This window comes from Colossoma macropomum, unplaced genomic scaffold (genome assembly GCF_904425465.1).
Source record: "Colossoma macropomum unplaced genomic scaffold, Colossoma_macropomum, whole genome shotgun sequence".
Lineage (NCBI taxonomy): Eukaryota > Metazoa > Chordata > Actinopteri > Characiformes > Serrasalmidae > Colossoma > Colossoma macropomum.
The window spans coordinates 38280065-38352153 of NW_023494805.1; the positions used below are offsets into that span (position 1 = coordinate 38280065).

At 39.9% G+C, this 72089-nt stretch overlaps 1 protein-coding gene across 1 annotated transcript; it reads left to right on the plus strand.

Moving 5' to 3' along the window:
- The first annotated feature begins 8822 nt into the window (after positions 1 to 8822).
- Positions 8823 to 49582, plus strand: dipk2aa (divergent protein kinase domain 2Aa). Its single transcript, XM_036597069.1, has 4 exons — positions 8823 to 9122; positions 20955 to 21829; positions 38750 to 39053; positions 47246 to 49582. The coding sequence occupies exons 2-4, from the start codon at positions 21176 to 21178 to the stop codon at positions 47584 to 47586; spliced, it is 1299 nt and encodes a 432-aa protein (XP_036452962.1). The 5' UTR covers positions 8823 to 9122; positions 20955 to 21175; the 3' UTR covers positions 47587 to 49582.
- The last annotated feature ends 22507 nt before the right edge of the window (positions 49583 to 72089 follow it).

Consider the following 72089-nt stretch of genomic DNA (forward strand, 5'->3'; position numbering starts at 1 on the left):
CCCTCAAGTGGTCATACACATCAACATCATGTCTTTTAGCGTTTTATCCTTTCATTACTGTAGTCCAGCTTTGTATTTTCCCCAAATCAGCCCAAAAACAAACACCTACATTTAAGTAATTTTGAAATAAACATAGGAATTCATAGGTGTGCCATGTCTTCATAAAATTACTTCATAAAATTAAACTCAGTCAGATGTGTTTATGTACATATAAAAATATGTTTTATACCACCACAAAACTATTGCAAAACAACGTCCCGTAAGCATTTTGTGTCATAACATTTTGTGAGGGAGCTTTTAGAGGCTTCAGACGTCTGGTTCCTATCACCATCACTGTTACTCTGTACGTTTCTATAGAATAGAGCATTTCACCTCAAACCACTCAGAACAAATCAATGTAATAAATAAATACATGACTTACTCAGGCTTTAAATTTTCTATAGTGCATTTGATTTGTCTCACTTTTCAACAATGCAGCTGAGCTGGGTAGTTTTAAATATAGAAAAAAGAGAAAAGTATGAATTTTTGGTAACATTATTTGATATATATTTGACTGTAACACATGCATAAGCAATACTTGAATATGCATGAATATAGTAGTTTATCGCAAGCTGTTTACACAGTTAATGACAAACTAAACTGCCCTGCGATGGACTGGCGACCTGTCCAGGGTGTATCCTGCCTTCTGCCCAATGACAGCTGGGATAGGCTCCAGCACCCCACCATGACCCAGAAGGATAAGCGGTTTAGAAGATGGATGGATGAAGGGATGACAAACTAAACTGAAGCACGTGTTCCAATTACAGCACTGTCATGAAGCCAGTAATGGAACTTATGAGGCATGAAATGGAAGTCCAGAGATGCCATGAGGTAGTTGGAATTTTCTGGACTGTTATCTTGAGATCATGACTTATTTGTCTTGCGATCTCAAGATAACGAAAGGTGCTTCCTCAATACCACAATTTATTGTTCTTGTGGTCTGAAGATTATCAAGTTATCTCGAGAAGATATTTTTGTTGTTATCTTGAGATCACAAGACAAACTGTGATCTTAAGATAACAGTCCAGGAAATCAGAACTACTTCATGACCTCTCTGGACTTCCACACAGAGAAATAGAGACCATATACAAATATATATATATATATATATATATATATATATATATATATATATATATATATTTGAGTTAAAGTACAAAAGTACACTTTCTATTAAGGAGACTTGACAACTAGGTCTGAACACACACAGATCTCTTAACAGAACCTGGTCATTAAAATAATATAATAACTGTAATGACTCACAATACTTATACTTTGTACTCAAGTATAATATTGTAGAAATACTTCTACTTCTATTTGGAGCAATTCTACAAATGTTTATATATGTATGTAAATGACTCCTAAAGTTTGAGGCGATCAGAATCTTCCACAGATCTCCTATATGTTGTTCTTCAGGCCTCCTGTACTTGGCAATGATGCTTCATAACGGTGTTACAAATGTCCATCACTCTAGTTTAAGGCCTCACAAGTCAATACAATGTCACTTACTTCATAAAATGACATTAGCTGGTCATAAACATTTACGCATGTGCTATGAAGTCCCTATGTAGACAGCCTTCCACTAAAGTGTTACCAAATTTTCCAATTGTATGTCATTTAACAGCTACACAAATGACCTTTACTGACTGTGACTGTTCTATTATTGTGGACATTATATCAGGCGCAAATCAGGGAAGAAATCAGGTATGAAACCCTCTGCATGTGCTGTAACACTTTTGGTTTATTTCATTATTAAATACTGTTTAATAGTATAAAGATAAGAAAAAAAGATAGTACTGCTTCGGGATTCAGGTAGATCTGTCCTTAATTAGTATAAAGAATTAACCAGACATAACTCATTAATTACTTTCCTCATCAAATTCTCATTATCCCTCAAATCAATAATGCAGTAAGTGCTCAGATGCACAGCTCTGTTTTTATAGATTGAAAGAAAAGATTTTAATCAATAAACACATTAGCAACCACCTGGGACAGCGCAGCAAGGCCTAGCAACACCCGGTCAACCACCCAAATAAACTGTTTAACAGGCCTGTGGTCAGATATTGACCACTAATGGATGCAGAGGGTGGCTAAAAAATTGGGCAGCAACAGATGAGCTACACCTACATTGTGGATCTATGAGGTAGGACCTCATGGAGCTACGAGGCTGATGCAGCTAGCAAGTAATGGAAGCCTCTATCCCACCAGTTAGCATCGTGTTACATCTGAATCATCACACCTATAAAATAAACTCAAATAAACTTACTTATGTGGTTTCTGGCACTGAACAATATACTGTTCTCTATAAGAAAAACAATTTTATAAGTAAATAACTTGGCTGATCCACTATTTTGGGGTAGCGTATCTGTTTGTTATGTATGTTATAGAAATCCACTGAAAGAATATTGCAAATGCTTAAACTTGTCGTTTTGCTGCCATCTTCTGAGCAAAGTTCACCAATACAAATGCCTGTATTGAGGTGAGTTCAGGTCAGAACAGATAAAAACTGAGTATAAAACTTGGTGATCATAACAGAAAATCTAAACTTGTATCTCTGGATTTGAACACAGAAGCAAATATGTAGAAAATACAGCACTATGCAAAGTGTAAGACCACCTTTATTTCATTTCATTTCTAGTCAAAACAGCCATTAAGTACAAGTCATTAATTTTTTAGGTATTTCTGAGATTAGATACACTATGTGGACAAAAGTACTGGGACACCTACACATCACACCTACAGGAGCTTTTATGACACCCCATTCTAAATCCATAGGCATTAATACGGAGCTGGTCACCCTTTGCAGCTCTAACAGCTTCCACTCTTCTGGGAAGCTTTCTACAAGATTTCTGAGAGTGTCTGTGGGAATTTTTGCCCATTCATCCAGAAGAGCATTTATGAGGTCAGACACTGATGTTGGACGAGAGGGCCTGGCTCACAATCTCTGTTCTAGTTCATCCCAAAGGTGTTTGATGAGGTTGAGGTCAGGGCTCTGTGAGGGCCAGTCAAGGTCTTCCACACCAAACTCACCCAGCCAGGCCTTTGTGGAGATCTCTTTGTGTGCTGGGGCTCAGTCATGCTGGAACAGAAAATGGTCTTCCCCAAACTGTTCCCACAGAGTTGAAAGAAAACAATTGTCCAGAATGTCTTGTTCTGCTGAAGCATTAAGATTTCCCTTCACTAGAGCTAAGGGTTCTCGGCCAAACCCTGAAAAACAACCCCATAGCATCATCCCTCCTCCACCAAACCTTACAGCTGGCACAGTGCAGTCAGGCAGGTGACGTTCTCCTGGCATTCGCCAAACCCAGACTCGTCCATCAGACTGAGAAGCCTGATTCACCATTCCACAGAATACGTTTCCACTGCTCCGGAGTCAACTGGCAGAGGTGGCATCCTATAACAGTGCCATGTTTAACGTTATGAAGCTCATCAGTGCGCCGCCAGTGTTTGTCTATTGAGACTGCATGGCTATGTGCTTAATGTTATTCACCCACGTGGAAGACCTGGCAGACACCACAACTGTCCCCATCAGATAAACAGACCTTAAAGCGTTCATCTTTGACAGAAAGGAGAAAATCACTCTGAAATGAACAGTCAATACTGAAACAACAGATATTACAGTTGTGTGCAAAAGCTTTGGTGCACCTGTTAACTTAGGCATGGTTGTTTTTCTAAGTGAAAATTAACACGTCCTCTACAGAGCACTCATTTTTTTTGGGGGGGGGGGTTAAAATAATCTGGCCTGTGCAAAAGTTATGGCACATTTTATATTTTCCCATATGTGAAACTATAAATAAACACAAAGCGTGCATTAAAAATTGCAGAAAATCGTCATATTTAAGCTCCCTTTCGCACACAACTGTGAATTAATTATGGAGACTTCTGTGTAATTTTCTGTTAAATATATGTTTTCTGCTTTTCACTGATGCAGAACAATAAATGACTTATACTTAGTGCCCATTTTGACCGGAAATGAAATGAATGTATGGTCTCTGACCTTTGCACGGTACTGTCCTGCTTAAAAACAGCACAGACCAGCTGTTCTTAGCTGGTCTTCGCTGGTTTAGCTGGTTACCCAACCAAAACAAAATATATGCTGGTTTTGCTGGTTTTCTAGCAGGGTGTATATAACAAATTTGGTTCCACAGCAGGAAAGACAGACGTGAAACTGGTGACTCGATGAGACGGAGCATTTGTATGTGTGGTAGGTTTGTCCTCCAGGCTAAGTGTCAGTCTGTGCTGGTGTAATGGACTCTGCTCCCTTGTGCCTGGTCTTCTATAATGGTCTCTGTAATGTGATGATATCCTCATCATTCCTGCCCGCATCCATCTGCGCTATCAGCGTAATGATCCCGGCCTCAGATACACAGATTCGCCCTAATGGCCTCACAGTGGTCTCCACAGGCTCAAACGGTGGGTGTTATCTGCAGTTTAATCTGATCCCAGACTGCATTTGTGGCTTTGTTATGCTCTTTACGGTCAGGGCTTGGATAAGATTAGATGGACACTTCAGCCAAAAGCCAAAGGAGCTAACTTGGCTAACAATGAATAGAACTAGTTATGAGTTAACATCAGGGACATCACTGGAGGTTTATGGATAGGGGGCTATGTCTGTACTATGGGGGTCTGGGGGCATGATCCCAAGAAGAATTTTTTAATGGCCCTCAAAATGTCTGTCCATCGTGCACTTTTATAATCAGAAAATCGATCAAAAATGGCTTTTTGGTCAAACTGACACACAGTAGGTCTGTCTCTTTGTAGTTTGCATTAAGCACAGAGCCAAACTGACTTAAATATGATATCCAACCACTCATAACAAAGGTACTAAAATTGATCAATGCCATCTCCTCATTCTTAGATAAACTAAAAGGGCCTAAATATATTATTCAAACACACAGATTACAGATCAGTTCAGTCTCAGCTGGTTCAGTCAGAAAGGGTGTGACTTTGCACTGTTGGCATGTTTAATAAGCCAGATGACAGCAATTCATGGTCATAAGGACAAAAAGTATATTTCTAGTTCAATTAAATTCAGCATTAATTTTAACTAAAAGCTTAAACAACTCTCCATCACTTTCTCTTAATCACTAACCTCCATCAGATCTGCTCCTTCAGCCCTGTCAGTCTCCTTCAGCTTCTTTCGCTCCCTCCCCTCACCTGTGTTTAGTAATACATTGTTTTCATTAAAGTCAGATTTACGAGAACTCCAGGAAATAATGAGCGATCAATATTCTTTGTTTTAGCTGGTAAAAATCTTCTCATCTGACTGGCCTTCGACAGAGCTGCAGCCTCTTAGTTTCCATTACATTAATCTACTATTTAAGCAGTGGAACCCGAGACGGAGCGTGTTATCGCGAAATAACATCACGGCTGTGATTTGGTCACCGTAGATCATCACAGCCGTGATGTTATACGTGATAACACACTCCTCGAGTGTTCTATTGCTTTTATACAACAGTTAAATAAATAAAGTAATAAATTAATAAACTGGGCCGTGAACGCGGCGCTTAATATGCTTTAATGTTCGCAGTTCCTTCACCAAATTATAGTTCCTTAACGAGCAGCTTGTTGCTACGTCAGAGTAACGAGCTCCGCCCACTCGCTGTACAGCCGGCAGTTCGTTCTCCAGCTCCTTACACTAAATTCCCAAACTGTCATCACCACTGAGCAGCTTTTTTGTTTTTTATTGTGGCAGTTTTATGGCTCAGTCCGATTTGGTCAGACTCTGAAGATCAGACTACACGTTTGGCGAATGGTATTGGGTTCATTTCTGGCTGATTCCAGGTTGTTTAGCTGTTCTTCTGTCACAGCTGCCGACTGAAAAGCTGCTCAGTGGTGATGACAGTTTGGGAATTTAGTGTCGTCTCATCTTCAGAGTCTGACCAAATCGGCTGTCGGTCAAATGTGATCTTAAAAGTGTCCGTTTTCTGTTTGTGGCAAAGTAAGAAGTAAAAACGCTCACACGTCTTGAGCGTCTCCTACAGCTGGCAAAGTCGTTGCTTAGCAACGGCGTCTCAGCGGAGTGATACAGTGTTTGTGAAAAACCCGTGATGTTATGGTGAAATAACAGCGCGGTTAGAACGCCTCTCAACCAATCAGCTCGCGTGGCCGGAACTAACCGGTGTATAATAACAACTATACAGCTATAGCAAAAACCTGTGTCATTGTTCTCAAATAAGGTAACGAATAAAAACAGAAAACCAAAAATATAGAACTGTCAATATTGTCATTTCCACCTGTGTTGCTCTTCTCACTCTCACTTTAAAGTGTTGTCTTCAAATTCTTAAACTAGTTGGTTCGTTAGCTAACTGGCTAATGCTACCGTTAGCCTAACCGCTATAACCGTAAACTCAGTTAGCCAGCTAGCTAACAAACAACCGAGTACAAACCTGACGGCCAGGTCAGTTATACTGACCATAATGTGCCACGAATCCACACTGTACTTGGGTATCTTCACTCTGTAACTACTTGGCTACTGTTTCACTCTGTGTATTATGGATTTCGAATAAGTTATAATGTTTATTTTATTGAGATTTTAGCCAAAATCCTGTCTGCAGCTTTAACGGTTGCCGACGTTAATTTGCAGAACGACCGGCCTGATATGATTGGCTTAAAACTTACAATGTCTGATATGATTGGCTTAAAACTTACAAGGTCTGATATGATTGGCTCACAACCGAAGAGGTCTGATATGATTGGCTTACAACTTACAAGGTCTGATGTGATTGGCTCACAACCGAAGAGGTCTGATATGATTGGCCGAGCCACGAGTTCAAATTTCACCTAACGTTAGTATAAACGTAGTAGCTCAGCAGAGGCAGCTGCATTAGAGCTGCAGCAGCAGCCCTTCCCTCAGGCTGCGCCTTGGTATTACAGTATATTGTGAAGTTACGAAGCTGGAGACGTTGAATAATAAAGAACAAGTGAAAATAAACCAGATCATTTTAACTATTAATGAACATTTATTTGGGAAGTGGATGATTAACATGATTTATTTGTACAGTGCTAACTGGCTACCAGCCTTTGTTCATTATTTGGACTAGAAACTATTCCTTTGAAAGGGAATTCTACGAATTTTTCTGCATAATTCAATTATTAAGATGTAAACAAAGTCAGTGCGGTTTGGTGTGAAATGCACTGTTCTAGAGAAACTTACTGAGTCAGTACGTTTTTCACAGTGGCGGTGATAGGAACCGACGTCCACCTCTAAAAGTTCCCTCACAGAAAGTTATTACGTTAAATTGTTATGAATACACTGCCTGATATCTGAGAAATGATTTTATGATAGCTTTGAGGTAAGGTCTTGGCTTAAAATGTATAAAATTGGTTTGAGTGGTTTGATATAAAATGGTTATTTTGCAGAGAAACTTGGAGACTCATATTTCTTCACAGTGGTGGTGATGTATCACCACGTCTACAACACAAATATAGCCATTTTATTTACTATCCAAAACCACCAGTGAACCTACACGTGTCTTCTGAGTCTTATATGTAATGCTGTAATGGTAAAATAGTGGAAAATAAATTTTCTCTGGGGACTATTTTGCCTCAGATGACCCTTCATGTATTCCTCCACCATTAATTGATGAAAATAAATTCATTAAAATACATTTCAGACAAAAGCTTTATTATAAAACTACTATAAAAATGTTTCACACGTCAGGTTGCGTATTCATAACAATTTCATGTAATAACTTTCTGTGGTGGAGCTTTTAGAGGTGGACATCTGGTTCCTATCACCACCACTGTAAACCATTCTGACTCAGTAAGTTTCACTAGAACAGAGCATTTCACACCAAACCACTCTGAATAACTTTGTTTACATCTTAATCATTTAATTATGCAGATTTTTTTCAAAAATCGGTGCAGTTCTCCTTCATTCAAGCGTCTGCATTTTCAGCGCTTCTTCGTGGCCGCCAGTAGAGGGCGGCAGAATACAAATAAAGATACAGCGCACACAGTCCGCCGGCTTTGATCAGGTGTGATGAGATTCCGCAGCTTCTGAACGCACAACATTAAACAGAATATGATTATTAGAAAACGGTTTTACATGCTTTCTATTGAATTCCTATCCAAATAAATATTATTATTATTATTATTATTATTATTATTATTATAAGTATTCTGTTTTTCTTCCAAACAAGTTGAATAATTGTTCAACTGATGATTTGAAATGTAATGTGACATTTACCAAAAATAAATAAATAAATAAATAAATAAATACTCTGCATGCAAAATGTCTTTTATTCTTTTATTTTTTTATTTATAGTGCTTATACTGAATGAAAAGCTGTCATTTTCACAACTTTGCTGAGCTTAGAGAAACAACATATAATAACCTGACAGAGCACAACGTATATCATTTCTTTTTTATGATCAATTTTTTAAAAAAATATATTGTAAGAGATCATTCATCACAGGACGACATACATTGCCAGGATCTGAGGGGGAGAAAAGAAAGGAAAAGAAGAAGGAGGTGCAGATATAATTCAATATTTTATAAAAGTAAAGTCAAATAAATAGATAAATAAATAAATAAATAAATAGACCGAAATTACCTATTATTTTCCTGTAGAACCTGCTAAAGCAGTAATTTATATCATTTCACAGTTCATTTTTAAACGCGTCACAATTTTACAGCGCGTTTTCCGTAAAATAGTCAAATAAGTGGGAGGGGCCTGGAGGCGTGACATACGAGAGGGCGGGGCGTGACCACCATCACCTAGGAACCAGCAGCGAACGTAAAGGCACCGAAAGGGTCGTAAAGGACGAGAGCGGAGCGGAGGAGTGTGAGTGAGGAGGTGGGGGGGGATTTTTTTTTTCTTCTCGCGCAGCTGCTCGAGGAAGATTGAACTCGGATTAGAGAGGAAACAGCCTCCGCTCGACCGGCCTGAGGAGTGAAAACAGTGGGGAATAAAGAAGAAAAGGAACTGCACTGAGCCGAGGGGCGGACACGTCGACCTGCAGAAAGAGAAAGAAGGAAAGGAAGGAAGGAGTTGAGAGAAGAGAGGATAGAAGAGAGGAGAGGAGAGCGAATGTTTGTTCTTCGGGCTGACAGCGGCGGAGTTTTCCCACTCAGACTCGGTGTGTATCGGCAGTTTTTGGGGCTCGTATTCATTTCATATAAACCTTCTGCTCCGCGTTTACTGCTGTATATACAGTTTAAGGCGCTCCTAATGTACGAATGGACCGGTTTCAGGTCGCTAATGTGAAAACAAAACGTCTTTTTCCAGCAGAGTTCAAGTTAAATGTTTAACTTTTGTCGTAACGTTAAATCCCCCCTCGTATTTCTGCGAGTTGACCGTTTTTACCGTTAGCGTCAACTTACCTACCGTAGCTCGGTGCTGCTGACTTTTCGCTGTTTCTCCTGTGTTGTTTTTAGCACTTTTTCGCCTATTTTCTCGTCGGAATCTAGTTTTTAAAGTTGCTATACTTCTTTTTTTATACTATTTACCTCAGTTTCTGTCAGTTTGTGAGCTGGTTTTGCTCACCGAAGGTCTATTTTCTTTAGCGTTTACCGGTAACGGTAACTCCGAACGGATTGGTGTTTATTCGTTTATTTATGAAAGAAAAGGCGGTTAAAATGTTGGTTCTTAAGCTAAAAGTGTTGTTTTAAGGTAAAAGTGTTGGTTCTTAAATGAAATAATGTCTCAAAGAGGAGTAAAAGTACCTACAAAGAAGTATTAGGTCCAAAAAAACTCCTCCACTCCGGTACCGAATTCCCTGTAGGACTCTAGTGGAGCTGAATTTGGCTTCTTTTTCGAATTTTCCGTTCCACCTTAAATGGTGCAGTTAATGCTGCGCCGTTTAAGGTGGATCGGAAAATTCGAAAAAGAAGCCAAATTCAGCCTCGCAGTTTTTTTAGTGTGACAAGTATATTTTTAGTATTTCAGCCTCGGAACTGACATTATTCGGGCTCTGTTATTGCCTGTTTGGTATTGTTTTATTCTGAAATAAAATGCTGAAACTCAAAAGTAAGATGTGTGAGCAACAGCAACAGCCTAAACAAGAAATAACTACATTATTTGGACTAAAGTAGAACTCAGGACAACGTATTTTTACTTTTTCACAATAATACATGAGCAGAAGTAAATGTATTGTAGTTGAAAATACTTAGAAAGTATAAATCAGCCAAAAGTAGCACATGGAAGTGAGTAAATGCAATTAGACAGGCCTGCCTTGTGTCCTAGAGGTGGGCGATATATGGCATAAATATAATATTGTGATATTTCAAGATACACAATATATCACGATATTGTTCTTTCAGAAATCTCAACAGCTGGAAGAAAGAAAACAGAACCAGTAGAGCTACATAAAAAAAAATAAACTAATAAAAACTGAACACAATGATTTGTATTCAATATTGGGCACACTATCGAACTAAATCCAGTTAAACTGGACTAATCTTGCTCTCTTTATAATGAAACATACACTTGGTCAGTGTTCAACACAGCATGTTGTATTGTGACAAATTTTTTTTACAATAACAATATATATATTGTCACATTTCTCAGCAGTACGCCAGCCTGACCATGTCCCTGATTATGGTGATAATAATTAAACTTTGAGTCATAATTTGGACCATTCTGTATGACGGAGAGTTTGGTTCTCACCCTAATCTGCTACAGCCGCTCTAACTAACGCATGTCTTCAGACGTGCTTTCTAGGCTGGATCAGTTGCAGTAGTGTTTGGTGAATAAGGATGTCGTCCAGCTTGTTAGATGTGGTTTGAAACGAAATTCTGCACGATCATTGCTGCGGTAGAGCACGTCCTTCTGTTCTACGAGTCACTGAGACTTCCTCTGTCGACTAGTCAAAGACTGAGGAACGTAGATGAAAAATATGTGAATATATAAGGTGACAGATGATGCAGTAGCTTATACAGCCAAATTAACCAGATTAATGTAAATCAGACTATGGAAAAGGTTGCTTCTTTAGAGTTGGAGGCAATGTTGTGGGATTTGTAAGGTCATATTTTCTCGTAGTCCTAATCCTAGATCACAGATTTTCACTTCTAAGTCTTTTTTTTTAATACGTGCACATCTTGCTCTGTCCCTTTTGTTGTTGCCGTAAACCTGCAGCTTCCTTTGGGATTAATAAAGTTTCCGTCCGGCGTTTGTTGTAGCTAGATATGGCCTTTCCGTATGGATCGGTATCAGGCCGATCGCAGCCAAAAATACTGGATTGGACATCGAAAGGAAAAAAGAATCCGTTCCAGACGCGTCCGGAGCTGATCTGTCCTGAAACAGCACCCACTCTTACTGTAATATGGTGATACAGTAATCTGTGTATTTCTTCCTTTGTGGTTCTACAGTGTTGGAGTAGTTTCAGCATAATCAGCTATTTTTAGACCGCGTTTACACCTGGTCATTTCAAGCATCTGGCGTATGCGAATTATATCCAGGTAGAGATAATCCAGGTGCAAACGCACCAAGACGTATTCAAAGCAGAAGCACAGCCAGCTGGTAGTTGTGAGTAGCTGTATCTGATTTGCATATTGTGCCCATAGCAATCGGATTGCAGTCTGATTAGCTGGTGATGCATTTGGCTTTTGCTTTGTGGTTTTTCAAAATTTCCGCATAATTCTTTTGTCAAGATGTGAAATGCTTCATTCCCGAGAAACATAATCAGAATTGTTCACAGTGGTGGTGATAGGAACCAGACGTCTGAAGAGACGTCTAGACGTTTAATGCCTCTAAAAGCTCCCTCACAGTAATAGTTCTGAATACACTGTCTGAAGGCCCAGACCTCCTTAAATGATAGTTTTAAGGAAAGTTTCTGGCTTGAAAAATAATTTTTAAAATCTATTCATGGTCAAGGTTCATGCCGGAATTTCTACGGCAAAATAGCACCCAAGGAAAACACTTGTTTCTACTATTTTATCATTATCGGCATTATGTGTAAAAGTTCAGACAAGACGTACAGGTTCACTGGAAAACGACGGTTTTCCAGAACGAGCCATTTAACATCAGACTACTCTACACAACTTTACGTCTCAGCAGCCGAGTTTTGCAGAAATGTTGAAAAATCAGTGAAACTCCCATTTATGTAGCTTTGGTGTTTTGAAAGAGGAAATATCAGATCGGTAACAGCCGGCACTCAAGGCTTCAATATGAGTAAAGCTGTTTTGTGCTGTCTCTAATTGTAGCCTTTAGTCTCCAGCCCAGTCTACAGTTTCCCATTTCAGATCCTGGCACATTTCTTCATTTTCCCTGCTTTGACGCACCTGACTGCACTCAACAGCTCATTACGAGACACTTTATGAGGTAAAAATGATGAATTAAAGCAGGGAAAGCAGTGAAATGTGTAGTGCAGAGGCGCTCCAGGAGCAGGATTGGGAAATACTGCACCAGCCAGCTATATTTTACGTATTAGATCCGCCTGACGGACAGTGAGTTGGGGTCATGCTCTGGCCTACATACAGACGCATTGTTTGAATTGAGAGCGCTCGGTGGAAGGAGCTCGAAAGTTTTCTTGGAAGTCATAACTCAGCCTGCTGCACGTACAGAGCGGAGGGAAAGTAACTTCAGAAAGCAGTGTAATCATTTCTCAGCTGAGGGAGATGAATCGCTCTGCTAGCTCTGTTTCACTTAAGACCTAAGAGGGGAAAAACACCAGGATGGTGTGCTGAGTTGTTTGGGGTTAAGCCAATTCAGTGGACGTTAATTGTTAGTCCTGCTTCTGCCTAAATGCCCCAGCCATGGACAATAGAGAATAGTCTGTTCTCCTGGTTGCTGACTGTTGTACTGGCAGCGTAATGCCGGTGTGATCAAACATTATTGACTGGAGCAGTCAATAACCACGACAGCTGCGGTTTTTCATTTTCGGCCCAAACTCCAGAGGAGCCTAGCGCAACTCGAGGCGATGCGAAACGCAATAAATGTTCAGCCACTTAAAACACCGTCTTTTATGTGCTACAGCGGAATAATTCTTACGGGAGCATGACTCTGGAAATCGCATTAAGGAGTTGTTTTATTCATGTTCTCCAGTCATTATGCTTACACAGGGGCTCCTTTTTGCTATGCTCTAATAAGTGATGGCTTTAAAAAAAGAAAATCTGTCTGATTGGGCTTGTTTTTTTTTGGTTTCTTTCGGAATTTCCCTTCATTTCGGCTTCTGAAGAGCGCTCCGTACTGGAGTTTTCTCTCGCGGAACGGGAGATCTCGGTGGAGTTTTGCAATGAGGACAGTAAAATGTTGGGCACACAAGTTTTCCGGCGCTGTATCTTCTCTACAGGCTGTGTCGAGAATCGTGTAGCCTACTTCGGGCTTTTAAAGTTTGGGCTCAGACTTTGTTGTCCGTGTTGGTGCCCAGTTTTCGTCTGGAGCATCTGAAACTCTGATGAGTCATCCTCAAAGCTGTCACCATCTGCCAAACTTCAGTGCTTTAAACACCACACACGCGTCTTACACCTTTGATAGAAGTCCTAACTGTCTGTTCTCTACCTGCAGTGAACGTCTACAAGGAGAGTGAGCTTATTATGTGGTGTTAGTGAAGAGTGCTTTCCATTTTGTTCAAAGGGAAGAGCTTTACTGTTTGAGTTCTCTTCCTCCACTGTATTAGACTTTCTTTTATCGCTCATAAACCTCTGAGGATGAAGAGGAATAGCAGTGTAGTACAGCTTAAAAGCCCATTCTAGTCTTCCTGTTGAGTTGTTCCAACGATTAATGGTGCACTTGGCCAACCCAAGGTGTAGTCATCAGTCGCAGTTTAGTTAGTTTGCATATTTTTGTGGCTTAAAATTTAAAGGTTGTTGATTTCAAAAGTTGCGCATAGTCAAGTCACTAAGATGGAAACAAAGTCCAGAGTAGTTTGATGTGAAATGTTGCGTTCCGAGCCAGAATCGCTCACAGGGATGGTGACGGGAACCAGACGTTTGAAGAGTTTAATGCCTCTAAAAGCTCCCTCACGGAGGTTTATTACATGAAGGGGTTATGAATATGCCGCCTAATGCCTGAGACATTATTTTTCACATGATATTATACAGGGTGATTCAAAAAGATTCATCCAATTTCAAAATGATTCATTTCACTTGTAAATCATTACAGAACAATGCAGTAAACTGTAAATGGTTTAAATGAGCATAAAGTTTATTATGTAATTTTACAAGGTCTCAGTATGAACCTCCTCCAGCTGTACAGACAACATCAACACCATAATCAAATTCATCCCATACTGGATTGAGCATCTCGGGTGTCGCTGCACTCACGGCTCTTTCAGTGCGATTTCGGAGATCATCCAGAGTTGTGGAACCAACGACGAACGCTCTGAGCTTTTGGAGCTTCACTGCTGACGAAAATCAACACTGCACCGTTATGACGGATTCACTCTTATTGAAGTGGAGAACGCAGAACGCTTTCTGCTCAGGGGTCTCATCTCCTCTCAGACTGAAGGGAGCCATCTTCCAGTGACAGTCAGAAACTCTATGACCCCCTCTTTCAATTGGATTGTGATTGGTTCCTAGGCGCTTCATGGTTGTCTTTTTTGAATCACTCTGTTTAATTACGATTTCTGTTTCAGTACGCATTGTGGACATTTTTTTTTTTTTCCCCAATTTTCTCCCCAATTTAGTTTTATCCAGTTTCACCAACTAGTTAGGGCTCCCCTAGTCACACGATACCACCAGCGCTTAGAGGGCGAAAGCTAGCACAAGCTTCCTCCGAGTCCTGTGAAGCGCCAGTGCACCAATGGACAGCTGAACGCACCACTAGACACCAGTCCTGTTACGTCAGCTAACAGACGTCTGCGCTGGCTAGCGTCACGCTGAGTGAAGGGCCATCCTGCCCACCCAGAGAGAGCGAGGCCCATTGTTCTCTCTTGGACTATATTGGCTGTAGCAACACTAAGGACCAAACTCACAGTCTCCTAATGATGGGCCCAACACTTAGATGGTTGCATCACTTGTGAGCCCTGGTAAATTGTATTGGATGCTTAAGAAAATTTCCAAAAATAGGCTTACAATGGCATATTAAAATGATCAATGAGAAACTTGGTTCTTTAGCTTCATATACCAAACCTGAAGTACGAAACCTGGGTGTGATCTTAGACTCTGAGCTCTGTTTTATCTGCATGTAAACACAGTCACTAAAGTAGCTTTTTATCATTTGAGAAATATCACTAAAGTTCGGCCTTTTCTGTCTCAGAGAAACTTGTTCATGCATTTGTTACAAGCAGACTACTGTAATGCTCTTCTTACTGGACTTCCTAAAACAAAAAAACAAAAGAGAGATTATATCGCTCCTGTTTTAAAAGAGCTGCACTGGCTGCCTGTATCATTCAGGATAGATTTTAAAGTTCTGCTACTAGTTTTTAAAGCTCAAAATGACCTTAAAGCATCGCTTACATCAGAGTGTCTGTCTGTTTATGTTCCAGCACGTAATCTTAGATCTGCAGATACTGACCTTCTGCAAACACCCTCTGTAAAATACAGAAAACGTGGAGAGACTCGTTCAGTTATCCTGCTTCTGAACTGTGGAGCTCAGTTCACCTTTTATTAGACAGTCGAGCTCAGTGCTCACTTTTAAGAATCATCTAAAAACGTCTCTCTTTAACTCAGCGTTTAATTAAAACTCTGTGTCTCCTGGTGTTTATCTCCTAATTTGATCTTATTCATTTTCTTCTGATTCAAAATAAATACTAATGATTTCGTGTGTAACTGTTTTATCACCTGTCTGTAAAGCACTTTCAGCTGCCACTAGCATGAAAGTGCTATATAAATAAAAGTTGTTGTTGTTATTATTATTATTATTATTATTATTATTATTATTACTCTGCTTTGTCCTTTCACATAATAAGAACCATATTTAGCAATTGAAGTAAATCTAAAATACTTACTGGACAAAATAGTTAAAGCAGAAATGAATAATATAGACAGATGCCAATTATGCTCATAAAGACAAGTGTATGTAAGCACACAGCGGTTTCTCTGAGCCTGGCAGAAAGATGCTGAATGTTATTTTAAGCCTCTTTTCCACAGCATAGTCCCGGCTTGACTCGACTCTACCTGCCTTTTTTGGTTTTTCCATTAGGCAAATCTAGTACCTGGTTCCAGGTACTTTTTTTGGTATCACCTCAGTCAAAGTTCCCAGCGAGCTGAGCCGATACCAAAAGGTGAAATAAAAACACTGCAGGCTACTGAAAATGTTTGTTTTTATCTGCAACTAACAGACACAGCTGGAATTATGGTAAATACTACACGCTATCAGTATTAGCTGAGTAGGCAGTGCGCACAGGAAGCCTCCATACTAGGCTTTATGCAAGTCTAACAGCGAACCACCAGAGACTAGCTTTTTCTATCCCTCATCCCCCTTTCAGCTCATTTATTCATTACGTTCTGATGTTTGCTTCTTCGACAACAAACTGGACAAACTTACTGCAACTCACTACACGGGAGGAGGATGTTTGCACTGTGTGTGTGTCAACTGCGTGTATTTGTTGCATAACAGTATAGCGGTAATAAAAACCCATACCTTAAGAAGAATTTCCCATCACTGTCTAAATGTGTATATTTTAAATATAGACAAGATGGAGAGGTACATGCAGGGTGTTGTGAGGGAAAATAATCCCAAAGAAAACTTAAAATTTTCAAATTTAGCACTATTTTGCCATTCTAAACTTCACATATGTAGGTTCACTGGTGGTTTTGGATAGTAGGCTAAAAATGTCTGTATTTGCATTGAAGACGTGGCGACCACTGTTTCATGTCACCACCGCTGTGAAAGATCTGAGTCAGTAAGTTTCTCTGCAGTGCATCATGTCAGATTAAACCACTCCGAATGACTTTCAATTCAAATTCCCATTCAATCGCATCTTTTCTCAGTTTGTAACATATACTAGTGATGGGCCTATCCACATTTTTTTAGTTCCAGTCCGATTCCGAGACACAACTGCCGATACCGATACAGATTCCGATGCAAGAGCGTTTAACTTTAATATTACCATTTTTATTGTTGGTATTGTGTTTAAGGTGTTTAATCTTCCAGTCACTAAGCATGTCTGTAACGGAGGTTGCAGCTGAACTGCTGGTGTGTGACCCCCTGCACTTTTTCACCTGACGCTCTGCAATCTGTAGTGCATATGTTTCCGAGTTCACCCAGTGTACAGTGAGACTTATGAGAGACACTGGACTCACATCTGAGGTCCAAATGTCAGTTGTGAAGCTCATGGCCTTAACATCTAGCTAACTGCACCACAAACTGTGGCTGTGTTTACATGCAAAGACTTTTGCCAATCTGATTGAATAAGTTCCAATTACAGATTACAGCTCGGGTGTTTATGCTCACTCTACTCAACAGTCTGATGAAAATCTTCATTTATATGCTCACTAGTAATCTGATCCAAAATGATGCGCATGCGTGGAGAACCATTGAGAGTAAACGTTACCGTTACAGCGAACGTCATCTGAGTCCAGTCAGAGTGAGATGAGCAGCAGTGAGCAGTGCTTGTGTTTTTAATTGCTTTAAAATGATGTCAGACTCAGGAAAACGTCCTTCACATGTCCTTATTAAAGAAGGCCGAGAGGAAGACGTCGTGTTCTGAGACTCATAAGATGGACGTCCGTCCCACCGCCGTCTTTTAAAGATCAGAGCATAAACTTCGTCTCCTCTGCAGACCAGTTTCTGCTCCGCCATGTTGAACGGTATAAACTCTCACTATGACATGACGAACATGATCAGAACGTACTTAAACTTTCCGATAGGGAATGTAATCAGATACAGGAGTTTACATGGTTATTATTCTTCTATTTAACAGATTATTTACAGGATTACCCACCTCGATAAATCGGATAGAAACTGTATTCCGAATGGCCTCAATTGGACTAGACTATTGCGATTGAAATGTTTACGTGGACGTATTCTATTCCGATTGAGCTGTTAGTCAGATTATTAGGCTGCATGTAAACGCAGCTTGTGGTGACACTTCGTGTACAGTGACTGATTATACCTGGGCGAAATCCGACATTTTCCACCACAGATAACAGTTAGTCATTGAGTATAATGAAGTTCAGCAACTTCTCTGTGATCCCTTTAGCTTTTGGGTTGTCTGCTGGAAGTGTATCATGTTTCTGGAAAGCATCCGAGAGTCTTCCGGGCGGTGTCATCCTGTTAGCTGGCATAAACTCCTGATACTCTTTCACGTGAAACCTCTGCAGCCGTTTCTACATTTTAGTCAAACCAACAGCTAATGGTATTTGCTCACTCAGTTACAGACTGAAGTTGCGGGTTCATGGTAAGATGTGGAATGGAATCTGGATCGGTGACGTTTCATGTTACGGTGGGTTCATGGTCCAGCGCAAGCTGCCGACTGGAATATGGATGGGTAAGTGGATCGGCCCAGTCCGTCCGATATCCAATGAATGAATTACGTAAATATCGGTCCCGATACCAATATTGGATCGAATCCGTCCCACTTCTAGCATATACCCTTGATTTCTAGGCAGCAGTATCACCTGGACGTGTTACATTGCCTACCTATTGTGGAGTGTCTGTCTTCGTACAGCCGAAACTGAAAAGGCACCGGCCTGAATAAAGCCAAAGCCATCTTAACCTGACTTGTGCAACATCTGGCAAGGTTGAATGCTGCAATTCAGGCCTTTTGAATTGAGTGGTGCAGCCAGCCGCCAATCCGATTCACCGCTCTCAGTTCCAGAAGAGCAGAGATGCTATGATGAGTGGTTGTACTGTGTTGACCAGCATAGATTTAGATATGAAGACAAAGCAATCCATTCCGTGGCCTTGTGAGAACAATACCAGACGTTGGAGTACTGATGCAGTGCCTGAGAAATGATGCATTTCATTTGGATGAAATGTGGTCAGCATGCCAGAGCTTGCCCTCAGTCGCCTGCCTGAATTGCTTGCTCAGTTTTAGTTTACCATTTTTCCTTTCTCTCAAGCATTATGCATTTATTGTACGTGCATGTTTGTAAAGTCTTCTAAAAAGTTGAAGTCTTTCGTAAAGGGAGAATTGAGGCAGCGTGGCGTGAGATGGATGATGACTCATTGGCGTGAGGCAATTAGATGGTAGCTCATTTAGTTGGAGTGTAGGACTAATTTGTAGATGTGTAAAGTCTCTTTAAGGTGAGTGTAAATGGTGGCGAATGGAGAACAAAAGCGGTCCCTATCGTTTTTTAAAGTAATTAAATTTCCTTGTCAAGAGAGTCAGGACAAGAACGAGATATGTACGCTATTGTCCGGCCTTATCAAATTGCTCTTGGAACACATCCTAATATCCTTGGGGTTTCTCGTTATCTCGCTAATTATTGTACCCAATTAAATTTAATTTTGAGGGATCATACAAATGAGATTTGCCGGGGCCCCGTTTATGCAGTTGACTCAGCTGAATTCATTTAAGACTTAAAATAAAAGGAAGCGGAGAGTGATAAAGGACACCGAAGCGGGCAGTAATTTCCTTGCCACGCACTGTGCCTTTTGTAGGGTTTAAGGGGAAACTTTGCATAATGAACTTTTAATTGAGGAATAGTAGAGGAACTGTCTTTGCTGTGCGTCTAATGACTTGTCAAACTTGCAGAGCTCACGTTTTCGCTTCTGTTCTAAGAAATTTTCCTTTTCTCCTTCATTGTAAAACGTGTCTAATGTGCTGCACAATCAGAATCTCCAGATATTTGCTCTAAACATGCAACTGGCAGTCGGCCTATTTGTTTTTCTTTTATTTTGGCTAATTTGTGTTGCAGTTTTATGATGTAAATAACATGAGGCAGGTGAGTGCGCTCTATTTGCTGCTGCACCTATGCCGAAATGTGGTAGCATAATTATGCATGACTCATTGTGCTAAATAGCCAGCGCCCTCTTATCTTCTACGTAGCACTTTATTTGATTCATGCAGCAGATTTGCTTACGGCTGTTGCCGAAAAGTGTCTATTTCTGCCCTTTAATCTGTTAATAACTGCTATTTTTATTTAATTTTTTTATTCAGTTTGTCACAAACTATCTGTGTAAACCAGAAAAGTCATAAATAGGAATGTGTCACACATCAGTCTTGTTGTATCACTACTTTGATAAGGCAAAGCAGTAATAATCAAAAAACACGGTCCATCCAACAACAAAGGAAGCCTCATGCATCTTTTATACATTAATAGAAAACATGGTACACAGGAAGCTCCAATTTTACATGCTAAACTTTTATAAAATTATGTTGTTGCAAACTTGACGTGCAGGTGACGTAACTCCTCTGGCAGCAGATTTAAAAGAGCTGCATCCTTTTTTTGGAGTGGGGACCAATACTGTTCCTGTCAGGTTAATGGGGTTAGAATTTACAATGCAGTTTGGCCCATTAAAGAACAAATAATGCTATCTGTACTGCAAGGTTGGCTAATAGAAAGCACTGGAACACCGTAGCCCACATTAAATATGTGTCACGTATTTGATGGGATCAGGACCTTTTGCTAAAACTTTTATCAGATTCAACTGATACATTGCTTTCTCTTGCAAATGAGGCACATCAAGCATTTGTCTGGGTCTCCAAATCCCTGTTCTTCTTTCAGCAGGCCTGCTTATACTTAGTTTGTCATTTGTCACAGCTTTTTTCCATTTAGATGGATGAAGCCTAATTTCTCCTTAATGGGCTCCATCTAGTTCCTGCTTAGGCATCCATTCTGTCAAATGAGAGATGCCGCTGACAAAGACCTTAGAGCAGCTCTGTGGGTGTGCACATTTAGCGTTTCTCTTGGTCAGGGCGAATGCCGGGATGTCCTAAAGGAGTTTCGTTAGGCATGAATCATGAACGTATATCATCTTTCGCAGGGAATTCACTCGAAATGAGTTAGCTTGAGTGCTCTGCTTTTTCATGCCGTGTGCATCTTCTGCTCTCATTTAAATCTATAGTGCTCCGGTAATGTGTAGTCCTTTGACTCAGCTGTGAATCTTAAGCCTAAAATGTGATCTCTCTTGTCTTTTCAAGGTGAGGCCGACCCCTAAGGAGGAAGATTGATATGAAAGCTTGAGAGACTTAGCACCAGACATGGGGACAATGGCTCTTGTGCCTGATGGCATAGGCCGACAGCCGGGCTGTCAGCGTGGATTGCTCTAGGTGACGAGAATGCTCATGACGAAGCAGGTAGCAAGGAAGAGACGGTGGCATTGAGGAAGACTGAACTACCCTGATCGTCCTCGTGCCACAGCATGTTGCGTTTAGTTTCGCTGAAGTTTGCCCGCGTCTACCGGTGTGGCAAATTCCTCTTCATCGTGGCTCTGTTCGTCATCCTGCTCATGAACACCCACAATCTTTTCGCCTCCTTCCAAAGGAACGAGCTCACGGACCGCCGCTTCATCGGCCTCAACAAGTGCCCAGCCTGCTTCGGGACCAGCTGGTGCCGCAAGTTCATGAACGGCCAAGTCACTTTCGAGACCTGGGGCCGGCTGCGATTCCTGGACTTCTTCAACGTGAAAAACGTCTATTTCGGCCAGTACGGAGAGCCCCGGGAAGGGACCCGGCGCGTGGTGCTCAAGCGCCTGGGCTCCAACCAGGAGCTTGCAGAGATCGATCAGAAAATATGCAAAAGAGCCACAGGAAGGCCTCGCTGTGACCTCATCCAGGGCATGTACAAAACTGAGTTTGCTCGACTTAATGGCAACGTGAGGTTGCTGACCCCAGAGGTGGTTGAGGGTTGGTCGGACTTGGTGCACTGCCCCTCCCAGAGGCTTCTGGACAGGGTGGTAAGGAGGTATGCAGAGACCAAGGACTCCGGAAGCTTCCTCTTGAAGAATCTTAAGGACACTGAGAGGATGCAGCTACTCATGACGTTGGCGTTCAACCCGGAGCCTCTGGTCCTGCAGGTACGTGTGCTGTTAATTGTTTTTTTGCCAACATTTAGATTAATGGTTGGGTTGGAACAGTTGTTTGGTAGGGTGGAGTTGGATTGGATTGGAATGGATAGGGTGGAGTTGGGTTGGGTCGGAATGGGTTGGGTCGGAATGGGTTGAGCTGGGTGGGGTTGCTTTAGGGTGGTTTACTCATTTTTCTTAACTGTAGTACGCAGAACAAAGTGAATTGTGTTCCTTAATTTGCAAACTGGAGTTACGCAGTTCTGTGCAAAAGTCAGAAATCACACTCCATTTATTTAATTTCCAGTCAAAACAGTCATTAAGTGCTAGTTCATAAGAAAAGTGAGAATAAAAGAACTGAAAAAAAACAGTTTCCAAAACTGGAGTTCAAAAAAAGATCTACAGAAAATGTGACTCCTAACAACTGTGCAAAACCTGGTAGACCCCAAAACTGCCCCCATCAGATAAGCAGCACTTAAAGCTTTCATCTCTGAGAGAGAGGAGAAAATCAAGCTGCTTCAGATCTGAAAACATCCACAGGTGTTTCTGTCCATCCTTCCACTGTGAGAAGACGACTCAGCGCTGTGGGTCTGAAAGGATGTGTAGCTGTTAAGAAGAACCTCACTGAGAAAAGGAGACGGACACATCAAACAAAGAAGCTGAACAATGGACTGACCACCCCAGAGTCCAGACCTCAATGTCAATGAATGTGTTTGGATTACTTGGATTGTGAGAAGCAGAAAATACCAACTTCTAAGACTGAACTTTGGAGGTGTGGAAAAACATCTTTACAGATTTCTTTAAAACTGAAAGTGAGTCTCCTGGAAGCTGTGATAAAGATAAAAAGCGACACACTGTTTGTTGACAAAAGATGCTGTATCTTAGTTTTTGTTTTGCCTGGATAAATGAGTAAATGATAAATTAATAAATCAAAGGTCTCTGATTTTTGCCCAGTACTGTATGTGCTTTTAATAAAAAAAAACATACTATATCAGAGTAAGTGTGTGCGTACGTATTGAATATGCTAATCTGATGTGCAAATCAGTTTCACATTATTCAAAATTGGCCTTTAACTGATTAAACTGGACAGCTTAATGATCAAAAATATGTAGGTAATTAACACTTCTAGTTTGGGAGGCTCTGGATAAATAGGAGGGTGATTATTGGGGTAAATTACAAGTGTGTTTTTTTTTTTTATTTAAATTTTTTTTTAGGCTAATTGGCTTGTCATTTAGGTTCTCCTTTTGTTCCTTTTGGGTTCTTTTCTGTGATAGACTTGAGTAGATCTTTCCTCCTGATATAAATAAATGTTGTATATCTCTGTAATGCCAATCTAGGTGGATCTAGACCCAGTTTCTATGTTCTATAATTATTAACGTATCGGCATCGGCCTACATAGGTTGATCCGTACACTGTTAGAAATAAAGGTTCTTGACTAGAAATAAAGATTGACTTTCCTGCAGAGTTTAATTTCAACCCACATCTAACATACTTGCCTAACACTGAGTGTGTTTACATGCATTTAATAATCTGATAACTGCAGAAAATCAGATTTTGTCAGTAATCTGATCATCGTGTTTGCATGCACTTGAGTAATCAGATAATGGGAAACTCTGGATCTACATGAGTCAGATAGTAATCAGATTTCTGCTTTGCACCCAGCCAATAAACTCACAGAAGAAGACGTGGCGAAAACGAAATGTAAAACTCAAACTTCATGAGCGGCTTTTTTTAAACACATTGAGCCACTTTACCTGAAAATATGAACTTACATCGCCTAGAAGATGAAGAATATTTAAATCCTTCATTTCGTCAAGAATGTATTTGGTTTCACCGTCGTTCCAAAAGTGTTTTGCTGCGTCTCTCAGCAACGCTGCTCTCTTATTTCCAGTACCGCCACGTGTTTTCGCACCTGCTCAGGCTGAGAAATCCGAAAGAAATCAGAGTAAGAGTTTACATGCACTGAGAAATCTGATTACTGAGCTAAAATTCAGCCTCTTTATCGGATTTCTTGACCTTACTCTGAACTGAGAAATCAGAGTGTGCTGTTTACACGACCGTTTGAATAATCAGATAGCTGCAGCAATCTGATTATGATCGGATTATTGAGCGCATGTAAACGCGCTCATTAATACATCTGATCCAGCCTCTCAAGCACTTCTGAAGTTAATTAGCTGGAGCAGGTGTGGCAGGTTGTGGGTGGAACTAGCCTCTAGGACAGTAAATCTCCAGGAGGAGGGCTGGTGACCGCTGCCCTGAAGATCACAGTCAACTTGTACTATCTCATTCAGGTAGTTCAAGGCGGGTTATTTTGGAAATCTAGCTTCAGTGCTCCACTTTTTCACGCTGTGTGCATCTTCTGTCCTCGTTTAAGTCCACGGTGGTCCTTGTCGGGGCTCTGTTGGTCTCTTTTCAGCTCCGCAATTGATTTTTGTTTTTGAAGCCGGCTAATCCATTTCAATTTCTTTTGTGATTGACCCCAGTTGTCAAAGGCCTAGACAAACATAAGGACATCTCTGTGAGGGCAGCCAATATCTGCTCTGATCTCCCATTATTCACTCGCTCTCCGACACCTTAAGCAATTTTGGTGATGAAGGCGGTCGGAGCCCTCAGTGGAGAACGACCCGTAAGATTTAATTAGCTTTGTACAATCCAGCCCTTTGGCCTGCAACCTGTGTCAACTCCATAATCATAATGAAATGCCGTTGCTTTGCACTGGAAACCACTAATAAATGGACTCTAAGTCGACTGATGGGATTATCTGTGATCTTCAGGAGTGACGGTTCCTTCCTCCCTGCCTTCGTTCTCTGCTTGTCCTGTGAGGACATGAAAACACGTTGCCGAAGCTAACAGGCGTGTGTCTCTCAGCACGCTTTAAATCATTTATCATCCACCCCGAAGCTAAGAAAAGCAAGATATTCCAGTTTGCCACGAGTCAGTAGCTGCCTCTGAAACCCCTCCATTTTTAACTGGGATTTTCAGGCAAAACTTGCCCTGCACGTGTTTTGGCGGTTGCTAAGCCAGATGAAGAAATCAAACAGCCTGTCAATTTGTCTCCGCTTCTGAATTATGCCACTCGCGCTGTCAAGTTCTTGACGTTGATGTGCGGCAGCGCGGCCTCCTCCCGTTCTCCCCACAGCATGGGTCCCATGCTGCTCGTTTCCAGTGATTGTGGTTCGGGTATTTTTAGCTGAGCGGTAGGAAAACAATTTGCTGTCCCGTAATAGCTGAGTAGTTCGGAGCAGAGGGGCCCGGCGGCTTCGCTCAGGGGGGATACGAGCTTCTGGAACTGGAGAAAGAGCATGAGGACCAGCGGATTGCATTGCTTAAAGCAGCTAAAAATCAAATGTTACGCAGGTCATTCTCGCAAAGCAGCCTCAAAACATGTCCATAAACACTTGAGTATCAAGCAACACACAGATCTGAACTATTCATATACGTTAGTAGATCAATTTTAAAGTATTTCTTACCCTTTTTTTCTCATTACTGCAATGTGACTGTTTGACTGACTGTTACTGATATTTATCTTTTTTTTTTTTTTGGTGTTACTTCTAACTGTTGAATCTTTAACTGTTAAATACTTTAATGTTTTCCTTGTGAACTGTGAGGATTTCAAGCAAAACAACAAAATGTTGTGGCACAAGTAAGAAGAAAAGCCTCTATAGCTGTCAGTGTGTTGAGGTAACAAGATAAAATATTTATATATTTTACACATTTATCTTCATCTTTACTATGTTGCTGTAATTAAAGTTTGGTCACTTAAATTGGAAAATGACCAAAAATCAATTTAAAATCATTCTGTTTTTGTTTTTTTTGTTTGTTTGTTTTTATTACACAACTAGGCATCATTGTTTGTCTATTAAAAAAATGTTTTACATTATGAAACAAGTGGATACCATCCAACTCTACTATATGCCTCTGTTAGTCTTTAGCTACATTAGCCTTGCATCTCCAGCCCAAAGATTTAATTTTTAAATATATTTTTATAAAATATTTGTAAATATTAATAAATATTTATTTACTTTACTATTAATTAAGTATTAATTAATTTATTATTTAGTGTTTTTATAATTACAATATTAACAAATAAATAAATATTAATAAATATTTATAAAATGTTTTATTTAAATTTTATTTTATTTTAATTTTAATTTTATTTTAAATTTAAAATTTAACTGTTAAATACTTTAATATTTTCCTTGTGAACTGTCAGTCAGTGTTGCTGTCAGTGTGTTGAGGTAACGAGATAAAATTGCAAAACACTGTATTTTGGAAAACATAAGTACGTATGTATAATTAAGATACTTAGTCCGACAACAGTATGCATATTGTGAAAAATAAATTTGCAGGAAAAAATGTTTTTACACATTTATCTTTATCTTTACTGTGTTGCTGTAATAAAAATCTGGTCACTTAAATTAGAAAATAACCAAAAATCAATTTAAAATCAATAAAATAATTGTTTTTTTTTTGTTGTTTTTTTTTTTTACACAACTAGGCGTCATTTGTTGTTTGTCTACCAAAAGAAAACTAATTCTAATTATTTTTAAGTTGAGAAATTTGACGTTATGAAACAAGTGGACACCACCCAATCGTGCTATATGGCTCTGTTAGTCTTTAGCTATATTAGCCTTGCATCTCCAGCCCAAAGATTAAATTTTTAAATATATTTTTATAAAATATTTGTAAATATTAATAACTATTTATTTATTTACTTTACTATTAATTAAGTATTAATTAATTTATTATTTAGTATTTTTATAATTATAATATTAACAAATAAATAAATATTAATAAATATTTATAAAATGTTTTATTTAAATTTTATTTTAATTTTAATTTTATTTTAAATTTAAAATTTAACTGTTAAATACTTTAATATTTTCCTTGTGAACTGTCAGTCAGTGTTGCTGTCAGTGTGTTGAGGTAACGAGATAAAATTGCAAAACACTGTATTTTGGAAAACATAAGTACGTATGTATAATTAAGATACTTAGTCCGACAACAGTATGCATATTGTGAAAAATAAATTTGCAGGAAAAAATGTTTTTACACATTTATCTTTATCTTTACTGTGTTGCTGTAATAAAAATCTGGTCACTTAAATTAGAAAATAACCAAAAATCAATTTAAAATCAATAAAATAATTGGTTTTTTTTTTTTGTTTTTTTTTTGTACACAACTAGGCGTCATTTGTTGTTTGTCTACCAAAAAATAAAATCTGTAAAAATCTGTTTAAAATCAATAAAATAATTGTTTTTGTTTTTTTTTACACAACTAGGCATCATTTGTTGTTTGTCTGCCAAAAAAAACCCAATTCTAATTATTTTTAAGTTGAGAAATTTGACGTTATGAAACAAGTGGACACCACCCAATCGTGCTATATGCCTCTGTTAGTCTTTAGCTATATTAGCCTTGCATCTCCAGGCCAAAGCAAACTTCGCACACCAAACATGTCTCAGCTAATGAAGTACATTTGGAACTAAGGGGGGAAAAATTAAATGTTCAATTTTGTGGACACACCATCGCTTTAACGTTATTTTTTCACCTCCCTTCCTGAAAGAGGTCAGGAGCGTGATCTGTTCCCCTTTGCCCGGCATTACAGCACAATTCTACCGTATGTATCCGCTGGAAAAAAGCCGCTGGGTTTGACTTTGTGCCTGCATTACTTGTGCCTTCCTTGCTCTATTGAGAGTGTGGCCCATCTGCTCAGCGAGGCTCAGAATAGCACAGGCAGCGCCCCGGGGGTCACGTCCATCATGGCTCTAATGTAGCACGCAGCCTCTTTCACCTGACACTGAGGTTACGATGCCCTGGGCACCTTCCTAAACACTCCCAAAACCGACCGGAGTCCAGCATTGTTTTAATTTTTTATTTTTTTATTAATGTATGCGCTAACAAGGGTGAACCTGGCATGCCTGTTTTTCCGCTTGTTGCTCAGGAGCCCAGTCGGAGCCGTTGCCACCATGAGCTGCCTCCTTGAGCGCAACGAGGCATGCGGTAGCGTTTGATGAAAAACATTCTCAGAGCGCTGGCTGCCAGGATTAGATTATAAATTGATGGGCAAACTTTGATATTACACTGACACAGATGCCGTTTAATCAGCAGGCTTCAGTTGATGTGCTCCTGCATGCACACATTCCATATGGCGGTGCTGGACTGTAGCCATTCATTTGGAGTTTTACAGCATTGTAGAAACCCAGTGTCTCAGGTAAATTTGCTATTTTTAAGCCTGCTGACTAAGCATGAGGACTAAAATCTATTAACAGTGTTGTTTGTGAAGTATCATTCAAAAGTTTAGATATACTCAACCATAAAGAGTTTTTTTTTTTCTTTATTTTTCCACATCGGTATAACAGTAATGACATCAAAGCCATTAAAAAAAAGATGAACTTATGCAGCAACTAAAAAGTGTTAAACAAATCAAAACTTTCTTCTCTTTTAGATTAATTTTAAAAATTAGGCCTCGAAGCAGCTTTACACACTCTTGGCGTTCTCCCAAGTACCTTCATGAACAACAGGTTGAAGAAGCTCCACTTGCTGAGAAACATTTTAAAAGTCCCTTAAATTGTAGGTATTAGCTAATTAAGTGTCAAGTACAAAAATACCAAAGTACTTGGTGTTTATTTTATGTAGAGTGATGATAGGTTCCAAGACAATCTAACTAAACTTCACTGTTACTCTGAATAGGTTGTATTTACTGGGTGAATGTAAAGTACAAACCCCAAAGTACTATGTAATTATTTGAGGTAAAATGATAGTATCTAACCAAATATCACTGCAGTACTGTTTGTTCAACCTCATATGCTCCAGGGTATATTTTGGTTTGTCCGTCTGAATTTACATGACCAAATCTTAAGGCAAATTATTCAGTAACTGCATGAAATAAATGCAAATTTTAATTTTATTTATTTATGTAAAAGTTCCTCTCAAATTAACAGAAAATGATCATACACATGTTGCTACATGCTTCAAATTTACTGCTGAAAGCCAAAAATCTTAGACGCTCTTTGTATTTTTTTTAAAGTAATTTTTACAGAGCAGATCACTGAAGAGACGCCGTCTGTTTATAGTTTATAGCCCAGATTTGTGGAAAAATGGGTCGACTTTCAGTAGACAAAAAAAGTGGGTTCAGCTTCTTTTATTATAAGGGTTTAAAATTACATCACCCATCTATTTGACTGGAAAGAAGACAGTTACAGCCTCATACGACCCCCACCTTTTGAATGTAGCTTATGAAATATGAAAGTTGTGAAGAATATGATGAAGTGCGTTTTGGAACCACCGGTGGTTCCAAGGAGCATAAGAAGCTACGCAGTGAAGTACGTAAGAAAAAGCTTCAAGTACCAGGTGGTTATTGGGTAAAAAGTCAAACCAAGGACATCAGTCTCCATATCTTTTTTTTTCTTCAGATAGAGACAGTTGATGTAGTATGTAAACATTGTTAAAGTTTTGAAATACAAAATATATACAGTCCATAACTGGAAACTATGCTGCAAAAAAGCCTATTTTGAATTTTGTTTTTGTGATGTCATGAAAATCAAAACATCTACATTTATGCACTCATTCGGCCTACAGCTGTTTTCAGCCTAATTGCTTTTTGAATGAGGCACAATGCAGGGCAGCCAATCAGAACAGAGCCTATTTACATATGTCTGTCTTAAAGGCACAGTAACTAAAACAGCCTGTTTTAATTCTAACGGCCTTTAGACTCTGAGCGTGATTTATTTAGGCGACAGAAAGCTGATTTGGGCACGTATATAACTGATTAGCTTTACATCTAACATGATTTTTTTTAGGGTGGTGAAAATGCAGCATTATTTATTCCCCCCTCTCTGATTTTTGCAAACCTTTGCAGGCAACACTCACTGCCCTAGCACCGATCAAGGTCATCTCTGGTGTTGACATGGCAACAACCAAGACTTTTTCACGAATATCAAAGGGAATAGAATCTCCAAAACTGGACTCAAGCTGGGCTACGAACTTCTGAGTTATATGTGGAAGCACTCAGAGCTCTCCATGCTCCCTCCTCTTTCCCTAAAGGAGAGTAGCCTGCCCCGTGTCACCGGTTGCTCGTTCTATGATGAGAAAAGAGTATTTTACTTGCACATGAAAACAGTCAGCTTGTTTGTTTTGTACTTTGTCTGACGTGGAGATGCATCTCCAAAAGCAGCTCAAGCTCCTGAACGAGGTGGAGGAACTTATCTGTATGCTTTTCGCATTTGTTTTTTTTACCCCTGCTCCTTGTTTTCGAGTGTCACCTTGCCCTTTGGAACTGAGTTACAAGGGGTAGTGGTTGAAATCTTCCCTATGAAATGGGACCCTCAAATAAAAAGAGCATTACATCATTAACAGCTACCAGCGCTGCTCTGTAGGCAACCCTGCCAGTCTGCAGTGACAGCAGAGGTAAAGTTCAGCTCCTCACTGCTGGGCTTTAGTGACATTTAGGGCATCATATGCTTTCAAAAAGGGGGGGGCAATTATTTATTATCACCCACCTCTAATTCTTCAAGGATATGAAGCTGAAGTCAGATATTCCCCAGCTTCTTGTATAAACTTTCCCATTCCACCTTAAATGGTACAGCAGTTCTGATGCCTGAAGCGCCAGAATATAGCTGCTGCTCCATTTAAGATGGAATGGGAAAATTAAAATAACAAGCTGGCGAATATCTGACTTCAGCTTCATATCACTGAAGAGTTAGAGGTGGGTGATAATAAAAAAGAGTAAAGAAATTTAGCTAGCTAGCTACTGAGACATCAGCATACTGCTAGCAATTATTTTTAATGCTTGTTATGAAGAAAAGGACCAAAATACATTGAAACGACATTAAACTAAGATAATATAATGGTTATCGTAATTTTTTGACAGAAAATTCTCACGTTTGTGGGTTACTTTGGTCACTTGCGCAGCCATATTGCTGGTTTGAAGTATTCAGCACGAGTGTGAAAATTCCCTAAGAGGCCTGATAGGTTGAAAACGCATCGTAAGTGGATCTCAGGGAAACAAATAAAATAAAATAAAAAAGTAGGATATGTAAACATAAACAGTGTGCATAGGTCTATTGTCTAAGAGCAAAGCTTAATGTGGGCTGTAAAAGAAAACCGTGATTCTTCCTGTGGTTTTACTGGATCCTCACCATTTAGTTGCAGGTGTTACAGTAAATTTAAGTGTGAGTTTGTTTTTACTTGCCACCTTGTTACTCCAGTTATCTGTCCAGTTGTGAGATATCAGATTAATAGGTAGAACCTGATGGGCATTTCAGTGTAATTTAGTGAGACTGCCTTGAACTTGCCTTCAGCAAAAAAACATCCAAGCTTCTGAACCATACATTTTCCGAAATCTCGTCAGATATTGAGCCTAAGTGAAGGAATGAATGAGTAAATAAAATAATTAATGAAGCCCAGACATTTCTGTTGACACATTTGCCACGTTTTTTTCGTAACCTTCACACGTTTTAATTGGTCTGAATGTTGCGGTTCGTATTATGAGCAGAAATTCAGTGTGAAAGTCAGCGGTAAGCGCGAGGGCGCTCTGTTGTCATCTGTGCACCGCTGCTTTTCAAAACACTCACCCACAGACGTGCTCATCCATAGAATTTGTGATGTAGACCAAGTTCAGACAGCAGAGAGTGACCTAATAAAGCTGCTGGTTTTGCCTGTGAGGTTTACAGTGAAATGAATCATTTCAAAACAGCTTTTTTCCAGTAACGAGTTCATGGGTCGAACGTCTTTGCGATAATTGTGAAACATTAGCAAACTGGACCCACCAGTGCTTCCTCTCAGGGGCTGTGCAGCACTTCCGTACTCTTCAACCTTTCACCTGAAACCCGCCCACGCGCTGCCATTTGGCACGTGTACATACATGCACATACTCCTGAGGTTGGAAATTAGGCTTTTTGCTCCTCCTTCTTCTGCCCTGCCTGTTTTGCTGTATGAGTGGCTTCCATACAGCACTGAAACAAGGTGGCAGCTAATTAGTCACTTCTATACTCTGGTTATTTTATTTGTTATTTTTTAAGGTTTATGGACTCATCTAGCAATTATGTTCCTGGTTTAGTGAGAAATAAATTTAAATAATGGCAGAAAACAAATTTAAAAAATCATCATATCAAAAATTAAATTGCTTTTACATTATTTTCACATTTTTTTCTTGATTGATAGTCTGCCATACTATGAAATCCCAGGGTGGAAAAAGTAGAAATGCTGGCAAATTACTACTTGAGTAAGACTACAAATATTCTATCTGTGTTTATACTTAATTAAAAGTACAAAAGTATTTGCTTGTGAATGTACTTAAGTATCTGCGCCAAGTACTTGTGCTCATAATATTTTGCCAGGAGAGTTTTTTGCTGTTAAAGTTTTTAATTATTTGCTAAAGTTTCCAAACGGTTAGTAAAATAAAAATAACTTCACGTATGATTTACTGGCTTTTCCTGTTTTCTCAGTTCTAGTACACATTTAGTCTTTTTTCTAGCTGTTTCTTGGTTTTTGTCACTGCTGTGTGGTTTCTTAAGTGTCTGGGTGACTCTGAGAGACTGTTGACTAAAAGGTTTCTGCACTAACCACTGCTGTATTTACGACTGGCATGAATGCCACGTTTTTATTTTGATGACTATATTTTAGAGAATTACAGGAAAGAAACCAGATCTTTTCAGAAATGTGTTTTCAGAAATTACCACAGCTCCTGAAAGTACAGCTAAGAGGACTGGTAACTTATTGTGTGTCTTATTTTTAGCCGCATTACTATATTATTGCAGCTGATACTATATTGTGTTTGTTGTTTTGTACTGGTTGGTTTTGTATTACTTGATTTTTCCATGGGATTTTTTTTTTTTTAATTTCCTTAATCAATGGGGAAAGTTATTGGTGCTATGTGGGTGAAGAATGGTGGGGGGGGCAGATGCTCCATAGTTTCTTTTTTTTATGATTGCATTGGAGATTTATCTTAAAAATAAAAACATTTGATCACAAAAAAATAATTTCCACAGCTCCTATACTGCTAATTCAAGCTAGCCTGTCTATGGGGGTTTCAGTGTGTTATACTAGTGCCAAGCTAACGATGGCGAATGTTCACTTTCCCACACTGGCTTTAATATTACCTCTGTGTGTGTTTGTGTGCTGAGATTATAAGAAAGATAAGACATTTTGTAAAGCTGTACGTTTCACCAGCGTTACTGTGATTGTGTTGTAATCAGGCTACGTTTGGTTCAGTGAAGTTAAGATGACAGACAGATTATTATTTCTTTCTGTTCTTTTTTTGCATTGTTGTGCTCACCCTGTTCCCCTCCAAACAGTCCCTCTCATTCTTGAGCGTTTGAAAGTTGAACTAGTTGGGGAAATACCTGAAATTAGAAGATTTAGAAGGGCGTTATTCAATAATGAAAGCAACTGGGCCTTAAAACTGTTTATTAACCATCATCTCTGTGTTTTACCCCACTGTGACCACAACCTCCCCCACCTTACTGAAATGACAGCTATTGAAAGTGAACTAGATGAATACGATTTCTTGGAGAGAGAGACGAGCTCGCTTTGTTAGTGTTTGTTCTGTTCTCGTAAACGGTTTATTGTGATTCTGAAGGTCACACAGGCGCATTGCAGGCTCAGCTCAGTGGTGGAGGAAGTGGTTTGTGCACTAAGTGTTGGCTGTCAGTGCCTGAACTGCTCTAGGAACCTTTGAGCATGCCACACGGTAGTAACCCCGGTGCTTAATGGACGGAGAAGCTACAGGAACGATGCATATAACGACTTTACCGGCAAACGAGTTCAACCAGGCAGGCTGCGTTTCCCTGAAATACATCAGGAACTTTCCCACCATTTTCACCATGGCCTTCCGAAAGTGGTTTAGACAGAAACGTTGTCGTGCATGAATTAAATAAAAAAATTGATCGTAAAAAATGTGTGAATCTTTGATAAGCTGTACATCGCTGTTGGCAGAAGAAAACCTTGTATCGCCAAAATGGTAACTTTACAGGAGAAGGAAAAAACCTGCTTTAGTTTTAATATAAGTCAATGGAACCAGACTTTTTTCCAAGTCATTTTGGTTCGTTTGTTTTGGTCCATTCTTCATGAAATTTACACACTATATAAAAGGCAACAGGTATTTTTAAATGATGTGAAACGTCAAAAATGGAGATGACAGCAGCGACATGCTGATGGCCACTGCTGTGGAAGTAATGACACTTCTGACATTTCCATCTCTCCAGTTCACCTCTCCTTTTATTTTACCCTGTTCGTACATTTTAAAGAGGAAATTCCACCAGTTTTTTTTAAACATTTCTGCATTGTTTAGATGTTTAGACGTCTGAAGAGTTTACTGGGGCATTGGTTTGTGATAGTTTTGAGGTAAATATTTGGCCTAAAACTTATTTTTGTAAACCCATTCTTGGCAGAGACTTATGGCAAAATAGTCCACTGGGACTTGTTTTTTCTCAGATTTACCACTAATTTACCACCATCAACATTACATATAAAATCTCAGAAGACACATAGGTTCACTGATGGTTTTGGATAGTAAATTAAATGGCTATATTTGTGTTGCAAACATGGTGACCCCTGGTTCCTATCACCACCACTGTAAGAAACTGATACGTTCCTCTACAATGAACCATTTAACATCAAACCACTCTGAATGACTTTGTTTACGTCTCAACAACTGAGTTATGCAGAAATATGTGCAATATCATAAATCTACAGTCCTATTTTCCTTTGTGAAGTTTTTTTTCTCTCAGATTTCTTGCAAAGAAGCTGACTTCTCTAAAAAGGGTTGCGCTTTAGTATCAAGCTGAGATGAATAATGGGGGTGGACCTCAGACGCCATTTCGCACTTTTTTTTTTATTTCCAAGTACTGCTGCATCTATTGAGTGCACGCTCTGTGCAGGGCTGGTTTTGCAAGCCTCTGAACTGGAACAAACTCTGTGCGGCCCTTTAAAAGGATGAGTTTTACAAGCATAATGTGTCGTTGACATTCTCGGCTGCAAGAACTCGGAACGACTTTCATGCTCTGCGTTGTTTTGCACTCTGACTGTTGCACTCGTCCTTGTTCGTTTTGGGTGGATAAAAAGAGACGATGTCAAAGGACTATTTGAAGCATTTGAGTCACCTTTGAATAATCTGTCCCGTCCAGAATTTCAAACGTTCTCATCCACGTTCCCCTCTGTCTTCTTTTAAGCTGAAAAGAGCATTTAAAAGAAAGAAAGAGATTTCATCTTGAAACCAGGCCAAGATCCCTGGCCACTCACTTGCACTTGTGCAAATCAGGTCAAATAAGAACTGCTTTTCTTTCGAAAATAACAAAACACTGAAGTACAGTCTTTAAAATAAAGGTTGTTTAATTGGTTCTTGGAACAGCCTTTAATTGCTGTAGAACCTTTACATTATATGGCGGTTCTTTAAGCTTCTAAAAGGTTCTTGACACTCAAACATCTTACTTACAAAAATGGTTCTTTAAAATATCCGGTATGTGAAATGATGCTGTTAGAAACAGGAGACGAACCATTAAATGGACACAATGGCACTAAAAATTCAACTTTTTAACACAAAGTGTTATGACGCAACCAAACATCAACAAAAACCTGTCACTTGACATAAATGTTATGCAGTGACCACAGGTGAATGGCCAATTAGCTCCTTAAATGGCCAGGGCCCACCAGCGAGCTCAAATTTTTATTACACACTTCTATAATGTAAGAATAGCTCAGCTGGTTTGCACTGAAGTCCCTGTAGTTACTAAATAATAAGCTGTAGTATGTAATAAGCTGGGTTTTTAAGGGGTTCAAGAACCACCCTTTGAAAGTTTTCTTTTAGGGAATCAAAAGTGTCCTATGGCATCCAAAGAACCTTTTTTGGAACCCTTTTTTGGTGAGTAGGACTGCAGAATATATTGATTGTTAATTGTTATTACAATATTGATATTTGCAATACTGATATCACAGAATGCTGTAATATAGAGGTAGACAATATAACAGTGTATATTAGTGAAATAGCACAGTGTAAGTACTTTGAGCTTGAGCTTTGCGAGTTCAGTTGGATCTTGCTTGTTAATTTTTAAGATTATCACCTCATTTATTTGCCAACGTAACGTTAGCTGACCTGGAAGCTATAGCGCTAATGCTATTAGCATACATGCTAGCATCTAAGAACAATTTCTTTGAGAAAATGTACATTTTGCTTCACCTGCATGACTCTGAGTAACTGTAAACATTTGTTTGTTACCACTTTGGTAAAAATTGGTAGAGTTACCTTGGGCCACCACTGAAGCTATAATGCTACCGCTATTAGCGTGTATGCTAACAGCTGGAGTAGCAGAGCTTCCTCACCAATTACAGCTCCAGACGAGGGTTTCTGTGGGTGTTTTTGAATAGTTAAGATGTTTTGTATTCCAAAAAAAGGTCATTTTTTTGGTCAAAATAATGCAGGCCAATTTTTAACGAAGTCACATTATTGATTGAATACTATTTTTCAATGTATTACAAGGCGTATCGCATTGAAATGGACAAAACAGTCAGAAATGGTCAGTTCACAGTATGTTTGTGGAGGGAAGGGACTGTGTTTGCAGGCAGAGAACCTTCGTTAGGGTTCCTGTGAGTATTTGATGTGGAACGTCAGCCCCAGCCAGCAGGAAGCTCCTCACAACATGACGATTCAACCCAGCATCTGTTCAGGACAGCAGAGTCAGGCAGCCACCGCAGACACTGCAGTTGATCAGCGAGGGCACCGCCTTGCACTATTGTGTATTTTGCGCGTTGAGCCACCCAGATTAAAGTTTAATAGCCACGCATCCATTTTTAATAACCCGTCTCGAAATGGCGGAAATGTGATATCCAGAGCACTTAAGCAAAGTTTATGGCTGCTTTGGCGACTGCACGGTTAACTTTACCCCATTGTGTCTCCGGCTTAAAACGGGGAGCAAACAGACTGTGTACACATTCCTTTCACAAAGCCCAGGTCTTGGGAACCCTGTTGTAGTTCCTTCCACACAGATTCACAAAGCAAAGCTTTAGGCTTTAAAGGTTTGTCTGATAAACACTTAGTGTTTAATTGAATTATTTCTCAGGCTTTGTGGAAACCCCTGCTAGGCGTTGCAGACATTGTGAGCCTTTAATCGCAGGCAATAGCAGCACGTTGTTATTTTACATTAATTATTTCTCACTTGTATTCATTTGAAACCAGAGAAGAAATTCGGTGCAAAGTGCAGTTCCTACTACTTTTTAGATTGTAAGTAGAACAGGAGATATTTTATGATTTGAATTTAATGCAGAGAGAAAGATTTTCCTTTCTATTATGTCGTGTTTTTGTCATCTCGAGCTGAAAAGTCAGAAATGCTCACTTTGACCTGTCAGTAAAGAATGTAAATGTAATTTATAATGTAGCGTAACTTCATAATTATTACAGCTTACTCAAACAGCGTTTTACAGGCTTCAGACACTTCTTAATATTTCCAGACAAATACCTGAATACATTCACCTCTCAAAACAATAGTTGGCCATGTGACAGAACAGATATGCTGCTATTTTAGTTCTTCAGTTGACCCCGGCTGTTGCAGACATGCATTTTACATCCGTAAAAACATGAGCTTTTTTCCCCCACTTGCATATAATTAAACATATACTCTGTAAAGATCCAGTCAAGTCACGCTTTCTATATAGCAGTCTAAAATATGGAGATCTGCTCTTTGTGCTAACAAGTTTTATCTTGCATGAAGCGTAGATTGAACACATTGTGGGATCTGGATAAAGATCACTACACTTACTTATTTGAGAGAAACCAACCTCTTATTCCAAGTTTTGCTTTGAGCTGTTTTGTTTTTTTTCTCTCTTTTATTTATTTATTTTTTTAAGCTCTCAGAGACAAGACTGTCATTCAGCAAAACCAGCTGTAATTTATTTATTTTACAGTGTTTTCCTGTATATTAATAGTGTGTTCTATCTAAAGGCCTTCAATGATGAAGTTTATTTTAGGCTGCAGTTCATGTGGCTTAAAAAAGATGAAGCTTCTGAATACTAAATAGAGAAGCGAATGCCAGCATAACAAGTGATGAATGAAGTATTAATTATTTGTCTCAGTCCTAATAATTATGATCAAATAACATATCAAATATGTCAGAAATAAGCGATATGTAAAGCTATTTATACTGTATGTACAAAAGTTGGTAGAGACCTACTCGTCCAATTTTTCTTCACTCCAGATAATGCAGTTCCGCTGCTCCACAGCCCAAAGCTGAGGGGCTTTATACCCGCTTGGCTTTAGTAAAAGCAAAAAATATATCACTGTTGTCGGAACAAAACCGTGCATCTCCAAAATGGTATATTTACAGGAGAAGGAAAAAACATACTTTACTTTCAATGTAAGTCAATGGAACCAGACTTTTTTCCAAGTAATTTTTGCCCATTTTCCATTCATCATTACATTTATACTTAATGTAAAGGGCCACAGGCATTTTCAGATTATGCCAAAAACTGAAAAACTCCAAAAATGGAGATACGAGGTTTTGTCCCGACAGCAGCAATATGCTAAAAACCCACTAATAATAGAAAAATACAAATAAAGAAGTGAACAATACAGTGTAATTTGATACGTGGGATTGTGTTGGCTTAACCACTTCCAAATCTCTCCTTGAGGAAGTCCAGTATTTACCGTTGGCATTCAGCACCTTGTTTATCTAATCAGTCCTTCATTCAACAAGTCCATGCAGTGGCTGAACTGCACAAACCTGTTCTTATGACCAGCTCACAACACAGCAAAAACTTCACTGAAAACAAGGCACTTTTTTAAACATTTTTATTTGCAAAACACATTTACTGCCCAAATTCATCATCCTAAACTTTCTGCTTTCCGCAGTACGGGAGGTACACGAGCATAGTGTGAGTGAAAGTGTGGGGAAACCAAAAAAACCTCACCTTGCTTCTCTCTCTCTTCTTGACGTGTCTCGACAGAGCTTCCCCTCAGATGAGGGCTGGCCGTTTGCCAAGTACCTGGGGGCGTGCGGGCGCATGGTGGCTGTGAACTACGTAGGTGAGGAGCTGTGGAGCTTCTACAACGCGCCGTGGGAGAAGCGAGTGGACCTGGCCAAGCAGCTGATGGACATCGCCGAGCAGCTCACCAACAACGACTTCGACTTCGCCCTCTACCTGCTGGACGTCAGCTTCGACAACTTCGCCGTCGGACCCCGGGACGGAAAAGTGATTGTCGTGGATGCGGAGAATGTCATCGTGGCAGACAAGAGGCTCATAAAGCAAAGTAAGTGGATGATGACTGTGGTTATTGAAGGTAGTGATTGCTAGAATCGACATTTACATAGTTTTTATACATATTTTATACATTTTTTTCGTAGTTTCAACGCCATCTCACAAACGTCTTGGCTTTCTTATGGAAGCAGAGTTTTAATTCGGTAGTTAAGTCAGCAGGTGAGAACATATCGCTGCTGTGGAACAAAACCTTGTATCTCCATTTTTGTCGTTGTTCAGTTTTTAACATAATTTGAAAATTCCTTTAGTCCTTTATATTGTATGTAAATTGTATGATGAATGGACTAAAAGTAATGGCCAAAAATGACTTAGAAAAATGTCTGGTTCCATTGATTTACATTACAAGTAAAGTAGGTTTTTTGCTTCTCCTGTAAAGTTACCATTTTGGAGATATGAGGTTTTGTTCCGACAGCAGCGATTTACAGTATTTACAACTTACTAACTAACAAGTTTTGGAGGCGTATTCCCCACCAATTTGATCATTTTTAAAGATAACTCTGAAGATGTCTCATACAGCTTCAGACGCTACATAAGCAAGTCTCTTTGAGATTAGTGTTGTATGAAGTATTGAAAGTTTAATGCTTTTTCAGTAACATAGTAAACGGTTCAGTACTCTAGTACAGTCAGTTCTTTATTTAAAGCGCCCACATGACAAAAAAGCAGATGTTTCTCTCTTTTTTGAGATAAAAATTTGATGTATTATGTAAACACTGTTGAAGTTTCACTATCCATTCCCTGTGTTTGGAAATTAAGATGGAAGAACAGTTTTGTAATGTCACAAATGCAACACATTTACATAAATCTGTCTATTCAGACAACAATTTAGCCACGCCTACTCACACCAAATACGGAATGGAGTGGAAATAAACTCATCGGATATTTGTATTAAAATATTAAAATTAGTTTTAGAATTTAAGGCTGAACTGAGGGACCTCCAAAACTGGGTGAAATTGCTTTTTTTCTATTCTGAAAAGGGGTTGATTCTAAGGAATAAAGATAAGTTGGAAAATAGAAAATGGTCATGTACAAGTGAAATACTGTGTTTAGTAAATAAACCTACACAAACCTTATAAATTAATTACCAGAATAAATGTAGAATATGGGCTCTTAAAATAGGCAAAAATACTTTTAATGTTGAATTCTTCACTCTGTTAAGCTGTAACGACTTCAATACGTTTGTTTTCAATACCGTTAGCATTGTGCACTAATCTGTTTTTATGTTTTGTCATAGTTTCGAGCACTGTGATACTATATCTAAGTCAAAATTCTGGTATTGCAGCAACCCTATTTGAGATTACTTCACATTACCAGGCTGAAGTGGCACAAATCCGATTTTTCGCCCTAATGTGACTCAGATCTGATGTTTTCAGGGCTGTGTGGACACAAATCTGATCTTTTCAAATCTGACCTGAGCCACTTTCATATGTGGTCCTAGATCAGATACGTATCCGATTCGTGGCCTTGCGACCTTAATGTGACGCTCAGATCTGAATTCATGTACTTTTTTTTCCACTGCACGTGCGCCATCATTCAGCGTTACCATGGCAGCAGCGCCGAACAGAAGTTAAAGCCTGTAAACGGTGGAAAAGCAGCCCATCTCACCTTTTTCTCCTTCGTCTCGCTCTAATAATGAAGCTGAGAGCTGATCAGAGTTAATTATCTTCTCAGCGAAGCTCGTTCTGCTCGTTAGTTTGTGCTGATGATGCTCGTGATTCATTCACGTGACGTTACTGAGTAGGATCGGTGCATGCGGCTCATTTCAGGACGCCGGTTCGTCACATTAATGATAGATTTGAATCACTTACCTAAACGAGTGTGAACCATCATGTCAGAGAGATCGGATTTGAGCAATGAGGCTTGAAATGTGAACGTAGCCTTAATGTTGTGTGGTTTGAGGTCAGCGTGTGATGACGTAGGGATGCAGTTTGCACAGTGCTAATTGGTCGATGATAAGCTTCCAAAATGATAAGAGTTCATTAGTGCAAAATTGAATAAGCAAACTTCAGGCACAAAAGTGTCTTGGGTGTCCTGCTGTGTTTGGGGTCAGAAGAAGGCTATTCTTTTGCCATCTCTTCCAAAATCCAAGACACCACAGTCAGGGATATTTCTTGGGGAGCTCTGAACATTCTGACCCATTTTTAGTTTCTTTTTTCCCCCTCAAGCTCAGCAGGTGCATCTTTATCTTTCTTTTGCTTTGGCCCTGTAGTACTGTCACAGATCACTGTGAATGTACTGCAGACATTTCAAGCTATAAAATTGCAGGCTGAAACCCCCTGTGGACATCCCACTTTCTGAAACTCTCAATTAAAGTCTCGTCGGTGCTATTTTGAGCTTCTTCAGAACATCTCCTGAGTTAAAACACTTATCTGTGAACGTGCTTCCTGCTTTGTGCCGAAATGGCTGGGTGTCTGCTTCTTTTGGACGTCAGACGTCCTGTGGTGGTTCTTATCAGAACCTGATTTTGATGTCCCTGCAAATAATGTCAAATAAAAATAATCAAAAAATAAATTCTGAGGTAATAAATTCCCTTCAGCTGCAAATGATAATGACGTAACTGTCAGGACTGATATTGTGGTCTAGGAACCACTTTTTGTCTTGTAGATGTGCATTTTTGGCCAAATACTCTTGAGAAAACTGCTAAATGACAGAAGTCAAATAATATATTTATTAAAACTGGACTTTGTGAAGGGAACATGTATTCAGCCTCTTCTGTTTTTGTTATTAAACATAATTCCACTGAATATATCCAAATACCGCATATTAAGTCTTAAAAAATATATAAATGTTCTAACGCAAATTGCACCTGGTTTCATTATAAAAGATGCTGCCATTGGTTGGGGAGTTTTCATTCAATGAGTGGCAATCATGGTGAAGCTGACGGAGCTTGAACACTTGAATGAAAAAAAGCTAGAGCCATAGCAAAGGCCTTAAACATTCCTCTTAATACAAAAGATTTGAAAATATGCAATTGGACAGTTCATGGAAGTTCATGAACAGGTGAGCCATGCAAGATTTCTCTCAGAATATAGATAAGGAAGGTAGGAGAGAAGCTGGCAGTCACACACACACCACACAAACAATTTGCACATGAGCATTTGGACAAATCAGAACTCTTCTGGAACAATGAACCCTCGTCAAACGACCCAAACATAGAACTGTTTGTCAATAACTCAGCTCGTGTTTGGAGACAGAATGGTTACGTGTATGATCCCAAGAACACCAGCGTTCACCCACAGTGAAGTAGGAAGGTGGGAGCGTCATGCTGCTCTGCAGAAGGTACGGAAATGTTAGATGTCAATGACGGAAATGTGAATGGAGCGATGTGCCGGGAAATATTAGAGGAGTGCCTTGACTTTCTAAGTGAAAATAAGTTTACACACCCTCTACAGAGAACTCGCATCTTAATGCACAATTACTGTTTGTTTGCTGAATTTCACATATTGGGGGGAATAACAAAATGTGTCCAGTACAAAAGTTGTGGCACATTTTATATTTTCTGTTTTATTTTTTCCAATGTTATACTTAAAGCAGAGGTGCCCAACTCAGCTATTAAAAGGGCCATATTAAAAAGCTGAACAAATCCGTGGCCTAGCTGCATTTTCTTTAATTTTTACTTAACCTTTTTTGCCATGACCCCAAACTGGCCATTGTTTATTCAAGAAATGCCAAAAGTGCCCCAGCAAAATAGGCACTGAATACTTGTCTTATATAAAACAATAGGCTACATTAGCTGCATATAACTGTTATACCTCTTTAAATGCCCTCAGAAGGTAGGTTTTTTAACTGACTATTTGCTTAAACTAGACACCAGACACCATCTTTTCTTTTTGTGTAACTGCTGGCCCATAGATTGTTGTTGGAGAAAGATGGTTAGAGCACACATCTTGTTGCAGTGCATGCTGGGGACTGTAGGGGCTGATAATAATAGAAAATTAAAATAATTCTGTGGGCTGAATAGGGTGGTGCCACGGGCCTGACTTGGCCCGCAGGCCCTGAGTTTGACATATGGGCTGTAAAGGATGGGTTAACTTACAAAATTAAAAAAAATAAATAAATAAATAAAGGTAGTTTGACTGGGGACGTTCAAACGTTTGTATGCTGCCAACCTAAATATCAATATTGTCTGAAGGTCTTATTGCCACTTAAACCAGGTCTAGAGGAATACAGCCTTGGTGTGACTTTTCTCCAATCAAGTAGTTATTGCACAAGACATTAATACTAGCTCTCAAACACACACACACTCCATCTGCCAGCCCAGTTGGGATTCTCGGAAGGGCGCACACTCTCTCGCTCCATTACTCTATGGCACCTGCCAACACACCAGCCTCCAGATTTTGGACAGCAGTTTGGACTTTGCAGCACTGCACGAATAGGCCTGTTCCTGTTTCCTGTCGTACACAGTGCTGTGTCAAAGTCTTGGGCAGCCAAGAAAACACTTTTGTTTTAAATATTTATCAGTCATTGTCTTTGTGAAGGCCAGTGAGTTGATCTTGAGCTATATGGTGCTTTACAAGCTGTTCATCTTTTCTGTGACCTAATTAACTTTTCTCTGACCTAATTAAGGAAGCTTATGATGGATAGATTCACTGCCAAATAAACGCTTCTGTGACTCATGTGCTGACTGTAATGTGAATCTTATTCCAGACCAAAAACATGTGCCAGTCTTCATCAAGTCTGTAGCGTTTGCAGTTGAAACCAACTTAGAGAATCGTATCATCAGAAATGAGTGAATGAGAAAGCTGTAAGTTCAGAGTTGGTTTACCAGTGGCCTAAGAGTGAGCAAGATAACGACTACATTTATCGTTATTGTGATTCTTAACATATTGTGGATATCGTCAGTGCTTGTTTTATTAAAAAGATTAATTAATAAGAATAATTAAAGCCTATTTATTCCTTTTAAGGGTGAAACGCTGAACAAAAATCATGGTACTCAAGGTTTTTTCTTTTTTTATTTTTTTTTTTATAGGAATGCTCTAACCAGAGTTCATTTAACTATCTGTTGTTATATGGTGTCCTAGAGTGGTGCTGTAGTGGTCTCTAGAGTGAGATTGTGTGGTTTAAAGACTAGGAAACTCCCCTTCTGGTTATGTATGCTGAAGGTAGAAGGATCTTTTGAAGAACTACAACTACAATGAGGTGGATTTTTGGGGGTGGGTTTGTTGGTTTGGTTGAGTTTGTTTATGTATGTATGTATGTATGTATGTATGTATGTATGTATTTATTTATTTATTTATTTATTTATTTAGAGGGGCAGATAACTAACTCACTAACTGACTAACCGACCAACCCACCACCAGGAAATTGAATATCTCATTGTATTCATGTAACTATAGTTACTGATTCCAAATCATCACTACAGTGGACAGGATGGATAACTCAAACGCCAGAAATGACTGCTCAGATAAACAGGTCAACAAGCTATAAGCTAAAGTTAGCTTGGTACTTGCTCTCTAGATACTTTACCTCAGTTTGATTTCTCTGTCCGAAAGGGTAAAAACGTGCCTCTGTTCTGAATAAAGATAAAATGGCTGTTTTCTTTACAGTTTTGTTTGATGACTGAGGTAGAAGTGGGCAATGTGGCAAAAATGTAATATCACAATACTTCAACAAGTTTTCACAATATGTGATATGTCACAATATTTCTTTTTCTGACACCTGATAAGTCGGAACAGATAAAGTCACGCGGCAAAAAATCTATGATTTGTATTCAAAATTTCACACTCTATGCTGCGTAAAGTCCACTTAAACAGGACTAGCTGCTCTCTTTTTAATCCAACATGCAATTCGGAGGTGTTTAGGTACAGACGATATCCAGGATATGCTTAGAAAACATATTGTGATGTCATTTCACAATAGATATCATAATAATTCACAATAAATGCGATCATATTGCCCAGCCCTACTTGGTCGTATTTATTAGTCAGGATTGGTTGACACCACAGGGATTATCGGTGGTTGTATGATGTATTTATGTAAATCTGGGTACTGTAGTGAGAGAATATTTATGAATGAAAATATGAAAATGATCTAAAATCAAGACTTCTTTTAACCTGGTGAGGCTGAGGAGTTCAGTGCTTCCCTACAGAATACTGCACAACATGACAAATAACATTACACTCTAGTTTTAGGCTGGAATGGCTGTTCATATAATCAAACCTCAGAAATGTGAAATATAGTGACACGTATTGTCTGTCTACATTTTTGCCTTTTCACCCTCTCTTACATTGGCCATAATGACCTGGAGTGAAGGAGATGTTGGCCGTCCAGTGCAATTTCTTTGATATACCTCAGTTTACGAGCACAGCTAAGTTTTCCTGAGCTGCAGTTCCACTTGACCTTCAGCAGGGCTGCACAGTTTGTCCTACATGAAGTTACGTGACGTTTCCTCCATCAGACTTTACCTCTTGATTTCTGCAAACTGCAGAGTGGAGCAGTACAGAGGTGAACCTGTGTGTGTGTGTGTGTGTGTGTGTGTGTGTTCTTGTCATTCTGAATGGCTGCGCGGAGTTGCCTCCTCCAGTTCTGCTCATAATTGGCTCCCCGGAGGGTGATTGGCAGTGCAGTGACTTCATTTTCTCTAATTAGTTATTGGCGCACGATCGAGTTGTGTCAAATGACCAGGAAAGCGGATCTGCCCTTCTTAGTGCCTCTGTATGACTGAATATAGTTCTGCTGATGAATTGTCGTTGCACTTTGCTGAGTTGTCCGCTCTATTCCAGCTTCCTGCCCCGGTTACTAAAGTGTCCGAGATGTCGCAGAGCCATTCATAACTTCAGATAGGCTGGGCGTACCTTACTAAAGCACACTTAAAGCAGAAGTTTGGTACTCAGTTTATCCCTCACCACAAACGCGATTTATAAACCAAGACATGTCTGGGGTCTGAAGTTCACTTCTTTAGTTTTGCACTGGAGCAACGAGGCTAATGTAATGATGGCTTGTGCCCCACTAATCATCACACGCTTCCCTCAAACCTCATTGCATTGTTAAGTAACCATAAATCTCAAATTATGTGGTTTTTGCACTATATGCCACACTGTTATCTACAAAAAATGGCCAAAAATATCCATTTTGAATCCTAAACTTTTGTACTTTAACTTTCTGTTACTTGTCCGCAACATTAGCTTTGTTGCTCCAGAGCAAAATTAGAAAAGCTAACTTCAGACACCGAACAGGTCTTGGCTACTCCACTACAATTTACGCAAAGCTGCAATTCTGATATCCATTTTTGTCGTTTTTCAGTTTTTTGCATAATTTGAAAATGCCTGTTGTCCTTTATGTTATGGCTCCTGTTGTTTCCTGTTGGCCTTTACATTGTGTGCAAATTTCATGATAAATGGAACAGAAGAATTGACCCAAAATGACTTGGAAAAACTCTGGTTCCATTGACTTACATTAAAGTAAAAGTTTTTTTTATTTTTTATTTAAAAAATAAATTTAAAATTTAAAAGTATGTTTTTTATTCTTCTCCTGTGAAGCTACCATTTTATATATATATTAGATTTAGTGTGTCCACCCTTTCACTATATTACAGCCTTCCTTCTTTTCAGCAGACTTGGTTTGTTTTTCCACACCTCCGAAGTTCAGTCTTACATTTTCTGCTTCTCATGATCCAAATAATCCCAAACACTTTCAGTGATGTTGAGGTCTGGACTCTGGCCTGGTCAGTCCATTGTTCTGAGAACACCAGCAGCTTCTTTGTTGATTAATCTGTTTTCTTTTCTCAGTGAGGGCTTACTGACAGCTACACACCCTTTCAGACTCAGTGTTGGTTTTTTCCAGACCTGAAGCAAGAGAGGAGCTTGATGGAAGCTTTAAGTGCTGTTTATCTGTTTGGTGATCTACCAGGTCTTGTGTGGTTATTAAGAGTCTATTTTATCTGTTCCTTTTTTCCATGTCTTGCATTATGCAAGTGGATTATCTCATGTCTATATGTGTCATATATATGCATAAATTTTGTCTGGAAATAAGGGTCTCTGACTTTAACACTGACGTCCTTTGCTTTATTCTGCGCTGTGATTCTTTTCCTGAAAGCATCAGATGATGAAAGCATAGCTAGCACTGTATTCAATTAAGGTGAAAAATGACCGCAGCTAACAACAAAGATTTATTGAGCCTCGTTTGTCGTGCGAGTCATTAACTGCACTCACAGCCTGTGACCTTCTTTCTTGCTCCCTCTCTCCCCAGATAAGCCGGAGAACTATGACGTGTGGTACGAGAGCCGCTCCGAAGAGTGCGACAAAGAGGCCTGTCTGTCTTTCTCCAAGGACATACTGTGTTCGCGGGTCACCGTGGACCACAACTACTACGCCATCTGCCAGAACCTGCTTTCCCGCGTCGCTACGTGGCGCGGCACTACGGGGGGCCTCCTGCATGACCCCCCTGCCGACGTGGCCCGGGACGGGCACCTCGCGTCGCTGCTGGACGAGTGCACCAAGCCTCAGAAGCGCTTCGGCCGCTTCCAGGCAGCTAAGGAACTGCGAGAGTACCTCACGCAGCTAACAGAGCAAGCGAATGCTAAAAGGTAGTACACGCTGAAGAGGGGGGGTGCTGGACTTCCCCTCTCTTTCTGATACAAACTGGGCCTAGTAAAGCAGCAGCAGGCACTGGAATATTCTGTTAGAGGTATTCTTTATACTTGTTTTTGTTCTGTTTTTCTTTTACACCCAAAACGAAATGGCGTTTCTGCCTATCGGACACGTTTCTAGCTTTGAAAGAGGCCTTGTCTGAGGCTAATTAAAGGAGTTTGCACATGGACTTGGATGAGAGGGCCGGGTGAGGATTCACAGACTATAAGCAGGGAAGCTGTATGTGCGAGTGCGTGTATGTGTGTCTGTGATGCTGCTGAGCCGATGCTAATGCAGAAGCCTTGTTAGCAGTAATGGGCATGATGCGAGTGGGCTTCAGTCAGCCCGTCTGGGCTCTGATCAGGATCCTCTAATGAGGTTTATGTTTAATTTATCGAGCCTCGTGCAGCAAAATGACCCAAAAGCAGCAGCTATGTTCAAGTTACACATTTTTAGTTTTGTTTTTGTTGTTTTTTTGTTATTGTGTTTTGTTATTGTGAGATTTCTTATCCCTTTGTAGGAAAAAAAACCCTTGTTGAGTATTGAAAGGACCTTCAGTAGGATGTTTTGTCACTTTGCTAATACTGTAACAGCAGATTTCTCCTTAAATGAAATGATCAGTAGTATTTGGATAACGGGCCTTGTGTGCATAGGAATATAAAATATGAAAATGTGCATAGGAGAACACATTAGGGCAAAATTGCAAAGTATGCAAGAACGGATACCAAAGAATACACTGCAAAAAAAATGACGGCAAGTGAAATCAACTTAAATCTAGTCGATATATGTGGTTTTCTCATTTTGAGATTGTTCAAAGACTATTATAAGACTATTATAACTGTTTTCTATACATTTTTCCATGTTTTAGTTGTATTTAATTTTCCCGCCTAATTAATTTTATATGACCAAATTCCAGCCTTGCTTTATCCCTTATAATTAAACAGGCTGTTTTTGTTACTGTGCCCATAGGACTGAAATATGTAAATAAGCTCTGTTCTGATAGGCTATAGGCTGGATAGGTGGATATATGTAAAGTTGGTTTTGTGACATAAATGGGCCCGTTTTGTCTATAGTCTTTTCATATCAAATTGCCTTATTGCATGTTGTACTTTGTTTGCTTAAGGTATTATTTCTCAAAACAAGCCAAATTGTCCGCCAATAGAACAAGACAATTTCTCTAGATAGACCTAAAACAAGTAACAACAACTATAAATAAGGTGAATAATCTTATAAAACTCTCTTAGCAGTCTCTAAATGAGAGGCATAGACATACTGAGTAGGTTTAAGATGATTTCACTGCCCAAGTTCTAGTTTTCCACAGTGTACTATCTTCATGATTCAGTTTTCTTTCTCTTTCTTTTTTGTAATTCTGGCCAAGATCGGTCAAAAGCTAAGCACAGCCCTTTTTCCAGACTGCTTTTCACATTATGTTCTCAGCATACTAGTGTTTTAGCCCCTTTTGTTTTGGACCAATACAGTTGAAATGTTCATGTGTGGGCTCTCCTAGTTTAATTTGTCAAGTCGCACTTGCACTACCAAAACAAGCATCGCGTTTACAGAAACAAATTGCACTACATGTCAACGACTGTCAATCCTTTCATTACTGTCTCCCTCAGAAACTTCAGATGCATCGTGACTCTGTTTTTATTTTTGCCCTAGAAACATGTGAAACGTTAATTTTGTGGGCAGCAATTTTTGGATTCATAGCTAGGCAGTTCAATCTGTTTCGTCATTCGTGCTCTTGTGCGTTGTTTTTTGAGACTTCTTTTCCCCCGTCAGGTTGTGTTTTTAGTGGAACACCTTCGTTCTTCGTTTATTTTTTCGACATGGTTCGGTCTTTTGTCGCTTTCATTTGAGGCTACTCAGTAGTCTGGTCTTACTGTGCCTTCCAGTCTGAAAGTTGTATTTACAACTGGGTAAGAACTTCAAAATATTAAAGTATATCTATATTTACCTGCTCTGTAGTTGATGGTGTTTTTCATTCTGGATTATACGCAACAGAAAGTGCTGAAGGATTTGAATTCCACAGCATTAAAAATGGGATTTTTATCTGTTTCTTTCCTTAGGTGTGTGTGTGTGTGTGTGTGTGTGTGTGTGTGTACATGTGAGCACCTCCCATATAGATTTTTCCTTCCGTTGGAGAGCAGCCAATGCATACATCCTCTGGCGAAGGCCAAGGGAAGGAGAAGAAGGCATCTGTGCATGGACTGTTTGAATCAAAGCGATCTCTAGCCTTCCTCTTCAGCTAACTGTGTGGAGTTAATAAAAGATTTTAACTGCACCACCTACACTGAAGGTAAATGCGTAGTGTAAATGACTTAACAGTAAACCAGTCTATGTTTTCTAAACATCAAACGTCCGGGGGTGAGCAACACAGCTTCGGTTTCACTTTTTTTCAGTCGACCCCTTAAACGACGCAGTGTGGGCTTATGACTTGGTAGACCTCATAATTCATATTAATATTGGGGCCTCGAGCTAAGCCCAGATTTGCCTCTCTTGCAGAGTTCTGTGGTGATGAATGGGGTGACTCTAGGCTAAAGTTAAACACATTCACCCATGCCACCTAAATATAGACCTGTTTTCCTCAGTTGCAATACACAGTATTCCTGAACTCAGGTTCAGTGCTGCAGCTGTACTGGATCTACATAAGACATTTGATATTTAATAACAGAACCATTTATTTGTATTAACATTAACATTTTGCCCAAACATGCTGGGGTCAATTCTCATGCTATTCAAGTCCACAGCACTGTAATTCAGCGCTTGTATTAGAGATTGAAGTGTGCTGTAAGTGTTTTCATGCTTACGTGTTTGATTTCTTGGTTCATTAACAGAGAGCATTGTTTATGTTTATATATATATATGTATATTTAATTCTGAGTGCTTTGAGCTGCACATATCACTTTACGATGGCTTGTGTGTCTTATTTAGGTGCTGGTGCCGTTCTAGCCTGTCTTAGATTACAGGAAGTGCACAACGTCCACAGCATTCCAAACCTCAGCCACGTTACGCGTCATTCAGCACAAAGTCCATGCCATCATCATCATCTCTGTATGACTTGAAGGCTGGTCACCAAGCCATGTGTACACATTTGATCAAAAGATCACATTAGTCTGTTGAAAAGGCTGAAGGGAACAGGTCAAGGGTAAGTGATCGGCTGCTGATGGGTTTGGCTAAGGGATTGAATACGCCGCATCATTCTTGACCTTAATTCTAAATAATATTGTAGCATCCCGTTACTGGCCTCGCGCCGCCGTGAGAACAATACAATACTGAGTGAGTCTATGGTGATGAACTGTTTCACCTTGCATTTTGTGATATGATAACCTGTGCATTCATGTGCTCCTGGTGTGGGTTCATGGCTGTTCATGGCAATTTCTTCTCTTTAAATGAATCACACAAATGCAACTTGCAATGCTAGTAGCTCCCCCTTGTGGAGAAATTTCAGACTGCTAAGCATGTGCAAGTAAGCGACTGAGTTTTAAAGCCACGTCCATGTTGTGCTTTACACATTAAAAGTTTTTATTGTTATGGCGAAGTTGCTCTGGAATTCAACTATACATGCATGTGGGGAACCATAAGGTATTCCATTTTCAGGCATTGCTGTGCGGAAACTACTGAGAATTTTCCTTAGACAGTGTTGCACTCTGGGTGGGTCAGTTTTCTGCTCTGTCCAGACACATTAAAAATCAGACTGACCAATCAGAGCTCCATTGTTGGGCTTTACAAGCTTGACATTGCAACAATAGCAGAACGCTTTTTGGTGCTTTGTAGAACGCTTTTCAAAAAGGTTCTGTATAGAACAATCTACAGCACATTCTCCATTAATCTGAGGAGCTATTTCACAATGCAAAGAACGCTTTACTCATGCAAAGGGTTCTTTGAGTTCATGGTTCTATATGGAACCATTTTCTTTACTAAAGAACCCTTGAAGAGCCACCTTTTTTGTAAGTTTTTAAGTGTATCCTCGTCTCTTTATGCCCAGGAACCACAAACTATTAGCCACCTCCCTTAATGAATCTCTTGTATTTGTTTTTTGTCCCACATTCTCAAAAAACACATCTGACCTGAAATGAAGGTTCCACTGTTAACATGTTTCAAAAAATCAGACTTGTATTTTAACAGTAAGGAAAATAGACATGTAATTATGGTTAAATATTATTTGGCCAGCTGTTTAAAATGAAACTAGAGAATTCTACTGTTGCTGCTCTCAATGTACTTTCTCAGCTTGGCAGTGACTTCCTGTTTGGATCATACAGTCATATTATTCTGATTTATTCTGGACGTAAGAAAGAAAGAAGAATGCATCATTACTTTTGTGCATAAAAGGGTGACACATTATTTTGAGTGGCCCTTTTAAATGAAACAAACATTCAGTAGACTCTCAGTAACATCAAATACATATGAGGGATAGAATTAGGTTTTGGGTTGAGGTTAGGGTTAGGATTTGGGCCAGGCTAAGGGTCAGGATTAGGTTTTGGGTTCAGGTTAAGGTTAAGGTTAGGGTTAGGATTTGGGCCAGGGTGAGGATTAGGATTAGGTCAAGATATTTACTGTATTCAGATGCTTCACTACTGCTACTTCACTGATATGTTGTTGATGTGTTACTGATACTCTGTTAAGAGTTTATTAATAATCTACAAATGACCACTCCAAATAAAGTGTTTCCCAAAAACATATGCTGAGGTAGAGACAATAAAACACTAGTAAGTTAATCATTTTGCAGCAGATATTTCTGAGATCTAAGCCAACAATCAGATAAACAGCACAGAGAAACAGCAGGAGAAAATCAGGCTGATTCAGATCTGAAAACATCCACATCCATCCTGCCACTGCGAGAAGACAACTCAGCGCTGTGGGTCAGAGTCCAGACCTCAACAACACTGAACGAGCTTGATTACTTCAGAAAATGATCAACAGACTTCTAAGACTGGACTTTGGAGGTGTGTCTGCAGATTTCTTTGAAAAACTGAAAACAGTTCTATTGAAAGAATGAAAAAGAATGAAAGCTGTAATAAAAGCACAGTAAATACTAAAACACTAGTTACATATAACTGTTGAGGTTTCTGTTTAATTATGTTAAATATGTTTTCTGCTTTTTTCTTATGTTTTACTGGAAATCAAAGAAATTTAGGGTGGTCTCTGGCCTTCACACTGTACCACCTACGTTGTTTACCTAGAAGCCTTTTTCAGATGTGACTGTGTGGTCCTGTTCCAGTACAGACAGAAGAAAAGTCTGATTGTAACTAAAATGACAAGCTAGATCAGACTGATAACGACCGCAGCTGTTCCATGTCTGCCGTCATCTTGGGCCTCAGATCAGCACTCTACATAAACACAGCGTAGCATAGATGCTTGTGAGTTGGCCCATCTTGCGAGACGGCCACAGGCGCGGAGGTTAAAGAAAGGGAGAGTGCTCGGAAAATCAACACAGTGGGGTGGCAGAACAGCTGTGCCCCCATTACTCTCACAGTCCGCACGGCTGTCCCGGAAAAACGTGCAGAGGATGTAATTACTATTGACCTGACTGAAAGAGAGAGGGCACTGTCACCCCACCACCACCACCCAAGGGGCTATTAAAGCCTAGCTGGCACTATGATTACTTTTGTGCGAGTGTGTGTGAATGGACGCTCCGCTGGGCCGCACACTGACCCCTCTGCCATCCGTCTCCATAGCTGACAGAAATAACATTTCATCACACGACTCGGACTCAAGTAGTGTCACATTGGTCTTGTCCTTGAAATCCCACCTCTCTAGAGTTTCCATTTTCTGTGGGGGTACGGTTCCATTTTAGTCGGTCACCAGCTACCGCCAGAGTGAGAGAGCGCAAATCCAATTGCAAATTCGATTGGCTGAGAGCAACACACTGATGGTCAAACAGTGCATGCAGTGTCAATGTAGACCCTCTCATGGGTGCATTAATTAGTGATTGCACATTGCAAAGCAATGCTATTGTTATCCAACAATATCTTCTTATTATTGTTATTTTTCTGCCCAGTTTTTGACGGCAAACTCGCGGTTTTTGAGATTTTGACACCATTCCAACTCAGCGATGGTGTTTGTTTGGAGGTTTGGTTTTCGTACAATTATTGTCAAATGACAAAAGAATTTCCCATAGGAATGAATGGGGTTCAAAAATTGTGGATGTTGATACAATTCCATTAGTAACACCCTATTAACCATGTGGGGAACCATAGCCACCACCTAACATACTAGCAACCACCTGGGATACCATAACAACCACCTAGCAACACTCTAGTAACTACTTTGGTTACCATAGCAACCAACTGGGAAACAAAAACATGGTTATCAACACGTTGGCAACCACCAAGAAATGCACTTTTTTAGTTGTTGTCATTCTTCTTCTTTTTCTTCATCCTTGTTGCACTTAAGTCCCCTGTTGGTTGGGCAGACACTAAGGGTTCATCTACTGGATGGAGCTTCATCACTCTAGAAAACGCAGTTCTGCTGATCCACAGCTCAATGCTGAAGAGCTTTATACCCCTCTAGTTGACATGGGCCTCGTGAAGGCCGGAGGTCTTCAAAATCAGACCTTGAATCCAGTCATTGATCCTGCATCATAGTTCACTGATCTGTTAATGTTACTGATTGGCCACCTAGCGTCATACCCACCAGTCATTACAAAATCCACAGCCACAAACTAGAATCTGGAGGTCCAGTGTCCCATTCTATTAGTAATGCTTTTCTATAGCGCTCTGGATAACAAATGGGGGAACTACTGAATGTTAATTGTGTTGTCATCTGTGCAGAATACAGGGTGATTCAAAAAAGACACATCCGATTTCAAAGCGCCATATTTTTACAACCGCCTAGGAACCAATCACATACCAATTGATAGAGGGGTTCATAGAGTTTCTGACTGTCAGTGGAAGATGGCTCCCCTCAGTCTGAGAGGAGATGAGACCCCTGAGCAGAAAGCGTTCTGCGTTCTCCACTTCAATAAGAGTGAATCCGTCATAACTGTGCAACGTGATTTTCGTCGGCAGTGAACCTCCAACAGCTCAGAGCGTTCGTTGTTGGTTCCACAACACTGGATGATCTCCGAAATCGCACTGAAAGAGCTGTGAGTGCAGCTACACCCGACATGCTCAATCGAGTATGGGATGAATTTGACTGTGGTGTTGATGATGTCCGTACAGCTGGAGGAGGTTCATATTGAACACTTATAAAATTACTTAATACACTTTATACTTATTTAAGCCATTTACAGTTTACTGCATTGATCTGTAATGATTTACAAGTGAAATGAATCATTTTGAAATCAGATGAATCTTTTTGAATCACACTGTATGTCTATCATTAGTTATTATAAGAAATATTAGCTAGGACTAAGGAGAGCTAGCCCAGTTGATAATCAAATGCTGATTATATTAAAATTAGAGAAAATGTAAGCTAAAGGGTAAGGCTGTGTAACCCTCACTTGGTACTTTGGAAATGAATTTGGATCAAGAGGTCATTTATTGTGATAATTGCTTCTCCAAATTTACCTTATTGTCCAAGCTTATTCTATGCTAGATGCAATAAATCAGCCCTGCAGCCAGTGAGCTTGATTGTCAATTCACTGAAAGTCTTGTTTCCTAGTTTTATGAGTTGACCGTGAGTTGCGGACCCAGATGCGCTTCCAGATCAAATGCATCGACCTGCTGACTCAGGCTCAGGATGCTCCGGGCCTCCAGTCGCTCTTTATCAGCGTGGCAGGATCAATAGACAGTACCTTGCGATCCAGAACCAAGTCCTCCTTGTTCCGCGCCAGGAGCGCCGTATCGAGCCAACCAAAACACAATGTGCTCTCTGCCTTCGCCTTTTGATCAACATTTTGCTCTGATGAAGATCAGTAAAGGATCAGTGGAGCACAACATGCTGCAGACAATAGCATATTGCTTGGCAGTCTCTTTTTGAAGATAATCACCAGCGGGCCCTGGGTTCTACATTTGGCTAGGTTTGCATATTGCTCGTTCAAGTTCGGAGCACAGGAGCCTCTCTCGAGGTCAGTCCATAGATCGTGAATCTGGCATTTCTCCTAGCGAGCCTAAATGAAACAGCTGGCTGGCAACAGTCTATTTGACACAATGATGCTGAGAGCTTTCCATTTGTAATGAGGACTCAGTGTGTCTGAGGCTAAATCGAGAGAAGCCACTCAAGCTACGCTAATAGAAGCACCTCAGTTGTCTCTGAGGGCTGGGCCTAAGTGTGGGCCTAGCGGCCAGCTTCAGCCCTGGCGCTTAGTTTCTAAATAGGACTTGAATAGGATTTGATTGGAGCTATTTGCTGCATCCTGTGGTACAGTTCAGGTTCTAGGACCTTTAGACGTTTAGCAGCAGAACCTCAAGTGTTACACATTATGGTCACCAATTCATAACTAAGCGTCCTTGTGAGTCTTATTATTGCTTTTCATATTCAGAAAGAAATATAAATGACCATGTTCCAGTCCAATATGTTTACAACACAATGACATGCAGCTCATCAGTGTTTGAGTGCTGGTAACTGAATATACAGGCTAAGTGATGCTAGCCATCCATGACCATGTGTAGCACAATCTCACAATGACCTTCAGCCCTGGATTTTCAATTTGCACTGTAGGTTTTCTACCTTTGTGTACGTCTGTATATAAGAATGAGATCCCTTAGCCAAAGCTGAGCACTGTCGGCGTGTTTGCTTGCATGCAGGAGTGTATATACACAATATAGACCCTTCCGATTAATGGGTTCGGCTATTTTGGCCACACTCACCACATATAGGTGCACAAAATTAAGCATAATGTCTCTCTAAACAAATATTAGGGGTAGAATGGATCATACAGAAAGGGGTCATTGGACACCTTTTTAGCATCAGTTCTTCAAAAGTCTGCCTTGCTAGAGCTGCCCTAGACATCTGTAAGCGCTGTTATTTTGATGTAGGTATGTCTAGGAGTGGCAACAGTGCAGATATGAAGTGGTGGGCCACACAAGCTCACAGAATAGGACCACCAAGTTCTTAAGTGCATAGCACGTAAAAATTGTTGAAATACCCACTAGTGAATTTCAAACTGAAAGCAATGTTGGAAAAAATGGCAAAAAAATGCTATGTAAAATTTCTCATTTTGAGATTGTTACTTAACCAGCTTTTTAAACTTTCAGCTACTCTTTAGATGTTTTAAGTTTTTTAAATAGAGAATTTGCCTTATTCTTATGATATTGCCTTATAATTTTACTGGTTTATGCATTATTTCTTGAAAAAAAAATATTTGCATTATGTCTTGAAATAAGAAAGCTATTTGCCAATGGAATGAGACACATTTTAAGACTAATAATATTCTTACAACAGTCTCAAAGTGAGAAATATTAGCTATTTAGACCAGATTTAAGAATATTTCACTTGTCAAGACATACATTTTTCCAGTGATGGATGGGCTAAGCAGCCACTCACAGGCCTAAGATCACCATGTACAATGCTGATTGTTGGCTTGAGTGGTATAAAGCTCACTGCCACTGTGGAGTTTGTGGAAATGTGTTCTCCAGAGTGATGAATCGCACTTCACCATCTGGCACTCTGACAGATAAATCTGGGTTTGACAGATGCAGGAGAACACTGCCGGTTCTAATGCATAGTGCCAGTTGTAAAGTTTGGCTGAGGTGGAATAATTGGGGCTGTTTTTCATGGTTTGAGCCCCTCAGTCCCAGTGAAGGGTGATGTTAATGCTACAGTGACCTTCTTTGTGGCAACAGTTTGGGGAAGATCCTTTCCTTTCAGCATGACGATGCCCCTGTGCGCAAACTGAGCTCCATAAAGAAATGGTGTGCTGGGTTTGGTATGAAGGAAACTGACCTCAGCTCCTTCCAACACCTTTGGGATGAACAGGAAAGCCAACAGCAGGCCAGGCCTTATCGCCCAACATCAGTGCCCGATCTCACTAATCCTCTTGAGGCTGAAAGGAATCCAATCCCTTCAGTCATGTTCCAAAATCTAGTAGAAAGCCTTCCCAGAAGAGCGCAGGCTGCAGTAAAAGAGGAGCAGTTCCATATTAACACCCATTGGAATGGGATGTTTGGATGCCCACATACTTTTGCCTTAGCCTAGCATTGCCCTCTCTGTGCATGCATCTGTGGTAATTACTTGAAATGCAAATTTTACTCTTTTTTAATTATAAAATCAGAACTGCTCTGAAAAATAGATAAGTGAAGCTCCCCTATGCCGGGGTCCTTCCATCTGCTCTGAATTCTCCCAGGCAGCTGGAAACGGCGCTTTAAAGGACCATAATCAAGTGGGTTTTCTCCGTTCCTGCTTCAGCGCTCAGTCACCGTAAAATGCCAGCCAGGCGGCTCTGGTGCTGAGAAAACTCACACAATCACCAGTGTGAAATTGAATGAGAGGAGCCAGAGCACGTGCTTCTCATTCCACCCACACCGAACCGAGCCGAGTAAATTAGAGGGCACGCAGCTTAGCGGGAGGACGCTAACTGCACAAATGGGTTTTGTTTGCGAGTTTACCCCCATTGCTTTAAGTACGGCTTCCATCACAATAGGAAGCGCTTGATCTTAAGAGGTTTGGAGAGCTGGAGTTAAACTCATGCGGAGTTTTTAACCAGGGGCTGTGGTTTTTTTGTCTGGGCTTCAGCGATTGAAAAATAATATGTGCACAATTACTATTAAATTAACAAGCAAAATTGGACCGATGCGGATGGAACCTGCACTGTGAAAAATACAGCTGAAATGTTGTGGCCTATGTAGCATTTTCTGTTAGCTGAACAAAGAATTGGAAAAACATCAGGTTATAGTGTTAATTTTATATTTAGGTTTTGTATTTATAAGTATAGAAATATTCTATGTTTAAAATTTCAAGATAATGGAACATCAAATAGTACGTTAACCACTGATTTTTTAAAAAAAGTTGCATAATTAAATGATTAAGATGTAAACAGTCATTCAGAGTGGTTTGATGTGAAATGGTTCATTCATTCATACATGTATATAAATGAACCATTTCACATCAAACCACTCTGAATGACTGTCTACATCTTAATCATTTAATTATGCAAAATTATGCATGTTTTATGTATATATATATATATATATATATATATATATATATATATATTAATACACACATGGAGGAAGAGGTACATGCAGGACACGGTGAGACACAATACCCCAAAATAAATATTTTTAAGATTTACCACTATTTTACCATCCTCAACATTACAAATAAAAACTCAGAAGACTCCTGTAGGTTCACTGGTGGTTTTGGATAGTAAATAAAATGGCTATATTTGTGTTGTAGTCATGGAGACCCCTTCTTTCTATCACCACCACTGTAAAGAAATCTGAGTCTCTACAATCAACCATACATACATACATACATCATCTAAACCGCTTATCCTTCTGGGTCGCGGTGGGGTGCTGGAGCCTATCCCAGCTGTCATTGGGTGGAAGGCAGGATACACCCTGGACAGGTCGCCAGTCTATCGCAGGGCTACAATCAACCATTTCACACCAAAACACAGAATGACTCTGTTTACATCTCAATGACTAAATTGTTCAGAATTTTTTTAAAAAATGTGTAGTTCAACAGTGTTTTGGACTGGAAATTTCTGTAACTTCAGGGGTTTCTGGGTGATGCAACTGTCCAAGAGTTTGGCCCATCATCAGGAGATCATGAGCTTGGACCCTGGGCGATACCCAACCCCCTAAGAGGAGGAAAAAACATGTTGGAATTCAATAATGTTTACCTAACTGAGCTGCAGCACTGCAAACTATGAACTTTGACTAAACTAAGAAGTTTGAATAGGATGAACTCTGGTTCCCTCAAGTTGAGACTCAAACAACTGCCTTAAATTTTTAAATTGATCTGACTTTGCACTGTTTACAGAAGATAACAAATTCCATAACATTCCTTGCTGCTATATCTGCTCATATGTATTTGATCTGTATTGTTCCATTTTCCCAATCTTAAAGTATGCAGAGACAAAACAAGGTGGAGTTTAGTTTACTCTGTTTATCCGCCCTCTGTGAGAGTTCAAGCAAAGTACCTCTCAAGTTGCTAAGGCTCAACAGCAGATGCACTGCCTTTAAATATATGGGATCACCATGAGACTCTTTTCAAGCATTGGGGCCCGGCATCAGTGTGGTGTAGCCTCAGCACTGCGGCCTGGGAGCAGGGAAGCTTAGCATAGCCACATTGTTACAGCCTAGCAGCGTGGCACAGCCTTAGTGTTGTAGCCACTGACATGGTAGTATGTGTGGTGCTGGTATGAGTGTATCAGACACATCGTAACTTCAGTGTTATGGCCTGGTACCAGTGTGGCATAGTGTGGCCTCAACGTTGAGGCCTGGCAGCAGCGTGGCGTATTCTCAGTGTCGCAGCCTGGCAGCAGCGTAGCGTAGCCTCAGCACTGTGGCCTCACAGGAGCATGGCACATTCTCAGCGTTGCAGCCTGGCAGCAACGTAGTTAATTGGGTTATGTTACTCATCACTTCCTAGACAAAGTAATCTCACCAGTCGTGACTTCTACATTATTCTTTATAACCCACTTGTACCACCTTTACAAGAGAAAACCCAGTAGTCCTTTTTATTCATTTATCTAGACAGAAATCTTCAGTTAAACATCCGTTAAAAGACCTGTCCGTCTCCCTGCCTCTGATGAACAGCTGATGCTGTTTGAAAACTGAGAAACAGGTCAGTGGAAATGGCTCAAAAACAGCTGCCTTGAGATAAAGTCTAGGTGAGGATGGTGCTGTTTGTCTTCTTCAGGATTTTTATCCATCAGTTTCATATTAGAGTGACTGGAATGCTTCGACAGATTGTTCGCCTAGTGTCCTGCGCTCGCCCTGCTCTGCTTATATTCACTCTTACAGGTAGGAAACACCCAAATTACGTACAAGTACAGGCAAAGAACATATATTTGGAGATAATTTATGATTTAAATGCATCTTGTGTAATTGAATTCTTACTAAGTCAGTAGCTGTAATGTGTTGCACTACTTTGTTACAGGAAAGGTGATCACATCACTTTCTACAGCGTTTCCTCCAGCACTGCACAGCCATCCTTTGGGCCCTTCATCAGTGGTTAGTTTCTCACCACAGAGCTCTGGATATCACCAACATCGCTGTGTCTGATATACTCATATCAACCCTACACACACTAACATGTCAGTGTCACTGCTGTTCTGAGAACGATCCACCACCTAAATGATATCTGGACAACAGTGGCCCTGTGGTCACTGAGTGTTCCTGTTGTTGGAGTTATCTTCACTGCCATGCGCTCACATTCATTCCACTGTCATGTCTGATATTTCCTTACAGAAAAAAAAAAATCAATGAGCATGTCATGCTGTGTGTGCAGTGTGGTTAACAAGACCAGCGCTGTTGCTACAGTGCACCATAGACTGAACGTGTGCACTCCTCTCTTAAAGGCATGTCCACTCAAAGTCAAGGAGAACGAGGCCTTAATAAGCCCTCTGACCCACTGGATCTCCACAGCTCTCTTCAGCACCTCTACTTCAGTGAGAGGAATAATGACCTTCGCCACACATGAATGACGGTGGGGGTATGCTACCGGCACACATCGGCTTTAAGGGCCATTCACACTGACATACGGCACAAAATGTTCGCAAGCGAACTTAGATTCATTGAAAAGATACTTGCTGCAGTCTACACTGCAAAAAAGATGAGCTAAAATAAAAGAAATAAACACTGAATTTGAGCAGGAAGTGACTTAATACTAGTGAAATGATCTGTCCGTGCAGCAAGGTCATTTTACTTCATGAGAAATGTTAACATAAGTCGGTTCCAGTGTTGAAATAAGTGACTGTTCAAAGGTTTGAAATGTGTAGAAAGTGCTGGTTTTTAGATCAAATTATTAGAGATTTGCTACAGCACAGTAAGAAGTGAAATGCATTGAATTTTAACAAATCATTCTTAATTACATTTTTGGCAAAATAATGGAAGAGGAACAAGAAAATAAACCTCTAATTTAAGTGAAAATGACTTAATACTGCTGGAGAATGGTTTTGCTGTTACTTAGCTGTCTGATCTTGAAATAGGTCAGCCTAAACCCTAAGCCAGAGGTCAGCATCCCAAATGTTAAGAAGAGCCATTTTGTCCTTTCAACAAAAATCAAACCACCTTGGGAGCCACAACATTTTATGTCCATCTCACCATCTTGGCTGTAAATATGTCTCAGTGTTCTAATGTACTACTATAGACTAAAAATACAATATAAATGAAAATGCAGACTTACTCTGCTTTAAGCTTTAGCTCAGCTATAGCCGCTTTTCTCGCATCTCCGGCAGGAAACTTTTGTGCAAAAGTGGAATACTTTCTTGTGAAACGTCGCTCAACATTCGACTTTTTACGAGGCTGAAGTCGCTTCTCATTCGCCAGCTTTTTGTACGAATTTTCCCGTTCCCCCTTAAAAGGTGCCTGAGGAGCCAGAATGTAACTGCTGCACCATTTAACTTGAAACGGGACAATTTGAACAAGAAGCTGGCGAATGAGAATCTGACTTCAGCTTTGCGACTTTTTTGTGTTTGTCAGTTTCTCGTTTTACAGATTAAACGTATCAGGAAACCAGCTGGAGTGATTATAAATGCAAATAAGTCCATTCGTCTCCGAATTATCGATGTTCATCTTAAATCTTTCTCTTTGTCCTTTTCTTTAGCTACTAGCTAGGCGGGATTGTTGTCTGTGTTGCTATGGTGATTAGCAGTCTGCGCGCCAACCTCAGGGTTAAAGGGTGAATTAGCAGTTCTACATTAACTCCAGAGTTTAAGACCATTTATTGTTAAACTGTGTTGAACGATCAGCAGAGCTTTATTTTACTGTAAAGGAGGATTATTTTATTTTTACCTACAAATCTGATTCTGCTGTGGAGCCACAACAGGGCAGTAAAAAAGCTCCAGAGCCACATGTTGCCGACCCCTGGCCTAGGCCTACTTAATGAAAACTAGCCCTTAATCTCAGAGCAGACATCCTAAAACAGGAATCACAACCAGGACTGCAAGTGAAATTTCCCTCAACATTTTCTGACAAAGAAAGCACAAACAGAAAGATAAAGCAACTGTAAATTTCTGAAAATCAAAGCATTCTTTCACTTCCTGGTAGGGGTAGCATGTTGAGCCGTTGCCATTGAATATTTTTTTTAATATGCCCTGTATGTGATTGTTAAATCAAGCAATTGAACTTGAGTTTGTGTCACTGAATCTTGAAACAGTGGTACAAATTTGTACCCTATCTAGTGTAGGTTGTTCTACTAGTAAATTACTCAGTATTAAGATTCCCTGACTAATAGAGGCATGAAAGACAGATTCATGATCGATGTAAGAACATACCATGAATTCAAAGAATGAAACCAACTGTTTAAGGTCCTGCTATGGCATCTCAGTGGGATTCTCAATGGGCTTCAAGTTCAAGATGCCACAGCATCTCAGTGGGGTTCAAAACTTTGTCCACTTTAGTCTACTCCAAAAAACCTTAATTTTTGTCTTCTGAGGTGTTTTGGATCATTGTTTTGCTGCATAACCCAGTTGCACATGAGCTTCAGATTTTGAAAAGCATCGCTACATCATCACACTACCACCACCATGTTTCACTGTGTCACTAGTATGATGTTCCTACTGTCGAATGGTGTGTTGAGCTTTGTAACAGATGTAATGGGACCACTGTCCTCCAACACAGTTTAACAATAAATGGTCTTAAACGCTGGAGTTAATGTAGAACTGCTAATTCACAAAAAAACAATAAAACAAGATCATTAATCTTATATTTCCAGATCTAATCTTGGCAACCACAGAACAATTTGCAGGGTAAGCGTTGGCCCAATCATCAGGAGATTGTGACTTTGATCCTTGGTGATGCCACAACCATCTGTGGCCGGGAGTCCAAGAAGGCATTATTCTCCTCTCTCTCTGGGTGGGTTGGAGGACCCTTGAAGAACCATTTTACCATGCAAAGAACCATTTATGCATTCGATACAACCATTTTCTTTAATAAAGAACCCTTGAAGAACCATTTTTAAGCCTGATAAATTGAGATGAATCGTTTGATTTAGAGTTATTTTGTGCAATATCTGTTCTATTCCTGATCCCTGAATAAATATTTCCACCCAGCAAACCAGCCATATTAAAAAAATACTATATTACATTCATTATAATTTATCTTCTGCCCTCACCAAGTTTTTGAGTCACCAGCTGCTCCTGCTGTGTGTATGTGTGTGGTGGGGTTGGGGGGGGTTGGGGATATGGGAGGGATTCTGTCCCCCAGCAGGGAGTCGTGTGGCCACTGCTGTCTCCGGCTCTGACAGATGGACCTCTCTCTAAGAGTTTATAAACATTCTCTCTCTCTCTTTCTGTCTCTCTCTCTCTCTCTTTCTGTCTCTCTCCCTCTCTCTCTCTCTTCCTCCCTAATCGCGGGAGCAGAAGGGGGGAGGCCGGGCCATGCAGGATAAGAAGCTTAACGACAGCGCCTTGGCTCCTTCTGGAAAGGAGAAGATAAAAGTTCTTTAAGGGCTTCCTGTGACCTAGAAAGGGTGACTTAAGGTGCTGGGAAAAGGGAATGGTGGTGGTGGGGGGGCACGACAGCACAGTGGCAGGATGAAGTCCTCAGAAAAGTGACGAGTGAGAGACATGTGATGAAAGCAGCGTGTCCTCAAAGGAGGCCGCAGTAAAGGCCAGGACTAGCCTTGTCTTTCTCCGCTCTCTATGTCTTTGTGAAAGATCTCCCATCACCTGTGCTGCCTGTACAGTGAGCTGATGTCTTCATACTCGTATTCCTGCCTGAACTACCAAACGTTCACTGAAATAAGACACTAGGGCTGTCAATCAATGTATATAAATAGCGGTCAATTGTTATTGGAGATGCATTGTTAAAAAAGCGCCTATAGTGCAGTTTTCAAGATTGTTGATTGCCAAAAAAATGAAAAAAAGAAAGAATTGATATTTAAAATAATTTGACCAGAGAAGACCTACAGTTGTAGGCCGAAGTCTGGGCAACGTGGCCAAATTATGCATAAAAAGAACAACATCACTTCTGCATGAAACTTAAATATGACATTTTCTACATAATATATTGTAAAAAACACATAAAATGTGGCATGTACATAAGTTTGGACACCCTTTTGGCTGCTCCACTACTACTTTTTTAAGGTCTTACAGCTTATTTGACTCATTAGGCCTTAATCCAAGTCAAGTGTCGACAATTCCAGAGCTTAATCAATTCTTTGACCCTTTAAACCTCTCAGAGTGTCGTGCTTACACTCAACAGCCATGGGCTCCTCTAAGCATCTGACTGAGGATTTCAAACTAAAGACAATTTGCTCTTACAAAACTAGAGAAGACTGTAAAAAGATATTTAAAGAGTTCCTGCTTACACTTTTCACTGTCTGCAATACCATTTAGAAATATAATTTCAGGAGAACTGTTGAAGTCAAGATTTGGGAGATCAAGAAATATCTCTGTCAATACTGCTCATACTCTGGTCAGGTATGCAAAGCAAAACCCCCACATCACTGCCAGTGGTAAAATGGTATGGCAGCCAGTGGTACAGGAAATGCTGTGGGGATAGATGGAAGAAAGGTTTCTACTAATTATAAACAAATCCTGGAAGCTAATGTCTCACAGTCTTTGAAGAAACTGAAGAAGAAAAGAGGCTGAATATTACAACAGGACAATGATCCTAAACATACATAGTATATCCAGTGGAGAGTGGCAAGGCACAACCACTGCTAACCAATAGGCTCATCTCATATTTGCCAAAAAAACACAGTGATGACCCCCAAGGCTTTTGGAATAATGTTATGTGGATAGATGTGTTGGAGAACAGAGGTCCCATTACATCTGTTACAAAGCTTAAGACACCATTCGACAGTAGGAACATCATACTAGTGACACAGTGAAACATGGTGGTGGTAGTGTGATGATGTAGCGATGCTTTTCAAAATCTGAAGCTCAAGTGCAACTGGGTTATGCAGCAAAACAGTGATCCAAAACACCTCTGAATTGCTCAGAAGACAAAAATTAAGGTTTTGGAGTGGACTAAAGTGGACAAAGTTTTGAACCCCACTGAGATGCTGTGGCATCTTGAACTTGAAGCCCATTGAGAATCCCATTGAGATGCCATAGCAGGACCTTAAACAGTTCATGCTCGAAAGCCCTCTGATGTGGCTGAATTAAAGCAACGCTGCAAAGAAAAGTGGGCCGAAATTCCTGTAAAGCAATGTGAAAAACTGATCTTCAGTTATGGGAAGCGTTTGGTTGCAGTTGTTACTGCTAAATGTGGCAGAACCAGTTATTTAGGGGGCATCTACTTTTTTCATATGTGTTGCAAAACGTTTTGATCATTTATAAACATGTTGCTTGTCTGATATTGACATGTAAAAATAGAGTGAATCAAGAGGGGTAAATATTTTTTTTTTGCATCATTGTATGTTGCAAAATCTTCCTCATATACTTCTCATATTTTTGAGAATTATTTAACAAAAACAAAAAATGTGTTGTGTCCAGCTCTCTATTTAAAAATGGATGCGCCCTACAATGTTTTGTAATGTTCGTACAATACAAGTGGTCATTTGGACAGATTGCAGTACTCTACAGTATGTAAAGGGGGGCTTTTATAGTTTCATTGCACCATAAATAAAGAAACTGCTTGTAGCACAGATGGAATGTGAAATGATGGCAGTGCAAAGGGAGGCCTAAAAAGCCCCATCGTCATTAATTTAATTGATTGTAAATAGTCAGTTGAATCCCTATTGGACAAACCAACTTATGACTTCTTGCCATTCCTTGCTGGGGTTCTCAGCCCCGATGCTTACATAAAACTCTTTCTTTCTCTCTCTTTTGAGGTCAGCTTCTTCAAAGATTTTTCCCTCAGCTATTAGCAAGCGAGGTCTTAATACTTAATGTTGACCTCCGGCCTCAGGGAAACCCGGCAGGGATCTGAATAAGCCCCTCGGAGAGGTTGTGACCTAGACGGGAGGTGAATGTAGAAGTGAAATCAGGTCGCAGAGCTGAGAGGACTTTCCCTTTCCTAATCACGTCTCTCAGCTTTGCTGGAGAAGGTAACCGGTGAGCTAGAAAGAGGTTCCAGTCCGGCTCCCGAAAGCACCCGCCGCTGACTTGGAAAGGCCCTGGGCTTCCACTCCATTTATGGATCTCTATCGATGATTAGGAGGTGGTAAAGTGTGAAACATTGTCATCTGTGGGCAGAAATCGGTGAGACCTGGGCAGATGTCCTATTTGTCAGGAGACTGCGATCGGAGAGCGATCTCAGGCCTCATTGCTGCTTTGCGCCGCCATCTGTCCGCCATCTGTGTACGAGTGAAATATTGCAAGTCTATTTAATTACCCATGTGGGCGACATCAATCATGCCGGTGGTATTTCGAGTGCATACAGTGCGAACTTCGGCTAAAGGTGGCCAAATATTTTGCTTTAAGGCAAGAAGCTGCAGGCGGGAATGACGATTTTGGTTGCGTCAGTCACTTTTTAATGCACTACATGATTCTACACATCATCTCTTCGACTGTAATCATAAAAATGCCAAAGCTCAACAGAAATATGGTTATTTCTGCACATTCCACTCACGTTCAACTGTACTTTTCCAAAAGTTAGCAACTTTAATGAAATCGTAGCTCCGTCCATGATACCATAAATATGCCATGTCATACACCATTGAAATGTTTGGTTCCTTTTGAACCTTAGTACAATATCCAAATATGTCTATTTTGATATCTTCTATATCTTTTTCTCAAAACCAGCTGCACATTCAGGACCAAAAATACCTCTAGAATTGCTGCATTCATGCATTGGTTATCTGTTCAGTCCTAACCCTGTTCTGAAGGATATTATAGAAAGATTTCCTGATGTTCTACTCATACCTGGATTTATGCTCAATTTTGTGCTACAGAGTGACCTGAAAAACATTTTGTAATAACAACATATAGTGTTTTTCTAGACTTTTTTTAATGCAAATATATGCATATTTAATCCCATAACAATTCATGTGCATATCAAAATGCATATCATAGCAAAAATACTTGTAAGAATGTCTGTGAGCTTTTAGAGTTGGACGCCTGGTTCCTATCACCACCACTGTGAACAATTCTGACTCTGTAAGTTTCCCTGGAACGTTGCATTTCACATCAAACCACTCTGAATGACAGTTTACATGCTATCGATTTAATTACACAGAAATTTTGAAAAATTGGTGGAATTCACTTTTAATAAAAGTGGAAGATGAAATGTAACATATGCTAACAGAAACTGTGTGAAATAGAATGAAATGTGACAAATAAAAGTGGCAATTGACCACAAATAGGAGACACTGCTGGACAGCCTGAAAACTTTAGATAGATGGCAGAAAATCGTAGCTGGCAATGTCGGGTAAATTAAGGTGAAGGCTGCTAACACATGCATCATTACTTGGAATTGCTGGCAGCATGTCTAAAGAGAAAGATTTTAACACGCAAAGTTTTGCTGTCTGGGCGAGGAGGTCAGGCAAGTCTACAAGCAATCACAGTTTCATGCTGTCATAACTTTTAAACAGGCCCAGTTAGGAAGCAGCACAGCTACAGGCCAGTTTTTAATAGTGGGCACCTCTCAAGGCTTAATGATTCCTAAGAACCACAAAATAAATGTCCGTAATTTTTAGTTTTTTTGCATTTAAAAGAATCACTATGCTTGTTGTATTTAAAATCTGAGAGTATTGTATTAATGCTCTTATTTCTTTTTTCATGTTTTGTTTGGAAATCAAACGGTTGAGAAAACGTCCGATGGACATTTTTCTTTGTGGTATCAAGGTAGATACAGCAAAGCAGGCTCTGCCATTGGTTAGGCCTTCAGAAGCTGAACTGAAGGCCTTACACGTTAAATTAACTACAACATAATCAGCGGAATCAACCAATTACGTTTTGACTTACAATGGGTGGGACCAAATCAGTGAAAGGCCTTCTGGAAGTTCTAGATACTTCACTGACTGTGAATATGACTCTAACCAGCGTTCAGTCAGATGTTAGAAATGGAAAACAGCGGCAGATGTATGGGCTCTTTACTGAAAGAGTGACTGTAAAACTGCCATTTACAAGGTGAAATATACGTCAATGTCTGTTATGAGTCTCAAATAAAATGTGAAATATCTTTTACAAGCTTAAAATGTCTTTTTCTAATCTAGAACGGCCAAAAAAGTGTTCATGGAAATTGCCATTAACTTAGTACCAACACTAGGAATGCTATTAGAATCCCATAGGGGTGCTAGCAGAAGTTAGATCTGGAACACCAAGAAAACTCTCAGATAGAACTTTGCATGCTGGCCAGAAAGGCAAGTAAAACATGATCTGTATGGAGGAGTCATCAAAAGGAAACCTTTCCTGTGACCTCATCGCAAAAGACAGCATCTGAAGTATATAAAATAACATCTCGATAGACCGGAGGCATTTTGGAAAGAAGTGCTGTGGGACTGATGAGATAATAAGAGAGAAATTTTCTGATAAGAAAATAATAGAGAAAAATGGAACAGCATTTGATGAAAAGAACACTGTGCCAACTGTTGAATATAGAGTGAATATGTTATGCTTTAAGGCTATGGAGCATCCAATAGCACATAAAACACTACAAGGGTGGATGGAAGAAGGTATCCTAAAAAATATAAGAAAATTCTGGAAGCAAATGTGACAAATTCAGTCAAGAAACGTAGGAAAAGAGACTGGCTTCTATGGCAGGACAATGATCCCAAACATACCTCAAAATCCATCATGAACTACTTCGATAAATGCTAGCTGAAGCTTTTGGAGTGGTTCTCACACTCAGCTGACATGAACATCACTGAAATCATGCAAGACAGCCCAGGAACATTGTAGAACTAGCAGCGCTCTGCAAGGAAGAGAGTGAAAATTCCTAAAATGAGAATAGGAAGACTCCTAGCTAGCTACAAAAGCTTTTGCAGGCTGTGATATCTGACAAAGTGTAAGTATGGACTTAGCAGTGTCAAAACTTTACCACAATTACCATTTTTCTATTTTTAAAGTGAATTAAATGAAAAGTGAAGATTGCGCTCACTTCACTTTAAGAAACAACAAAATATGCAATTTGGCCAGGAATGTCCAAACATTTGCATACAACTGTACATAAAGCCACAGAAAGAGGAGCAACAAAATGATCAGAGAGTGAAATGATCAGAGGTTACCAGACTTCATAGGAATCCCAGCTCAGAAGTAAAGAATCCCAGATCCTTGAGTGAGAAACTGCCCTCCAAAACTTTTCTCCAGAGCAAGCTCCAACACGGCCAAACTGCATGCTAATGCGGCTAGCGGCTCCTCCAAAGCCCGAATTAGCCACGCATCCAAACTTGATGATCCACTGAAGAGCAGCCAATGTATGTCAGTGAGAACGTTTGGGATCAGGTACCTGCTCATCTGGCGTTCTCGGAAACAAGGGAACCATCCTGCTCAGTAAACACCATCACTGTTTATTGGAAACGACAGGCCTTCAGTGGTGCCCGCTTATGCCATTCCCTTTGTACCAGCTTGTCTCCGTGAACAGAAGATAAAACCAGTGCTGCACTCTTTCTGAAATGGTAATGCGTCCTCATTAGAGGTGACATCCATGTGTGGATTTGACTAAATTTATGGAAATATATACGCAGAAAAAAAGAGTGGCACTCAAAACACGGATTTGAAAGCGAAGTGTCGGAAAGCAAAATGATCAGTTCTATCTTATGTGTTAATAAAATGGTGTAGAAAGAGGGATTATGGTAGAGCAGTATGATAAGATGAGCTTTTGTCTGGGGAGCCAAATCTTGGAACGTTACCTTTGGTAAGAAAGATGACAGACAAAAGCAGACGGAAGAAAGTCCCTCTAGTTTGTTCTGCTCTAGTTTGGGGTGTTTATCGCTGTATTCTCAATGATTTTCCAATCACAGAAGGATTTGAATGCTAAGTGTGTTTCAGATCCTTAAATATGACATCTATCGTGCAGTTCTGCAACAGAGCCAGGAAACATAGTGGGCGGCCTACTGATTATTGGATTTTGTAAAGTACCACCCTTTCATTTATTTGATTTCCAGTCAAAATGGCCATTAAGTGCAAGTTCTTCCATCTTAGTGTCAGAAAAAAGCAGAAAACATTTAACAGAAAATGACACAAAAGCCTCCCAAACTCCAAAGTCAATCAGTATTCCACTTTGGCCTTGTTCAGACTGCCAGCTCAAATCTGATTTTTTGGGATATTCAGATTGTATCCAGATTGATTTTTGATAGTCTGGACAGAAAAAAAATGTGATTCAAATCTGATTTTTTTAAGATGCGTCTCAGTCTGGATGTTCTGGCCACTCAAATCAGATTTTTTGTCTTTTGCATCACTTGCAATGTGACAAAAAAGGACAATGGCAAATCCAGAGTGACTGGAGTGCTGGGATTCAGGAAAAGCACCAAATATTCATGCTTATGCCAGAGAATTCTGACGAGTTTGGAGGGCGAGATGATGCACCTCCATCTCTTCTGCATCCCTGTTTGAAATCTGCATCACCAGCGTAGCTACGTGGCCACTGACGCCTATGTCGTTACCAAAGCAACCCATGCAGATAGGCTGGTGATGTCTGGACACATAAATCCAACCTGATCACTTGCAAATAACAGTGCAGACAGTCGTCTCAAAAGATGTGAGAAACAAATCTGATTTGTCTTCAGACTGAACCTAACCTTTAACTCTTCAATCCCTCCGATTTTAAAACCAAAGAGTTACAGCTGTGAACCCCCAACAGAAGGTTTCCTATAGGAGTCACTGACATTGGCCCTTATTTATCAAAGTTGAGCAAAAAAGATTGCAGATTTGATGGCCTTCAATAACTATGAGCTTCTCTGTGTCTGATTGATGAAACTGCCATGGAAACAATCTCTAATTTATGCAGGTGTTTGAGTAGGGACACAGCAAAATGTTAGCATTCAGCAGCTTGTGAGCCAATGGCTGTCCTCGTGGGCAGAGTTTGAGATGGAGCAGTAAGTGCACTACTCCCCCTACTGACCAAACCCAAAAGTGTTAAAATTATGACAACTGAAAATAAAATGTAGTTGTGTTATAAATGAAGTTTGGGGGAGGAACCCCTCCTTCTTCCAATCTAACACCCTATAAATTCACATCCTCACCTTCCGTCAGTCCTGCATCAGTCCTGCTACAGCTATGAGGGGGTCCAGTCTTCTAGCTACAGGCAGAAGATGCCCAGAACTCCAGCCCAAGTTCTCAAGAGTTCTCCCCCTCCCTCAATCAGTCTTCCCTCATACTACCACCACCATGTTGAAGACACTGAGTTCACAAAATGTGAAATAAACAACGCGACTCAACTCTATGGGTCTGAGATGTGCAGCTGACAGGAAGTCCTTACAGAAAAAAGAGAAAGAACATTTCAACTAGAACACCAAAACTGGACAAGATCTGAAGGTTTTATAGACAAGTCGAAATCTGTAATTGGCATCATTTGGATTGTGAG

Coding starts and splice junctions, on each gene's coding strand:
- dipk2aa (XM_036597069.1), top strand. CDS start 21,176: ATGTTGCGTTTAGTTTCGCTGAAGTTTGCCCGCGTCTACCGGTGTGGC. Junction 21,830..38,749: donor CGGAGCCTCTGGTCCTGCAG/GTACGTGTGCTG, acceptor GTGTCTCGACAG/AGCTTCCCCTCAGATGAGGG. Junction 39,054..47,245: donor CAAGAGGCTCATAAAGCAAA/GTAAGTGGATGA, acceptor CTCTCTCCCCAG/ATAAGCCGGAGAACTATGAC.